Genomic DNA, 72,089 nt, shown 5'->3' on the forward strand with positions numbered 1-72,089 from the left:
ATGGTTCTTGGCTTTTTCTGACTTATTTCACTTAGCATAATATTCTCAAGGTCCATCCATTCTGTCACAAATGGCAGTATTTCAACTTTTCTTATGGCTGAGTAGTATGCCATAGTATATATGCTGCACATCTTCTAGTGAAGGGTAAAGGGGGATAAATATATGGTAAAGGAAAATGATTTGACTTTGGGTGGTGGGAGCACAATACAATATACAGATTATGTGTCATAGAAATGTACACTTGAAACTTATATGATCCTATCAACCAATGTCACCCCAATAAATTTAATTTTAAAAAAGAATGTCCAAAAATGAAACCTGAAAGTCAGTTTTCCAATAATAAGAAATTACTTAAATAAATTATGTTTTCATGCTATGTGCTCCTAAGGAACCTTTAAAATCATGTTCTCAAAAGGTATTTAAGGCTTTTTGGAAAAGTTCTTCATAGAATAATAAATAAAAAATACCGCAATATAGATTTATATAGTATTGTTCTAATTTCAGAATATTTGTGTATACCTTAAACATATATTTCTGTATATTTGGACAAATATATCTCCATTTAAAGTTATATAGCTCCAAAAAACATAAAATTAAAAGGAAATTAACCAAAATATTAGCTATGTTTTTTTCTAGGTCTTAGTAAATTTTTATTTTATTCTTAATACTTTTTGTATATGACCTTTACAATGTGCAAATAATTGAATGATAGAACACCAGTGAAACAAGTTTGCATGGTTAGCATGGGTTTAATACAAGGGGAGTTATGTATGGGGAAAATTACTGTGATGTCCTTGGACATTTGCCACTGTGACTATTGACTGTTGTGTTTCTATGCTGATATAACTGATAAGTCCCTTTTCTTACAATATTTTCCCTCTTGGTCTATACTAAGACATTGAGTTTTCATTAATTTCTTTACAATCTTGGAGAAATTATGTTACAAGGACATGGAGAGATGGAAATTCAATTCCCTAACTATGGCCAACCTGTTCCACAAACACCCTACCATCACCAAGAACTAGAATAGAAAAGTATAGGAATTTAGCTGCCTCTGATATACCTTAACTACATTCTGGTATAAAACCCAATATTATTATGTAACCTTATTTCTACTTAATATCTCCTTATCATCTATACATATAAAGAGGTAATATGCTAATGTCCATTATGGTGTCCCATTCACAACCAGTTTGTGGGCGGGGACTTCCACCCCCAATGCTGACATCGCGCTGCCTGTGTGCATCCCTGCCCAGTGCTGAGGTGAAGCTTCCTGCCTGCATCCTCGGCTAGGGACATGACACTGCCTGTATGCATCCCCGTTCAGCCCTGATGTGACACTGTGGGGGGGGGGCTGGGCTTGACAGGGTACCTCAGGCCGTACCCCTCACCCAGTGGGGCTTGACTCAGGACCTCAGGCCTCACCCCCTGCCCTGGCACCAGGTCAGGGGATCTGAGGCTCCACCCCCCACCTGGAGGGGCTTGACAGGGGTGGGGCCAGCCAGGTCTGGGTCTCCTGTGTTTTCCAAGTGCATGTGGGTGGTGGGCGGAGACTTGACTGTAGGTCCTGTGGTGCACTCCAGACTCTGACAGGAGGGAGATTTCATATACATTTTATATTAAAATATTTCTTCTAATTAATTCCCTTTTAATGTGCATGAATTTTGTGCAACAGGCCACTAGTGAGAGTATAAAAGGCCTAAGGATATGTGAGATTTACATTAACTATGTTCCAGTTAAATAAGATTTATTTTCAGCTCTGCCACTTCTCTCTGCTTCTTTTCTATGTAGTTGCTCTATTTGATTTTGAAACCCAGGCATTGTTCTGCTCTAATTTCACTTGGACTGAATGACCCAGTCCTAGTCTTTCCTTCACTTCTGTGAGCTTAGTTTTATCTATTACTGCTCTCTGTCTCCTAAGGCCTCATGTCATTTTCCCTGCTTGACTCTCTGAGAACTCACTATTCCAACACATTTGCTTGTTTAAATCAGAAATATAAAGCCCCAACTATCTATGCCCAACATTTGTATATATAAAAATCATGATTGTATTTTTTCCCAGCCATAGGTTTCTCTTCACCTAATAACCTCTCTAATGTTTCTTTTTTCTTCTCCTTGAGTAAAATGATTTGATGCTCTCTTCCACCTGATCAATAGCTTAGCTGGGCGTTTTATAAAATAAAGTTTGCATTAGATAGTTTCCATAGCAACCATCATACATAAGATTAAATATAAAACCACTTCCTAATATGACTGTTTAATAAAGGGCCAAAAGTTGCCAAACTAAGCTTTAAAAAAAAACTTTAAAAACCATATTTAAGCAGAATTTAGTAAGGTTGTGAAAAAATATAAATTTTACCACACATTGTCAAAATGCAAATAACAATAAGGGCATTTACATTTTAAATACTGTAAGCCTTTTAATCTAAGAAAGCATCTATAGCTTAGGAGATGGAGTTGCCCCCTATTTTACAGGGAAGATTGAGGCCATCCACCATGAACTCCTGAAAATTGCCTTAATTCCATTTTCTATTTTCTATCTCTACCTATCCTTTTCTCTTTCCTCCTATCTTGAAAGAATTTTTCTTTCCACATTCCAAGAACAGCTTTTTTGCTAATTTCTTGTTCCATCTCTTCTTGTCTTTCTGGCACTTCATCTCATCACTCATCTCTACCTTGATTATCTCTATTGATTCCTTTCCCTTTGTTAACAGTCATGCAAATCTTCTATGCTATAAAACTGTTCCTCATCCCTACTTCTTTTTCAAGTTACAATCCCATCTTTCTGTTTCCTTCAACTGCTCATTTGTAATCTGCATTGGTTGCCTCCATTTTCTCACCTCACATTCACTGTTTAATAACTTGCAATCCAGCTTCTAACCACACTATCTTATTGGATTTATTTTCCTTAGAGATGACCTTCTAATTAATAAATCCAGTGACTTATTTTGGTTTTCCTTTTGTTTGACTTCTTGACAGCTGTCAGCATACATGGCTACCTCCATCTCCTGCTTGTAAGACAATGCTCCTATTCTTCTGCATTCCGACCACATCTACTTAGTGTCCTTTTATTTTCATTTTTACTGTCCAGTCTTATAGGCATGTTGAGGTGAAACCTTTTGCTGCCTCCTTTTCTCATTCCATATCTTCTCCACATCTTAGTTCCTCCCACAGCTTCAAGATCTATCTTTTTTATCCCTGATATCTCTGCTGAGTATCAAACCAGTTTATTCAAATGACAGTAAACAGATCAGTTTGTACACATTTCCCACAGATGCCTCAAACTCAACATGCACATATCTGAATTCATCATCCACCCATCAACCTCATCCACCAATCTTGTTTCTCTCTTCCTTATTTCACTTTGCTAAGTGTCATTATTACCTTCCCAAGCACTCAAGTGGAAATTCCTTGAGTTAACTTTAACTCTCCCCTGCCTATAACCTTCCTACTTCTGTATTCAATCATTTTTTAAAAAGAATATTAATTCCACTCTGGATGCATGTATTGCCTATATCCTATCCTTTCTATTTCCAATTAGGTAGTTCAGATCATTATCTCATGTCCAGACTACTTAAAAATTGTCCTAATTATTCTAAGTTCTTTGATTCTCTCCTTCCTAAAATACATCCTATAAACCCCATCCAGACTCATTGTCCTAAAGCAAATTAATTAATCATTCATTCAAAATATCTGAGTGCTTATTATGTCCAGTGTTTATAAAACTGCACACCTCCAGGGTACATTATTGCTATTGCAGCCTATGTGAATGTCACCCACTAAAATAATGCAGGTTATAAACCTCGAGGCTATAGACAGCCACCCTAATTCTGTTCTATGCACTACTGTAGTCACTAGGGTTACAGTAGTGAACTAAACAGAAAAAAGAATCTCTGCTCTCTTGGAGTTCTCAATCTAGCGGAGGGAAACAGACAAATAAGAAAAAGCACAGATCTGATCATATTTATTATAAGGTCAAAAAGCTTCAACATCTCTTTATTAAAAACAGAAAAAAAGCCCTAGCTGGTTTGGCTCAGTGGATAGAGCATCGTTCTGCAGACTGAAGGGTCCCAGGTTCGATTCTGGTCAAGGGCACATGCCCGGGTTGTGGGCTCGATCCCCAGTGTGGGGTGTGCAGGAGGCAGCTGATCAATGATTCTCTCTCATCATTGATGTTTCTATCTCTCTCCCCCTCTCCCTTACTCTCTGAAATCAATAAAAATATATATATTTTAAAAAACCCTCGACTCCTCTTTACAATACTGGGGTTATTCCAGCGTCCAACTATTTTTTCTACCTTCTTTCTGTCTGAGAACCCCTACAATCTAGCCATGCCAAACCATTTAAACCCATTCTTCAAAACACACCTTGCACTATAGTGCTATTTCTATATGTTTGTCCTCCCAGCTTAAATATCCTTCTACTTCAATTCCATCTCTTGAAGTTATAACCATTTCAAAAGCCTATCTTAATGTTACCCTTTCCCAAAGCAGCCCCCCAAGATATTAGTAATCTCTTCTGTCTCTCTAATGAGCAGTTATATTGTAAAAAAACAAAAAACAAAAAACACATAGGTCTTAGAAGTAGATAGACCCAGGTTTGAATCTCAATTGTTCCAATAACAGCTGAGACTTTACAACGTTATTAAACTTCTCTTTTAGAGGCTTTTAGATCTATAAAATGATCTATAAAATGATGGCTATAGTACATAGTTTGCAGAATTGTCATAAAACATAACATAACATATAACGAATATCAGTACAAAGCATGTAGCAGACACTCTATATAATAGCTATTAAAATGCAATTGATCATGAGTTTAAATTATTCTGTTTGCTACTTAGTAACTAATATTGAGCTAGATGTTTAATCTTCTTGAAACAGTTTCAACCTATTAAAAATAGAGATAATCATAACTAAAACTCAGGGTTGTTTTGAGAATAGGTAAAGTGGCCACAGGAGGAACTTGAACAGAGGGGAGTTTCTGCTTACCACACTCAGGCTTCAGTCATTGTGTGTATGTGTCCTCATACATGCACATGTCACTCTCAAGTCTATTTCTCCCACTAGATTATGGACTCCTTCAGCCAGTTACTGAGTTTTCTCTTATCCTTTTATTGCCTGCACAACTTTTCACAGTGCTTCAATCTTGGCTGACATTTTTCTTCCTGTTCCCAACTGTTCATTTTCTTGTTTCCTCTTATGAAATTACATACATGGTCATAACAGTTAATATTTATTTTTCTGTGGCACAGATCACAATCTTCCTCACTGTGCCCTGTCTTATCATATCTGGCCCCGCCACGTCTTTCTTCCCATGCTATTTACTACCAGGTAGTAACAGCAAGATGCTTGACTGACACATTCTCCTTTATGTGACCCCCGAGAAGAGCCTTTTATCTATTAGGGGCTAAACATCTTGGTTATTTTGAATTAAATCCTCATTACCTGGACCATAAAAGCCTCTAATGAGAGTTTTAATGTGGGTTAATCATGGGAAATAACAAGTTTATCAGACATTATCCACAGAGTGTATTTGGATGGAACTGGTCAATTATTGGGACCCAAATATGCTAAGCATCTGTGTGATGACTGATGCATTTTTCAACTCTTTTATGTACTTCAACCACAAAAATGAATGTTAGGTACAATTTTCACAAGCAAGGCCCAGCTGATTCTTTTGATTTTGTCCACTGTATTTGCATTTTGATAAAGTGGTACATTAATTGTTGCAATTTCATAAAGATATTCTGAGAACAAATTCATCTTACCAAGATGTCAACTTTAAGATAAGGAATCACAGTTAGAATCTGATGATGCTAGAGTTTTCCTCTGTTTTCACTCCCATGGTCTATGATATTAAATCCACATCAAAAAAGTCACAAAGGTGACAACTTCTTATTTGGGCTTGTAACTTAATATATAGTCATAAAGTGCTTTGGTAAGTCCTCTCCACAGATCCATTTAAACTACTAGCTCTGCCCTGACAGATGTGCTGACTTCTGGTAAAAACTGCCCAATGTATTTTGCTTCATGTTACTTGGTTTCATGTTGGATGATGAAAGTGTACAAGTAATGATTCTGCTTTTGTCAGCAATCAACTTTTTCTTTATAGCCATATTATCGTCCCATAATAGATCCAGGAATCATTGTGATGAAAACAAAAAGGCTGAGGATTCATAATAGATTAAAGGGTATTTGATGGTAAAAAAAAAAAAAAAAAGTAGCCCTGAGAGTCCCATACCAAATTCTTCCCACTTATCTTTATTTTATTGGGTCTGTGAAGAGGCACTTAGCAAAGCACCCTATGATAGCATATTAAGTGCAAAGCCCAAACAAATGGAGAACAGTTATATATAAATTATAATATATATAAAATACTATGAAAATATTAAAAATGATATCTACATGGGAATTTTCAAAACACATTACATTTAAAAGCAGAAAATAAAACTGCACATGTATATGAAACATGTCTCCTGAATTTTCAATTTTTTTATTATTTTGCATGGCAAGAAGGATTTGCTTCTCACAATTGTTTCTGGAAATTATGAAAGCTGGAGACTATGTAAAGCAACTTTTGTAACATAACTTGAGGTTGAAAAGAAGATACTATTTTTTAAACATAATAAAGTGTAGAGATAATGTTAAGAGGAGGCTACTCTTCCCAGTGTAAAGGACCAGTTTTGTTTGTTCAAGAATAAACCTGACGCACAGTCCTCAATGAGGACTCATTTTTATCCCTTCCTCCCCCCACTCAAAGATATAAAGCTCCCAGTTCTCCATTCACTGGCTGAACTAAACAAAACACACAAAGTTACCATTTATACCATATGGCTAGATGTGAAGGGAAGGACTTTAGCTTTAAATGACCAAGAAATTCTAAGGCAGTGGTTCTCAATCTTTCTAATGCAGCGACCCTTTAATACAGTTCCTCATGTTGTGGTGACCCCCAACCATAAAATTCTTTTCATTGCTACTTCATAACTGTAATTTTGCTACTGTTATGAACCGTAATGTAAATATCTGTGTTTTCCAATGGTCTTAGGCTCTACAGCAGCGGTTCTCAACCTGTGGGTCAAGACTAGCAGGGTTGCCTAAGACCATCAGAAAACACAGATATTTACAATACAATTCACTAACAGTAGCAATGAAAATAATTTTATGTTTGGGGGTCACCACAACATGAGGAACTGTATTAAAGGGTTGCGGCATTAGAAAGGTTGAGAACCACTGCTCTAAGAAATGGAAGGAAACAGTTATAACTGACGTGCTGTCTACATCATGTACCCCATGACTTTAGAATTAGAGTTCATGAGGATTGGGAAAGAGTTGAAAGGAATAAGAGAGCTGTACCTGAATCTCCACCACCTTGTAGAGTCTGTGAAATAGATCATATCATTTAAACTGGAGATTTAAAAAATATTAAGCATTCTTCAGTATTCTAAGCATTGTTTTATTTTGCTATTTTAAAATGGACTGCATGCATCACACACACATCCTTCACTGATAAAGGACATAGGACCAACATTTATCACATTTGTAATTACATCTTCCTAACACTTACATAGGTTCATTGAACATTTCCAGAAAAGACTATAATATTTTATTAGGTGACCTAATTTATATCTCATTGGGCTGAAAGGAGATAAAATGTGACAGTAGCAGCTTGACTTATAAGCACATAACCTAGGAGGCTATATGCCACCTCTATAAAATTGTTTAAAACTGAAACTCTAAATGTTCCAAATTAATATTCAAAGAGTGGCATGTATAATAACAGTTAACATTTATTACTGAGCACCACAAAAACTTTATGCCTACTCTAGGAGTACTACATCCTGGGCTTAGGAATGAAACAAGTGATGTTTAGAGAAGTTAAAAACATTTCTCCATGGTAACACAGTAACTGAGAGAGTCAGAAGTCTATCACAGTTCTTCTTCTAAAGCCAGTGCTCTTTCCACTATGCTTAGCTGCCTCATAAAAATGACAGTGATATCTGTGGGGAGGAGTTAGAGAAGTGAGCCCTGCTAACCAGAGGCACTAAAGAAACATACGTAATTGGAGGTTAGGAGGAAATAGAGATTAGTGTTTGGAAGGAGGGACCAAGTAATCCTCTCTCATCTATCAACTAATTTTGACCTAACAGATGCCATACTGGGTCTGTGGATTAAAATAAAACCTGCTTTTCTACTGTATAAAATCCATCTGAGTTTTATGGCCCACGAGGACAAGGAGACCTTCCAACAATAGTTTACATAACACTCTTTGGCAGTTGCTTTTTTAGCTCTGCCAAAAGTAATTAATTCCATTCATTCACAGGTTCAAAATAATATTTTTTTGAGGAACAGATTACCTTTTTATCTTCCTCATGAAAGTGAAGAGAAATTCTACATATAAGGTTCCTGACCACACTGCTATAGCATTAATTTAAAATGTAGGCCACAAGTTTGATTATTTAGAATACAGTGTTTTGATCTCAATTTGGCCTATTCTCATCCACTAAAACTTGATAGAATGCAACTTTTAAACAAAGCTTTATTGAAATGTATATTCACAGACTGCATTCATCACCAAAATCAATTTTAGAACATTTACATTACCCCCAAAAGAAACAAACCTCACACCCCTTAGCTCTTACCCTGTAACTTCCCTAACAACCCCAGCCTTAGATAACCATAATCTACTTTCTGTCTATATAAAGTAACTTTATGTTGGACAAAATCTTAAATGTTTTCTTGTTTGGAACAGTTCAGTCCTATCCTGAAAGCTATCTGGAGAATATCTGAAATGGTCAACTTCTGCAAGGAAAAAAAAAAATAAGGAAACGGGCAGCACCACATTTTCTAATGTGAAATCAGCTCTCACTATTTAGTTGGCAGCCACTCTATCTTTATTTTGTCTTTCAAGAACTTAAATGCACTCACCAAACACAGTCTTGCTCTTCATCATCAGGCAGGGCTTCCTAATGTCTTTTTTTTTTTACAGAAAATTTACAGTATACTCAAGTAATAATCTTCTTCCAGTAAATCTCACTGAATGGAGCAGGGGCTGCTAGGCAAGAGCTGTGCTCTCTACTTACTAGTTTCTAGAAACCACTAGTGAACCCAGGAGTTCCAAGTTTGTTTCAAGGTACAGAAGGAGAAAGGCATCTTCAAAACCCTGATATATTTTGGAATTGGCTCTATGCCTTCTCTTTGGGAAGCCTCTTTCTCCTACTTTGGAGAAAACAAGATGTGATAGATTAGGTCAGGCATGTTTGCTTTGAATCCTAGGACCGTTTATGAGATGCATGATCTTATTTAATATCTTTGATCCTCAGTTATTGTCACCAGTAAAATATAATGCTACCACCCAACTGGTAAAGTTATTGTGAGAATTAAATGTAATGACATATGTGGCAGTGCCAAGCATAGTTTATTATATATAGTAATGCTCAATAAACATTAGCTTCCTTTCTTTTTTATAGTGTCTTCTCATAAACTCCTGATCCCCAGAGACTTTATTCTCTTCCCTAACTATCTGGGACCTGTACAACATAGACCATACTTTGTAGTCATCAATAACTAAAGACTTGCATTTAAGTGGTTCCATTACTAGCAAACTATGACATTAATACAAATTACTTAACTTGTGGCTTCTTTGTTGTTGTTTTTTTTCATAATTCAGAAGGTGATATATCACAATGCTTCAAAATGTAATATGCATATGATTACCTTTGTTTAAATGCAGGCTCTGATTCAGTAGCTATAGTAAGCAGAATAATAAGATGGTTTCTAAGATTCCTGCCCCTAGTGTACATGCCCAGTATAATTCCCTCCCATTGAGTATAGGCAAAACCTATGCATAGGGTAGGATGTCACTCCCATGATTAGGTTGTGTTAAATAGCAAAGGTGAAGGAATTTTACTTTTGTGATTAAGGTCCCAAATGAGTTGATTTTGAATTAATGAAAGGGAGATTTCTTGGGAGGGCCTGACCTAAACAAGGGACCTATTAAAAGAGTGTCTAGAGGTCAGAAATGGAATATCAGAGATTGTCTTGCTGGCCTTAAAGAAGTAAGCTTCTGTGAGTTCTATAGCTACAAGGAAATGAATTCTACTAACAACTGTATGAGCTGGAAAAGGACTCCTTGACTTAAATAAGACCCCAGCCCTGGCTGATATCTTGATTGAAGCCTTATGACATCCTGAGCAGAGGACCCAGCTAAGCTGTGCCCAGATTCCTAGCCCATGAACACTATCCTATCTAATAATAGAGTAACATGTAAATTACCATCACTCCGCTACGCCCACGATTGGGCGGCGGGAGGCTGGGGGGCGGGACTCGGGGTGGCCTATCTGGCCATTGAGAGGCACGGATCCGCTGCCACTGAGAGGGGCTACCCTGCTGTTAAGAGGCGCAGGGGGTGGGACTCCCGCCCCCTGTGCCTCTCAATGGCCAGATCCGCGGCCGCTGAGGGGGCCTGCCGCGGACACCCAGCTGCTCCTCTCAATGGCAGGGTAGCCAGGTGTCCGCGGCAGCGCCCCCCAGCCCCTCTCAGTCCCCCCTCAGCGGGACTCTCAACAGCAGGGTAGCCCCCCTCAGCGGCCGCGGACCATCAAAAGCGTGGGAGCTGGGTGCCTGTCTGCTCCAGCACCAGGCACCCAGCTCCACCGCAAAAAGCGAAAGCATGTAGGGGACCCTACATGTGCATGATTCAATCATGCACTGGGCCGCTAGTGAAATAATAATGTGTTTTAAGCTGCTAAATTTGTGGCAATTTGCAACATAGCAATATAACACTACTACAGTAGGTCTGGGTGAGGCATTTTTAATAAGCTCCCAGGTGACTATTGATGCTGGTGCATATCCATACTTGGAGTAACAAGAATATCTCACACAGTCATTCCAAGACTCAGAGTGATAATGGATTTTAGGCAAGAACAACTGGGTGTATTTCAACCTTAAGCATAAAGTTTAATGATTCTTAATCCCTCAATTTAACTTCTGTTTACTAAAGTTGACCCTCATGTGACTTTTGTGGGGAATTCCCATTTAAACTTCCAGACCTCTATATCCAATTAGTATCTCATCCCTTTAATTTTTTACTTTTGCAAAAAAAATTGAATATAATCCTAATCAAATACAAATAGCACAACACAGAGAGGTAATTATCATTTTATCAATTCAGTGCAATACTGTTTAACCACACTCAATACCTACACTAATAAAAGAGAAAAATGCAAATTGACCATCACTCTGCTATGCCCACCAGCCAATCAGAGCAAGTATGCAAATTAACCCAACTAAGATGGCGGCTGCCATGGAGCTTGAGCAAGCAGGAGCCTTAGGTTGCCCTCGGCGATGGAAGAAGCCAAGCTTCCTGCCCGTCCTGGCCGGCCCTGGCCTCTGCTCAAGGCTATAAAGTTTCAATTATAGAAGATAAATAAATCCCAACAAAGATGGTGGCAGCCATGGAGCTGGAGCCAGCCCAAGGCTTGGGTTGCCCCCGGCAATGGCGAAAGCCAAGCTTCCTGCTGCCCTGGCCTGCCCTGGCCTCCACTCAAGGCTACAAAGTTTCAATTATAGAAGATAAATAAATCCCAGATACCTGCTTCCAGCTGGCCCTGGCCTATACTTGGGTCACCGGGGGGCATGGCCGACCTGCAAACCACCACAGGCTCCTCACCCATGTTGCCCCATGCCCCAAGGGAACCCCCACCCTGATCCGGGACACCCTTCAGGGCAAACCAGCCAGCCCCCACCCATGCACTAGGTCTCTATCCTGTCTAATAAAAGAGTAATATGCAAATTGACTGTCACTCCAACACACAAGATGGCTGCCCCTATGTGGACACAAGATGGCTGCCACAAGATGGCCAGCAGGGGAGGGCAGTTGGGAGGGAACAGGCTGGCAGAGGAGGGAAGTTGGGGGCAACTGGGCCTGCAGGGAAAGGCAGTTGGGGGGACCCAGTCCTGCAGGGGAGAGAAGTTGGGGGGGACCAGGCTTGCAGGGGAGGGCAGTTAGGGGTGACCAGGCTGGCAGAGGAGGGAAGTTGGGGGAGACCGGGCCTGCAGGGAAGGGCAGATGCGGGGGGGGGGGGACCAGGCCTGCAGGGGAGGGCAGTTGGGGGTGACCAGGCCTGCAGGGGAGGGCAGTTGGGGGGGGAACCAGGCCTATAGGAGAGGGTAGTTGGGGGGGCAGGCCTGCAAGGGAGGGCAGTTGGGGGTTACCAGGCTGGCAGGGGAGGGCAGTTAGGGGTGACCAGGCTGGCAGGGGAGGGCAGTTAGGTGTTACCAGGCTGGCAGGAGAGAGGGAAGTTAGGGGCAATCAGACTGGCAGGCGAGTGGTTAGGGAGTGATCAGGCTGACAGGCAGAAGTGGTTAGGGGCAAGCAGGTAGGCAGGAAGGCGAGCAGTTGGGAGCCAGCAGTCCTGGATTGTGAGAGGGATGTCGGTGGGATTGGGCCTAAATGGGCCGTTGAACATCTCTCTAGGGGTCCCAGATTGGAGAGGGTGCAGGCTGGGCTGAGGAACACACACCCTCATGCACAAATTTTGTGCACTAGGCCTCTAGTCTATATATATAAAAGCCTAATATGCAAAGTGTCCCCTTGGGAGTTTGACCGACCGGGAGTTCAATTGCTCACTTTGACGTACGCTGGCCACCAGGGGGTGGCACAGAATGAAGGAAGGCCCCAGCCAGCAGCCGGCAGCCACTAGGGACCCTACCCATGCATGAATTTCGTGCACTGGGCCCCTAGTTATAAATATGATCATAATGATTACACTTGAGAATCTATGTATATAAAAGCCTAAGCAATCAAATGACTAAATGACTGAATGACTGGTGGCTATGATGCACATGGATCACCAGGGGGCATACACTCAATGCAGGAGCTGCCCCCTGGTGGTCAGAGCACTCCCACAGTCAATCTCCCATGGCCCCTGAACCCCCCTCTCAAGCCGGCTGGCCCAATGGCCCCAATCAAGGTGGCCAACCTCCTGCCCCCTCCCCACCCCGTTTCTGGCCAACCTCCTATGGCCCCTCCCCCCACCAGCCAACCTCCCATGATCCTGATCAGCCCTGATTGCTGGCCAGGCCGAGGGACTCCACCCGTGCACAAGCTCTTGCACCAGGCCTCTAGTATTAAATAAGACTTAGCAAAATAAAATTGTTTTTTGGTTTAACTCAATACAAGTTTATTATTAAAAAAATAAGTTTTTTACTTACTATGTCATTAAGCCATTTTAAAAATATATACTTTTATTGATTTCCAAGTAGAAGGGAGAAGGAGAGATAAAAACATCAATGATGACAGAGAATCATTGATCAGCTGTCTCTTGCACAATTGGGGATCGAGCCTGCAACCCCGACACATGCCCTGACCAGGAACAAACCGTGACCTCCTGGTTCATAGGTCAATGTTCAACCACTGAGCCACCACAGCTGAATTTAAACCGTTTTTGATGGTTTTATTGTTTTGACACTGTGGTTGGATACTACTAGGTATAAAGAAACATTTATTCTACGCAGCCTGGTTGAATCACTTGGTCAAAATATCAGGAGTCTTAGCACTGAAGAATTTATCTGCATGGAACTACAGGTTTCAGGGTTCTACTAGCTAACAACTTCATTTATCACAGCAATTTATTTTGTGTTGGAGAAGAGTGTCTAGCCTGGAGATCACTGAAGAAATCAATTGTTGCAGATATATTTTGAGACTTGTTCTATAAAAAGACCAAGTAATTTTCTCTGGATCCTTTCTTCTGCATTTGTTAAATAAACTGATAATCACAATTTAAATAGAATTTCTGAAAACCAAAAGCTGGATTTGCTATGATAGTGGAGCGACAGCTGCGAAATGTAATCATGACTATGATTAAATAGTATAATCTAAAAGGAATACAAACTATTGAATAGAAGACATGGAGAAAGGATTTGACATCCTGTTGATAATGTTAGAATTATTGTATGAATTACTATAGGTTTCTTTATTGCGTTAAATATTGTCCTATCCAAACTTCATGTTCACTTGGAACTTATGTGTAGGCAGGGTCTTTGTAGATGTAATCAAGTTAAGATAAGGTCATACTGGAGTACAGTGGCCCCTAATCCAATGAGTGGTGCCCTTATAAGAAGAGGGAGATTTGAGCACAAACCCACCTAGAGGGAAGATGGCCATGTGATGATGGAGGCAGAGATTTGAACTATGCTGCCTATAAGCCAAAGAATGCCAAGGATTGTCACAATCACCAGAAGCTAGAAGAGGCAAGGAAGTATTCATCCCTAGAGACTTCAGAGGGAGCATGTCCATGTTGACACCTTTATTTCAGACTTTTAATCAGAACTGAGTATATAAATTTCTGTTCTTTTATGCCACCTGGTTTATGCTACTTTGTTATGGCAGCCCTAAGAAAACTAATACAGTTATGTATTCTGAATGCAATGTAATGATATATAATATAGTGCTGGAAGATTAATTTAGCTTTGTAAAACTGAGTTCCTGCAAAGATAATTTCTTTAAAATATGATCCCAATAATGATGAATGAAGGGCATAAATTTAAAAAAAATATGACTGTGATCTTTGGGATGCTGCATTAAAGGGGTGATATGACCATACAGGAGAGAGAAGCATAGACCAATCAAAAAATTCTGGGAGACTAATATTACACCTTACCTGAGGCCATAAACAAATGCTAGGGATATAAATAAGGTTTTTAAAGCCAGGATGTCCAACCACCCAAGTTTTCCCAGGACTGAGAATTTTTCCAGGACAGGAGATTTTCAGTGTTAAAACTGAGCCATTCACAAGCAAAACAGGATTCGTTTAAATTCTCCTACTTGAGATATATTAGGTAAAGTTACATCACAATTATTCACCTCTTATGTGATTCCTATATTCTCTGTCAATGAGAATTGTTTTCACATGGAAAATGAGAAGAAGGTTTGAATTTCAGTTAAGACCAATTTTCAACCAGTGTGCCATGGCACACAGGTGTGCTGCTATAAATTTTAAAACATGCAGTACCTGACTATTTAGCCAAGGAAACTGATCTCTTTTCCCTTGGATTGTCAAATAAAAAACTGACAACACAACAAGAAAGCCCACTGCATGGGAGAACATATTTGCCAATATTATCTCCGATAAGGGTTTAGTCTCCAAAATTTATAGGGAACTCATACAACTTAACAAAAGGAAGATAAACAATCTAATAAAAAATGAGCAAAGGACCTAAATAGACATTTTGTGAAAGAGGATATACAGAAGGCCAAGAGACATATGAAAACATGCTCAAAGTCACTAATCATCTGAGAGATACAAATCAAAACGACAATAAGGTACCATCTCACACCTGTCAAAATGGCTATCATCAACAAATCAATAAACGACAAGTGGTGGCAAGGATGTGGAGAAAAGGGAACCTCCTTGCACTGGTGGTGGGAATGCAGACTGGTGCTACCAATGTAGTAAACAGTATGGAGTTTCCTCAAAAAATTAGAAATGGGCCCGGCCAGTGTAGCTCAGTGGCTGATCATTGACCTATGAAACAGGAGATCACTGTTCGATTCCTGGTCAGGGCACATGCCCGAGTTGGCTGCGGGTTTGATCCCCAGTGTGGGGCTTGCAGGAGTCAGCCAATCAGTGATTCTCATCATTGATGTTTCAATCTCTCCCTTCCTCTCTGAAATCAATAAATATATATTTAAAAAAAATAAAAATGGAACTTCCATTTGACCCAGTAAACCCACTTCTATGAAAATATCCCCCCCTCAAAAAACAGAAACACAAATCAGAAAGGTTATATTCACCTCTATGTTCATAGCAACACAATTTACAATATCTAAGATTTAGAAACAGCCTAAGTGCCCATCAGCAGATGAGTGGATTAGAAAACTGTGTTACATCTACACAGTGGAATACTGTGCTGCTGTAAAAAGAAAGGAATTTTCAGCATTTGCAACAGCATGGATGGACCTGGAGAGCATTATGCTAAGCAAAGTAAGCCAGTCAGAGAAATATAAATATCACATGATCTCACTCATTAGTGGACTATAATGAACAACATAAACTGATGAACAAAAATAGAACCAGGGACATAGAAGCATTGAACAGACTGTCCATCTATGAGGGAAGGCCGGAGGTAGAGGGTGGTGCTGGGGCTGACTGGCAGACCCTGAACAACAGATGAATGATTACTCTGATACAAGTTTCTGTGAAAGAAAAGCTAAGGGGCTAGTTGTCATAAGGAGCCAAAAAAGCCTTGATTGCCTGCCTTGTTAGCCTTTTATTGTTAAAAAAGCTTGAAATAAAATTATCTGCTACATACAATCAGTAGGGTAAGTATGCTTGAGAAAGCACATGCTTCTACAAGGTCGGGTTTTTAAAGACTAAACATAGCGGGGGGGAAAAAAGATGGCGACCGGCAGGAAGGTAGGGAGAGAGAGAGTGTGAGTGAGGAACCCATAGAGGAGAGTGTAGATGTGTGAGGTGTGTATGTGTGTATGAGCTAGGGTCAGTTAGATTCTGCAGGTCTTCCAAGGGGCTCCCTAACCGGGCAGTCCTAGACGGCAGAGCCCCGCGCACAAAGCGGACACTTCTCGGCGGCTGGTGCGGACGTGGAGACCACGCCATCTTGAGAAACAGAGCTGCCTGAGACTCGGATCCTGGCTTCTGACACAAACCAGGACCCTGCAGCCACTGGGGACAGAGAACTGCTATCACAGCTTCAGACCAACAAACAACAAGAATCCAGACTTCCCCGCAGATTTTCGTGAGTCAAAGAGCCTATTCCCCTCCCCGCAGGCGCGCGGATAGCGCCATAGTAACTGATAGACCTGCCCCTCGCCCAAGCTGCTGAGCACCCACAGGCGCGTGGAAAGCGCCATAGTAACTGATAGACCCGCCCCTCGCCCAAGCTGCCGAGCTTTGCATAGGGACTTGCTCCCCAGTAGGGAATTTGGCGCGCGCGGGACAGAAGCAGCTCCCAGTAGGTGAAATCTGTCAGTGCGCACAGAGGACTCCCCTTCAGGGAACTTGGGGGAATTTGGCTTGCGGGTCACAGCTCCCCCTTCGGGGAATCTTAGAGCGTGCACAGAGGAGCTTCCCTTTGGGGAATTTGGCGCGCAGGACAGACTCTGCCCCCCTTCCGGGACTCTGGGAGAGTGCACGGAGCCAGCTCACCTTCAGGATTTTAAGAATGTGCGTTCTAGCTGGTTTGGCTCAGTAGAGAGACCACACACAGGACGCAGCTCCACTTCAGGGAATTTGGCACGCCGGACACAGCTGCCTGGGATCCCTGACTCACAGCGCATTCACACTAAGAGTCAGCGACCCCAATTGTTGGTGCATGCACACACAGGGACCCTGATTCTCAATGAGAAACCGCACAAGGCAACAGAGACTTTGACACTCGAGTCTTGGTGCAGACACAGGGAAACTCTGACTCCTGGCACATGCTAAGGATCTCATTTTCGGCACATACCAACAGTGTGGTGCAGACAGGGCCCCTGATTCTAAGTGTGCACATGAGACCACACGGAACATTGGGGACACTGACCCTGGGCAAGTCTGGTTCCCGCCAACCAAAGGCAGCCACACGTCCTAGTGTCAGAGCACTTCAGTGAAACTCGGGTGGAGCGAAGTCCCCACAGCACACGGCCCAGGTCCACGCAAACGGAAGCTTGAGCTTTCTGGTAATAGCCAGAATGGGGAAACGAAATAACTCACAGAGGAAAGAAAATGTGGAGTCGCCAAGAAAGGAAATTAGTGAAACTGAAGCTTGCAACATGACCGAAAAGGAGTTCAGAGTAATGGTCATGGAATTTATACATCGGATGGATGAGAAAATCAACAACTTATGCAAGAATCAGGAAGAAATGAAAAGTGATATAGCTACAATCAAAAACACCGTGGAAAGTTTCAACAGTAGACTACAAGAAGCCGAGGACCGAATTAGTGAGTTAGAAGATCAGGTACAGAAACAAGCTCAATCTGAACAGCAATTGGAGAAAAAAATTAAAAAGCAGGAGGAAAGCCTAAGGGAGCTTCGGGACAACAGGAAACGAAGTAACATGCATATAATAGGGCTGCCAGAAGGAGAAGAAGAGCAGCAGGGATTAGAAAATCTATTTGAAGAAATAATGACAGAAAACTTCCTGGATATGGGAAAGATAAAAGTTACGCAAGTACAGAGAGTCCCAAGCAGGATCAACCCCAAAAGACCCACACCAAGACATGTCATAATTTCAATGGCAAATATAAATGATAAAGAGATAATCTTAAAGGCGGCAAGAGAGAGACAGAGAGTTACCTACAAAGGAACACCCATCAGATTGTCAAATCATTACTCAACAAAAACACAACAAGATAGAAGTGAATGGAAGGAGGGATACAAAGTGTTGCAAAGCAAAGGACTGAATCCAAGAATACTATATCCAGCAAGACTATCAATCAAAATTGAAGGGGCAATCAGGAGCTTTGCAGACAAAAAAAGGCTCAGGGAGTTTATCACCACCAAACCAGCAATGCAAGAATTGCTAAAGGAAATACTGTAAAAAGAAGAAATAAACAAGTAAGAAGGAATACAGACACAAAAATAGATATGACTACAAACAAATACCTTTCAGTAATAACTTTAAATGTAAACGGACTAAATGCTCCAATCAAAAGACATCGAGTAGCTGAATGGATAAAAAAACACGACCCATATATATGCTGTCTACAAGAGACCCACCTCAGAACAAGAGACTCACACAGATTGAAAGTGAAGGGATGGAAAAATATCTTTCAGGCAAATGGAAATGAAAAAAAAGCTGGGGTAGCAATACTTATATCTGAAAAAATAGACCTCAAAGTAAATGCCATAACAAGAGATAAGGAAGGCCACTTCATAATACTAAAGGGAGAAATCCAACAAGAAGAAATAATTCTGGTAAACATATACGCTCCCAATATAGGAGCACCCAAATACATAAAAAAAAACTCCTGGAGGATATCAAGGGAGAGATTGACGGCAATACAATCATAGTAGGAGACTTTAATACCCCACTATCACCAATGGACAAATCCTCTAAACAAAAAATCAGCAAAGAAATGGCAATCCTAAATGACTCATTAGACCAGATGGAATTAATTGACATCTTCAGAACATTTCACCCCAAAGCCACAGAATGTACATTCTTCTCAAGTGCACATGGGTCATTTTCAAAGATAGACCATATGCTGGGTCTCAGGCAAAGTCTCTTCAAATTCAAGAAGATAGAAATTATATCAAGCATCTTCTCAGATCACAGTGGCATAAAACTGGAAATCAACTACAATAATTACAATCCAAAGAAATCAAACATATGGAGACTAAACAGCATGCTATTAAACAAGGACTGGGTCTCCAGAGAGATCAAGGAAGAAATAAAAAACATCATGGCAACAAATGACAATAAAAACACAACAATCCAAAATCTATGGGACACAGCGAAAGCAGTCTTGAGAGGGAAGTTCATAGCTCTACAAGCCTATTGCAAAAAACAAGAAACAATGGTAATAAATTACTTAACCCTACAACTCAAAGAGCTAGAAAAAGAGCAGCAAGAAAAGCCCAGGGTAACCAGAAGGAAGGAAATAACAAAGATCAGAGCGGAGATAAATGACATAGAGACCAAAGAAACATAAGATCAACAAAACCAAGAGCTGGTTCTTTGAAAGGATAAACAAGATTGATGAACCTCTAGCCAGGCTCACCAAGAAGCAAAGAGAGAGGACCCAAATAAACAAAATCAGAAATGAAAGAGGTGAAACAACAACAGACCCCGCTGAGATACAAAGGATTCTTACAAAATACTACGAACAACTCTATTCCAACAAACTGGACAACCTGGAGGAAATGGACATATTCCTAGAAAAATATAACATTCCAAAAATCAATCAGGAATAATCTAAACAGCTCAATAGGCCAATAACTATGGACGGAATTGAAGCTGTCATCAAAAAGCTTCCGGCAAACAAAAGCCCGGGGCCTGATGGCTTCAAAGGAGAGTTTTACCAAACATTCAAGGAAGAACTAAAAATTATCCTCCTGAGACTATTCCAAAAAATTCAAGTGGAAGGAACACTTCCAAGCTCCTTCTATGAAGCCATCATCACCCTAATACCAAAACCAGATAAAGACAACACAATGAAAGAGAATTACAGACCAATATCCCTCATGAACATAGATGCCAAAATCCTCAACAAAATCCTAGCAAATCGGCTCCAGCAGTACATCAGAAAGATCATACACCATGACCAAGTAGGATTTATCCCAGGAATGCAAGGATGGTACAATATCCACAAATCAATAAACGTGATACATCACATAAACAAATTGAAAGATAAAAATCACATAGTCATATCAATTGATGCAGAAAACGCATTTGACAAAATCCAACACCCTTTCTTGATAAAAACTCTCAACAAGGTGGGAATAGAAGGATCATACCTCAACATAATAAAAGCTATATATGATAAACCGACAGCAAACATCATACTCAATGGACAAAAACTAAAAACATTTCCCCTAAGAACAGGAACAAGACATGGATGCCCACTCTCATCACTCCTGTTTGACATAGTACTGGAAGTATTAGCCATTGCACTTAGACAAGAAGAAGAAATAAAAGGCATCCAAATTGGAAAAGAACAAGTAAAGCTGTCTTTATTTGCAGACGACATGATATTGTACATAAAAAATCCGAAAGACTCCGTCAAAAAACTAATAGACTTAATAAATGAATTTGGCAATGTAGCAGGATACAAAATTAACGCCAAGAAATCTATGGCCTTTCTATACACCAATAGTGAACTTACAGACAGAGAGACTAAAAAGGCAATCCCATTTACCATCGCACCAAAAAAATTAAGATACCTAGGAATAAACTTAACTAAGGAGGTAAAAGACCTAACCACGGAAAACTACAGGACACTGAAAAAAGAGATAGAGGAAGATGTAAACAGATGGAAGAACATACCTTGTTCATGGATTGGTAGAATCAACATCATTAAAATGTCCATACTACCCAAAGCAATCTATAGATTCAATGTACTCCCCATTAAAATACCAACGGCATATTTCACAGACCTTGAAAGAACTCTCCAAAAGTTCATCTGGAATAAAAAAAGACCCCGAATAGCCACAGCAATCCTGAGAAAGAAGAATAAAGTAGGAGGGATCTCAATACCAGATTTCAAGCTGTATTACAAAGCCACTGTTCTCAAAACAGCCTGGTACTGGCACAAGAACAGACATATAGATCAATGGAACAGAATAGAGAATCCAGATATTGACCCAAACCACTATGCTCAATTAATATTTGACAAAGGAGGCATGAACATACAATGGAATCAAGACAGTCTCTTCAATAAATGGTGTTGGGAAAATTGGACAGATACATGCAAAAAAATGAAGCTTGATCACCAACTTACGCCATACACAAAAATAAACTCAAAATGGATACAGGACTTAAACATAAGACGGGAAACCATAAAAATACAAGAGCAATCCACAAGCAGCAAAATCTCAGACATATGCCAAAAGAAATTCTTCACTGACACTGCCCCTAGGGCAATGTAAGCTAAAGAGAAAATTAACAAATGGGACTACATAAAAATAAAAAGCTTTTTCACAGCAAAAGAAACCATCAACAAAACAACAAGAAGGCCCACTGCATGGGAGAACATATTTGCAAATGGCATCACTGATAAAGGTTTAATCTCCAACATCTACAGGCAGCTTATACAACTTAATAAAAGGAAGATAAATGATCCAATAAAAAAATGGGCAACAGACCTAAATAGAATCTTTTCAAAAGAAGACAGAAGGAAGGCCAAGAGACACATGAAAACATGCTCAACATCACTAATTATCCGAGAGATGCAAATCAAAACAACTATGCGGTACCATCTCACACCTGTCAGAGTGGCTATCATCAACAAATCAACAAATGACAAGTGTTGGCGAGGATGCGGAGAAAAAGGAACCCTCGTGCACTGCTGGTGGGAATGCAGACTGATGCAGCCACTGTGGAGAACAGTATGGAGTTTCCTCAAAAAACTGAAAATGGAACTCCCATTTGACCCAGTAATCCCACTCCTGGGAATATATCCGAAGAAACTAGAAACACCAATTAGAAAGGATATATGCACCCCTATGTTCATAGCAGCACAATTCACCATAGCTAAGATTTGGAAACAGCCTAGGTGCTTGTCAGCAGATAACTGGATCAGAAAACTGTGGTACATCTACACAATGGAATACTATGCTGCCATAAAAAAGAAGGAATTCTCATCATTTGCAGCAACCTGGATGGAATTGGACAACATTATGTTAAGTGAAATAAGTCAGTCAATGAAAGAAAAATACCACATGATCTCACTCATTTATGGATAATAAAGCACATTATAAACTTGAACAAAAAGATAGATACAGAGACAGTAAAGCATCAAACAGACTGTCAAATTACAGGGGGAAGGTTAGGGAGAGGTGGGGGAGATAAGAGATCAATCAAAGGACTTGTATGCATGCATATAAGCATAACCAATGGATGCAAAACTCTGGGGGGTGAGGGCATATATGGGAGTGGGGTGGGGGGGCAATGGTAAGATATGTACACATATAATACCTTAATAAAAAAATTGGAAAAAAAAGACTAAACATAGAGATTCTAACAAAACACCCCAGGGGATCGGACTTGTTTGGAAAAGTCAAGGTAGGGACTGCCGCCTTCAGCAAGGTCCCCTCAGAGGCCCCCAACCTTTCGGAGAATCCTCCAACCAAGTTTCGTGCTTCTCCACATCTTCCCCCCTGCCCCGTTTTTGTTTTGCTGGCTGAAGAAGACAGAGGGAGGCAGTGAACTTCCTGCTTTGGAAGCTCGGTGTCTGTGAAGCACGTTTACTGCTCGAGTTCTGATTTTGTAGACTATAAGGAAAACAAAGAGAATTACAATGACAGTAATGGTTCTAGTTAAGAAGACAGGGTGCTTATAAGCGTGAAATCTTGCCTTCTAGCAAGGTGTAAGGGATAGGATTATAAAGGTGAAGGTGCTAGGGCAGTGGTCGGCAAACTCACTAGTCAACAGAGCCAAATATGAACAGTACAACAATTGAAATTTCTTTTGAGAGCCAAATTTTTTAAACTTAAACTTCTTCTAATGCCACTTCTTCAAAATAGATTCGCCCAGGCCATGGTATTTTGTGGAAGAGCCACACTCAAGGGGCCAAAGAGCTGCATGTGGCTTGCGAGCCACAGTTTGCCAACCACGGGGTTAGGGTGAGGAATGTAGCTAAGTGCAGGCCTCGGGTCTGTAGACATCAGCTATTGTCAGGTGATGAGATGATGTTGATGAGATGTTTTGACTCCTGGTGGGTTGGTTTGACCATGCTTATGGGTTCTGCTTGCTGGATTCACAAGTGAGTCACCTCTCTAATTACTTTGCACAGGTTTTGAAAAGAAAACTTTAAGAAAAACTTAACCCCCTATTCACATAAGTATATGTGTTCTAAGATCCTATCTAATAAAAGAGTAATATGCAAATTGACAGTCACTCTAAGACAAAAGATGGCCACCAAAAGATGGCCTGCAGGGGAGGGCAGTTGTGGGCAGTGAAGGGTGACCAGGCCAGCAAGGAGGGCAGTTGGGGGCGACCAGGCCGGCAGAGGAGGGCAGTTGGGGGAGACCAGGCCAACAAGGGAGGGCAGTTGGGGGGGACCTAGGCTGCAGGGGAGGGCAGTTGTGGGGGGACCAGGCCTACAGGGGAGGGCAGTTGTGGGGGGACCAGGCCTGCAGGGGAGGGCAGTTGGAGGGGACCAGGCCTACAGGGGAGGGCAGTTGTGGGTGATCAGGCAAGCAGGAAGGGCAGTTAGGGGTTACCGGGTTGGCAGAGGAGGGCAGTTGGGGGAGACTAGGTCAGCAGGAGAGGGCAGTAGTGGGGGACCAGGCCTGCAGGGAGGGAAGTTAGGGGCAATCAGGCAAGCAGGGAGGGCAGTTAGGGGTGACCCGGCAGGCAGAGGAGGACAGTTGGGGGAGACCAGGTCAGCAGGGGAGGGCAGTTGGGGGGAACCAGGACTGCAGGGAAGGGCAGTTGGGGGGGACCAGGCCTGCAGGGGAGGGCAGTTGGGGGGGACCAGGCTGGCAAGGGAGGGCAGTTAGGCGTCGATCAGGCTGGCAGGGGAATGGTTAGGGGGTGATCAGGCTGGCAGATAGAAGCGGTTAGGGGCAATCAGGCAGGCATGCAGGTGAGTGGTTGGAAGCCAGCAGTCTTGGATTGTGAGAGGGATATCTGACCGTCGGGGCGATCGGACATCCCTCAAGGGGTCCCATATTGGAGAGGGTGCAGGCTGGGCTGAGGGACACCCCCCACCCCCCTGCACGAATTTCATGCACCGGACCTCTAGTTTAAAATAATATGATTACTTTTCAGATTAATTCAGGTGCTTTATCTATCAGATTTATTATTCAGTATACTTATAATTTCTTTCAAGATTTTGCCTTACAAACCTTCTATGACCTTTATAAGCATTCTTATAAATTTTACAATTATTCTTACTCTAATTTTCTTTCTTTCTCTTATATGCCTTTCTTTATACCCCTTATTACAATTTTACTTCCTCAACTCTAGTTCTTCTTTACTTGTACAGACCCTCTGTAACTTATACATACCTTTTACAACTTATACAAACCTTCTGCAATTTATATATACCTTCTATTATATGAAAACTATAAATTCCTTCTAATTAGTTATGATTAAAGGTTAGTTCTACACAGGTTCTTCTATTCCTAGCTTTAGAGTAGTTGGAATGGTGAGAATTATGTCTCAAGGTCTATTTCTCCTCTAATTGGCCTATCGTCCTTTCTCTGCTCATGTCTGTCTAACTGCCTACTATATCTCCCTCAAAGATATTGGCTCTGAATTATTTTAGGGAAAGGGGACACTGGATTTCTTCTGCAATTACTTCCTGCTGTGGCAGGTTGAAGGTTTCTCTCAGAGCCAGAGATCCTTGCTCTCTGTCAGAGGGACGATTAGGCCTGGGCACAGAAGGAGGTGGTAATGGTGCCTAGAGGTGGTATTCCCTAGGTGTAAGGAGGGCTTGTAATCTGGTGGAGACAAACTGTGTTATAAAATTTAGTATCATTGGGCAAAAGTTAGAAGAGTTTCTAATAATTTCCTGTTGAAATAATTTTTCTCCCTGAAATCACCCTCATTTTTATTAAAGACTAATTTACTTACTATATTAACTTTAGTTATAATTTGGCCTGATTGTTTGCATAAACACAACAAGAATAATAGTTGATTACATAGGCTATTAAAAATATGTTTTGCTGGAATTTCATGAGAAAGTGTATTCCTAGGACAAAGAAGCCAAGCCACATAGTTGCCATCAGGCTTTGCCTGTAACACCTACAGAATTGGGGCGTATTCCTTAAGTTGAAGTCTCTACAGGTGTCTTGAGGTTTCTTTTATGCCATCTCTCAGGAAAGCAAACTTAATTCCTTACCTAGAAAGACTGCCATGAACCATGTGACCAAGCAAGGTACCAGGCTATTTATCAAAGGGGCTTATCGGCTTCAAAGTCAAACTTCATTCCTTAGAGCTTTCTAGTGACATCCAGAGTTGTGGCATGTCTCTCAGACATGACATTCCAGGAAAGTTTTGGTTAATAAAAGTACAATTGGAAACTGATTTATGTCCTTTTATGAAGAAGTCAGATTCTTATTGGAGTTGTGCAAACACATTATAATGAGAAAAATAATTACTAAAACTATAATTATTTTTAGTTAATTTAGTCCTATAATTAAATTCTTTTTCTCCTGATTTTTCTTGCCAGTATTTCTATAACTCTAGATACTCTATAGAGCAGTGATGGGCAACCTTTTTAGCTTGGTGTGTCAAACTTCGCCAAAAAACTGAGCATAACTCGGGTAGTGTGTCACTTTGAGGAAAAAACATTATTTCGCGACATTTATAGTTTAAATAACATAAATATATAATTGTTATATATATAATTGTATTTAATAAACCAAAAACTAAACATTTAGTGCTGATACGCGTGTCATAGGTTCGCCATCACTGCTATAGAGTAATATACATGACATGGAATCTTGTCCTTTTTGTAAAAGACAATATTCCACAATATTATAACTTATAACAATTAGTTATAAATGAAAGCATAATAGAATATATTTAATATGAATATATAAATAGAATATAATTATTATTTTCTTATTTGATAGAGCTTCCCATATACCTTAAGTATAAAATTTCCTTCATAAGAAAAGAAAGCAAACCTTAAAATTCAAACCCTGGGAAGGTAGTCAAATATATTGTATTATTATATATTATTGTTATTATTATTAAACAGTATTAAATCTATTCATTTACAATAACCAACTTCCTGATTAACATAATATAATTATTTTAATAATATATATAAAACTTTTGCTTCCTAGGCAAATAAAGGAAAAACCTTTTTTCTTTACTTTCAGAAATAGGCTTATTTTTCTAATAGAAAACAAACTCACATTCTTATGAAACATAACAGAGATAGTGAATTCCTTAGCTGAGAAACAATTCCCTTGAACTTGGAAATCCCAAGCAGGCTCCAATGTCTTACTGCGCAGTTACTTTTATTTTCTTACTTTTCGTTTTTGAGGGTTCCATTGCCTTTGGTTGCATTCCTGGCTCCTCACACAGGGGCACCACTTTGCTGGGGCTGACCGGCAGACCCTGAATGACGGATGAATGATTACTCTGACACTTTTCTGTGAAAGAGAAGCTAAGGGGCTAGTTGTCATAAGAATCCAAAAAAACCCTCTATTGCCTGCCTTGTTAGCCTTTTATTGTTACAACAGCTTGAACTAAAATTAACCTCTACATACCATCAGTAGGGTAAGTATCCTTGAGAAAGCACATGCTTCTACAAGGTTGGGCCTTTAACGACTAAACATAGAGATTCTAACAAAACACCCAGGGGACTGGACTTGTTTGAAAAAGTCAAGGTAGGGACTGCCGCCTTCGGCAAGGTCCCACCAGAGGCCCCTGACCTTTCGGAGAATCCTGTTTACAGGCATTCCAGCCAAGTCCTGTGCTTCCCCACAGGGGAGTAAGAGATCAACCAAAGGACTTGTATGCATGCATATGAGCATAACTAATGGACACAGACAGTAGGGGGTTGAGGGCATGTGCTGGGGGGTGGGAGTGGCTGTGGAGAGGTCAATGGGGGAAAAAGGAGACTCATGTAATACTTTAAAAAATAAAAATTTTAAATTAAAAAAGCTGACAACACCCAACACAATTATAGCTGTCCTGTGTGAATGAATCAAAATTATACCTATTTTTTGTGAGATTGGCAAATAATAAAATACATTTTTTGATGTGCCACAGAATTTTAGTAATTAGTTTGTGTGCCATGAGATGAAAAAGTTGAAAATCGCTGACTAAAGTATAGTTTCTTTTCTACATTTTAGTTTCTAGAATTTCTCCTTTTACCTTAATCTTTCATGTTCTTATTGAAAAATTTTGGATGTTACTGTGAGCCCTGAGCCCTCTTCATAAGTGGCTGCTTTCCTTTCCAGGGTGTCCCAAGAGTCCCCTCTGGGTTTGGGGTCTGCCTCTGGTAGCAAGATATTCACAGAACCTTTGGAAAAAGCCCCCATGCCCCTGCAGTGTAGTCTTGGCATGTTGGTGTGCATGGCAGTGAGCAATGCCCAAGAAGCTTCCATGGGACTTTGCACTTATCAAAAAGTGGTGTAATGCTTAAGTGTTCTTCGGAGATACTGATAACCAGACACTTAGGACATTTATATTTGTCAATTAATTTATTAGCAACATCATGCCAGAGATTGGACCCATGATGTCCTATCAGGTCAGCATACCAAGAGTGATAGTATTGTGTGAAGTGGTGACACAGAGACGATAGGCAGGCCTCCGGTGTATTTTCCCTCTGGTGGTACCATTTCCTTCTGGAGGTTTCTGGTTGCAAGGTTATTTCACTCTTCTGAATTAGAAAACATAGTCTGTACATGAGCCACTGACTCAGTATTGCAGGCGGAGGTCTCTTGTCCTCCTCACCTACAGGAATCTTTTCCTATTACCTTTAGCCCAGAGCCTCTCTTTGGGTGGTGACAATAGCCTTGCAATACAGTCTATTCTCCTTAGCTCGCCTTGGCCAGGACACTCATGCACATTACTAGTCAATTAAGACCTTTACAATTGGTGGCCTAATTGTCTTGTTAGACCAGATGGGCCTGATCACACTGCTCTAGGGAGATTATTGGATTGTTATGGCAGCTGTGACCATTTAGGTAGGATACTTCAGGCCACACACAACAGAGGCAATATGCACAAGAGTACAGCATTGAGACAGACCCCAAGCAAGTGGTGCTCCTTTCCCATATGGTGTTACCCAAAACTGTGTTAGGTGTTTTTTAAAGTTGCATGTAAATGGTTTTCCCCTAGGGCCGTGGTCGGCAAACTGCGGCTCACGAGCCACATACGGCTCTTTGGCCCCTTGAGTGTGGCTCTCCCACAAAATACCATGGCCTGGGTGAGTCTATTTTGAAGAAGTGGCATTAGAAGAAGTTTAAGTTTAAAAAATTTGGCTCTCAAAAGAAATTTCAATCATTGTACTGTTGATATTTGGCTCTGTTGACTAATGAGTTTGCTGACCACTGCCCTAGGGCAGTCATGCAGTCCTGCCCACTATGGCAATTATTTTGTGCTGCTGTTCACCTATCAATAACCATTGGCTGGGTTTTATTATGATTGCAGATGCCCTCAGCAATAACCATCAGGAAACTTTGTGGAAAAATAAAGATTTATTACTTTCAGAACCTGGAAATCACAGAGCACACCTGAGGCTACACAACAAGGTAATAGGGAGAGAGAACATGAGCAGGGGACATGCTTGGGCCTGGGGGTTTTCTTTTATTGGGGTAGAAGGTAGGGGCCTGGGGTTTCGTGTGCTCACTATTCATTGGTGAATTTAAAACTTAAGAGCAGAAATTGAAAGCATGGGAAGAGAAAAAACAAGTGGCCTAAGTGGTCAGTTATTGAAATCAACCAAGATCTATAAAACAAAGAAGCCTCAGTGGAAGGAGGTGGTCTTGCTCCTTATCTAGTTCTATGGCTGGCAATGCCTTTATTTGAGATAGCAATCTTTTTAGTGGATGCCTCTTTGAAGTGGATGCCTAGCCAGTTGAAGTTTAAGTTAATCATTTGTGTTAAAAAAAAACACAAAACAAAACAAACAAACAAACAAAAAAACAGTCAGTGTATACACTACAAGAGCTCAATTATTTGCTGTTTCTACCTTCCCAAATACAGCCAATTTCTCCTTCCTTTAGGTCCCTGGTCCCAACCTTCACTGTGGTCTTTTGTAGGGGAACACACTTAGAGATGAAATATGGCTCCAGCAGTACAGGCATCTGGGAAATGTTAGACTCTCTGTTTAACCTTCTATGACTGTTTAACTTTCTGTAGTCTCAGGTTTAGCTGACTACCCAGAAAGCCAGAATGCCACTCAAAGATAAATGTCATGCCCCCAGGAAGGAAGTTAATGAATGTATAGAGTGTGGATAACTGCCTGATGTTATCTGTTAACTTAGAAATGCATTGTTCTTTCTGATGGTCTATATGACTACCCACCATATGGTTTTACTGCTAACCCCCTATAAAAAAGAGACCCTGTCCTGGGAGGGTGTGGATTTCTTCCCACCCAGCCACCACTGGGAATAAGCACCTGCTTTGCCCATGTATGTAATTTTATCCTATTAAAGCTCTTATGAATTTGAATAAGGTTACCTGTCAGTTATTCAGAATTGATTCTGAATTTAGACTTTTGGGGCTTTTCCCCAGCACTATGAATCTGAGTCTATTCCTTCCATTGAAATTTACTTAAAACTCAACCTACTTCTGTATCCTGGGAATTTGCAAAGAGTAGATTTCAGGTGTTCTCACCATACACACACACAGATGTACCTATAGGAAGGGATAGATATTTTAATTAGCTTGACTATAGTGATCATTTCACTATCTATAGCAAAACATTATATAACCATAACCAATGGACTCAGACACCAGGGGGTGAGGGCACTAGTGAGGGGATGGGGCGGCAATGGGGAGATAATGATACATATATAATACCTTAATCAATAAAGGAAAAAAAACCATCATGTTGTACACATTAACTGAATACAATTTTTACTAAAAAAATAAAGTCACTTCCTTTAAGAGGATTTTCTTGATCAAGCTCACTGTACTCTAATCACTCATTTCATAACTCTAAGTTTTTATATATCACACTCAAGAAGTATATTAATTGTAACTGCTATGTTTAAAATTGTGATTGTGGGTTTTGTTCACAGTCCATGTGATGTTCACCAGTTTCAGGATTATGTATCCGATAGGAATTAAGGTGTGAGTTGCCAAAAGGTAGGATGATTTTCTGTGCTCAATTGTTTTACCTTTTATTTGCTCTTAATGACTTTCTCCCAAAAGAAGAGGTAGGATGTGTAATCTCTATCAGGGGGTAGCAAGATTGGGGGCCCAGTGTTCTGTCCTGTGCACTATGTAGTTGATGACTTGCGAATTCTCTGGCCTGATTTTTTTGAACTATTTATGATTTTCTTAAGCAAGACTGCTTTGCCACACAGGAAGGGTCCTAGGAACTCCTCACATCACTTACATTTCAGTCTTCAGGGTCAAATGAATGATGTATCTAGGGCATTGACAAATATTGCTTAACTTAACTGCCCTAAAGGCTACCATACCTATCTACTTTTATTTTATCATCTTCACATTGAAGCCTTAATCTCTTATGTATGCAATGAAAATGTTTTTATGAACATGTTTAATAGATGTAAATGTTTCTGTTTTACCCTCATTATAAATTGGGTGGTGGAAAATTAGAAATAAGCCAGAAGCATCTCAACATTTAAGAGACAACAGTGAGCCTGACATTGATCCTGAGCCAAATTCCAGAATTATTTATTATAAGCATAGTTTATGAGCCACTAGATGCAATCACTAAGGGCTAATTTGCTCTTACTGAAAATGAATCATACCAGTATAGCTTATTACTCTTTCATATCAGGGAAATTCACAATACAAGTAAATTTGAACTTCATCAATGATATTCGAGTTGATATTTTATAGACATGGAATGAGATAAATGTAGAAAAACTGGAGAAATATGTCTAGTTATTAGTAGAATTTGGGAAATTATTAGCTGCTTGAATGGCCATAGCCAAAGGGACTGATTAATAGACTGCTATGAAAGGCATACTTATAAAATATGTGTGTATGAAGTAATTGGAAAGAATAGTAAATAAATTAAATGACAGAATCAAGATATAACGCTATATGATCTGAATATACCAGAGTGATGGTCAAATCTAATAAGATATAATTTAACATGGATAAATACCAGGTTATATATTTATATCCAGAAAACCAACTGTATACATATCCATTTGGAAAAAATACAGCAGTTGATATGAATAAGAAATTTAAATATTTTCACTCATTAGTATCTGTCAGTACTGCTAAGGAAGCTAGTCTGATCCTAAGATATAGCAAGCGAAATTCAGTATTTAGATGAAGGAGACCCATATCACATAGTCTTTTGTGCTTTACAGACTACATCTGGAGTATTGTGTTAAATTCTGGGCCCTACCTTGTAGGTGAATCTTTCCTTCTAATTTTATACCATAAAGGCAACAGTTACAAATCCACCTGGAAAATTCATGATTTCCAAATCTACACCTTTAGCCAGAAACTTTCTCTGGTTCTCACACGTACATTTTTCTATTTTTAACTGCTCACTAGACTTCTTTAATTGGTTGTGCTCTTGGCATCTCAAATTCAAGACATCAAATATTAAAGTCATTGTTTTCATCCCATATATCAGTGATGGGCAACCTTTTGAGCTTGGTGTGTCAAACTTCGCCAAAAATCTGAGCATAACTCGGGTAGTGTGTCACTTTGAGGAAAAAACATTATTTTGCAAATGTTTCATCCTCAGGAGCAGCAAATGTTTCATCCTCGATCCTCGGCATGCGGCCGCCTTAGCGGCCGCGTGTCATCAGAAATGGCTACGCGTGTCAGTGCTGACACGCGTGTCATAGGTTTGCCATCACTGCCATATATCACTATCTACTACCACAGTAGTGCTCACACAATAAAACCTCTTCTTCTATGAGTATTTTTAACCTCTGATCATGGCCCCCATCTGCTTTAGCCATATTCTGAAGCCTGGGAATCATCCTTGATTCATTTTACCTCACTCCATACACCCAATGTTAGTCACAATTTCCTATCATTTCTACTATTGCAACTTTCTTTAGTCCCTCTACTTTCTCCATCTCTACTTGTCACTAGAACTTTGAAGATTCTGCTCAGGCATCACATGCTAAGCTGTCTGTGAATATCCCCTCTGTCACCTGTTAGGCCCTGTCTCTTTCAAGTATATTTAGATACTCTTTACTCCATATCCTTAAAATATCCTATTTATAATTTTGTTATAGCACTTGTCACAGAACTTTGTAAATGTTGCCATTTCCCCCCATTAGACTAAATGTTCTGAGGAGTGGGGAATTTTATACTGTTCAATATAGTGCCATTTTACCTAGCACAGTGCCTGACACATAGAAGGTATAAAAATCACTATTTGATAGTGCATGAGATGGCTTGAAACCATGTTTTCTAAAAGACAGTTGAAGGAACTGGAAATATTTATCAAAGGGAAAAAAGAATCTCAAGAGTGGCCTACTGTCTTCAGATATTTAAAGGGTTGACATATGAAAGAGGGATTTAACTTGTTTTCAGTGGCCACTAAGACTAGGATGAATAGAAGAAAGTGTCAAGGAAAGTGAATTGGCTTAATTTGATAAATGGTTTACTAAATGATCAATTCAAACATCAAATGAGCTGTCATTTAGGTTGTGACAGTTTCCTGCTACTGAAAGTGTCGAGTTATAAGACAGATGACTGTTTGTGGAGGGCATTGCAGATAGCATTTACCTATAAAGTATGTGGCTAAAATTGATTATCTTAAAGTTATTATCTATTCTGAAGGTTTTTATTATCATGTTTTAAAATGCCATGAATTATCAATTGAGCACATGCTTCTAAATCAGCAAATCATAGTCATAGGACCTTGGTCTCTGAAAAAATATAAAAATATAATTATATTTGTCAGATTTAGCAAATAAAAAGACAGGATTTGAATTTCAGATGATAAAGAGTAATGCTTTAATATATGTTTAAATCATGTAATATTTGGGAGGGGCTTATAATAAAAAATTACTATTTATCCAAAATTAAAATTTAACTGGTTATCCTAAATTTTATATGGCAATACTGTCTGTAATGCCATGTACAAAATATTCAACTACTAATATCATTTATGATTATATAAGAGGTGGATTTTTATTTTTTTTCACACAGGAAATATAATTCTGTTTCTGTGTAAAGAAATGGGGTCCATTTTCAGCTCATATTTAAGAGAAAGTGACTTTCCTCATTAAAAGTAGTTTACAATGCACTACCATTACAACAGTGACTGAAGAACAAAGCATTTTGAATGTGAGCAAGTTTGTATACAAAAGCAAAAGAAATAAAGCCTTGAAGAAAGAAATGTAGAGCCCAGTGCACACCAGATGCCATGAGACAACTCATATATAAAGGGTTAATCACCTTAATATATAATGAGCATCCCCAAATGAATAAGAAGTAAGCTAGTAGAAAAATAGGCAAAGGATATTAACAGTATGCAGAAAAATAAGTACATATGGCCTTTGTAATTAATTTAATCATATTTTTCATAAGTGATATGCTAATTAAAGTTATGTTGAAATGCCATTTACAATTTTTCAGAATGAAACAAATCTAAAGGATAGTGAGGCTATGGTATAAGGGAAATAGATGCTCTTACATGTTGCAGATAGGAATGCAAAATGGCACAATCTGTATGTAGTTCAATCTAGTGAAATCTCTCAATATTCAAATGTGTTCACTTCTATGAAATTAATCTACAAATATACTCACAAGGTGCAAAATAAAATATGTATCGATATATCTATATATATAAAAGCCTAAGTTGGACTGACTGTCCAACTGGTAGCTATGATGTGCAATGACCACCGGGGGCAGATGCTCCAACCAGTAGCTATGATGCGCACTGACTACCGTGGGGCAGACGCTCAATGCAGGAGCTGCCAAGCTGCAGTGACTTGGCAGCTGCAGTTCTTAAGTGACACACCCAGAACTAGAGAGCAGGGAGCCCGATTTTGGGGTACATCACCTGAGAACTACCCTCTTGCAATCCAGGACCCCTCAGGGGATGTCGGAGAGCCAGTTTCAGCCCAATCCCTGCAGGCCAGGCCAAGGGACCCCACTGCTACACAAATCCATGCATCGGGCCTCTAGTACATATATACCTGTTTACTAATTGCAGCATTGTTTGTAATACCAAAAGCAATGCGAATGTCTGTCATTAGGGGCTTACTCAGTAAATTATGGTACATCCATAATATGAACTATTATATAGCTGTTTTAAAATAAATGAGAAATATCTGGATTCACTGATAAAGGTCTCCAACATATACTAGTATAGTTAAATGAGAAAAATTTTCAGAAAATTGTGTTTAGTATGCTGCCATTTTTATAAAAGTGGGAGAGTAATGAGAATAATTGTTGATATTTGTATGATCTTAAAAACCACCAGTCAGGTACACAGGAAATGAAAAAGAGCATTTAACTATGAGGTTGGAAATTGTACAGAAATTTTTAAAAAGGCATGAGATGGAGACTTTTCACTTCATATTTTTATATTTAATTTTTTCATCATGTGACAGATCATTTTAAAAAATGTTACAGAAATAATTCTGTGACATTATTTTTGGTTGAATAATAAACATTTCAAATAAAAACCCCTCTTATCACAACCCCATAAACCTACCCATCTAAAAATAGGGATACTATTTTGGGTTAGATTGTTGCAGTACCAGTGGTATTTGTCAACAATGAGAAGAACTTACCTTTTAATTTTACAAATCTTAATATCCAAAACATGAATGTATTAGTGTGAAACTTTAAGTTGTTCCTCTATGAATATGCTTGATTAAAATTGTGGACTTGTTCTAACACCTTTGCTCTGTGACATAATAATTTCCCCTGTTCACCTCATTTCATTGCCCTACTTTTTCAGTAAGCATCTTTTAAAATTTATCTTGTTCTATATCATCTCACCTCACTTCTTCCTGCCCCATCTCCCTGCCTTTAATATGCACATTCCATATCTATTTATCATTTTCAGTATGAGTGTGTGCATATAATTGCAAAAATGCACATCTGCTTGGAATTGTTTATACTTATTTCCAGGTTCTCCTGTGAATCATTCTTTGAAGCATCAACCTACTCAAACTTCCATTATCACTTTTATTTTCCCGAATATCTTCCAGTGGAAAAAAAATACCTATAAACTTATACTACTTTTAGAACTTCTTATATATATGAAATGATAATCTAGTGGCTTGGAAAAAAGAGTATGTGTTGTTGAAAAGAGGACCATTTTGTCTTTCTTATGGTCTGTGGGATCAGGGTAGGAGCCACTAAATGTTGATAATATGAATCATGATTCTGTTGCAATTGGCTGAGTTTACAGGTTGGCCTATTAGATAGAGAAAGTGAATATTGAAAGCAATCAAACAGGGGTTTTGGCAGTATTTGTTGGATGGTGGATTGATGTTAGCTCTTTAGTGGGCTTTTACCTGAGCCAAAGATTGTGTTCTTAAATTAGGGACAATTTTAGCTGTGGAATTCCTGACATCAGCCTATAGGTAGGGACTATATTTTTTGAGGATAAGGAAAGCGCACAGGGTCTTTTTAAAAATTCCTCTATGCCCTAGCCCATTGGTCGGCAAACCGCGGCTCATGAGCCACATGAGGTTCTTTGGCCCCTTGAGTGTTCTAAAGCCACTTCTTCAAAATAGACTCGCCCAGGACGAAAACCGACTTCTGCACATGGGCCACGGAGTTTTAATCGCACTGTATGTGCGCGCCCGCACGTGGTATTTTGTGGAAGAGCCACACTCAAGGGGCCAAAGAGCTGCATGTGGCTCGCAAGCCGCGGTTTGCCAACCACTGCCCTAGCCGGTTTGGCTCATTGGATAGAGCATTGGTCTGTGGACTGAAGGGTCCCAAGTTCGATTTTGGTCAAGGGCACATGTGTGGGTTGTGGGCTTGATCCCCAGTAAGGGGCATGCAGGAGGCAGCCAATCAATGATTCTCTCTCATCATTGATGTTTCTATCTCTCTATCCTTCTCCCTTCCTCTCTGAAATCAATAAAAATATATTTTAAAAATTCCTCTAATATTGACCTAGGTTGGTGCCTCTGTGAAAGGTTAGTCTTATTTACCTCACGTTTCTTTAATCTGTTGACTCGAACTAACAAAAAAGGGAAAGAAAACCCCTAATGGGGGATTTTGGCCTATCATTGATTGGCATGGCTCAGCATTAGTAGAGGCAGCATTGAATGGATAGTGAGAGAAAGGGGGTATTGATATGGGCACCTGTGAGTGTCCAATCAGGGTTGATGGAACTGTGGGTATAACTAATGGGTAAAAGCATGGCAAACCATATCACAGGGCAGGCTAAAGATAATGTCAGTCTTTCAATCATATGGAGAGGATCCAGTAGATGAAAAAAATGAGTAGGATGTATATGGAAGATAGGTAAGTGGGTGCTAGTCATCATCTGGGAGATCTGTGCATAAGGAGAGACATAGCTGAGAAGGGAAAGGCAGAGCAATAGTTCATTCTTCTCACAATTCCACATGCAGCCACTCTGCTGGGTGTGCAGCTTAGGGGACCAGAGGATCAAGCAGGCCAGTTGAGTGATCAAGGAAAATATTAACAACAAGTAATATTTAGCATGTCCTTGTTATGTTAAGCTACTCCATTAAGTGCATGAAATGTATCATATTATTTAATCTTCCCAGTGACCCTATGAGGTATGTATGGTTTTAAAAATTGAAGTTCAAAGAAACTGAGTTATTTGTACAAACTCTCATAGCAAGTCAATAGTAGAGTTAGGATATGAACCATGAAATATGATTCTAGACCATAAGCTCTTAAACTTTAAGGACCAAAGCAAAAACTATGGACTCAGTACTGCAATGGCAGTAGCAATGGGAGGCTGTAATCTGGAGGCAAGCCAGGCACATAGAGTGTCTTTAGACACAAAACCACTGGTATTTCTTGCTGCCGTGTAAAAGTTGGAAACAAATTAGGAGACCCTAACTTGTGACTGGAATTCAGCCAGGGATTGGTGGCTTACTTCTAAGCCCTACTGACTGTTGCAGTTCAGATTACAGATACAAGTCTCTCAGTTAGGAACTGGGACACACCAGAGCCTAACAGAAACACCCATAAAATTCAGCTTTGATGAACAAAAAGAAGCAAGCCAACATTATGGGTTAAAAATCCCTGCTTTCTCAGTCTAGTGCAAGACCTTTTCACACAGGAAGGAGGCTGGAAGTAGTGTCAAGCATGGGGAAAGAGAGCAGTTAGTGTTTTATTTTCTTTTGCTTGGAAGTCCTGTTATTTTGTATTTGTCATTCAGGTTCTGCAGTCTTCTTTTGGATTTAGAAAGCCCTGCCTGAGCATGGCTAGATCTCTCAGGTCATCATGGTACTCTTCAATAAACAACTCAGCATTTGTTCAGATGGATTCCTTATGAAAGGCTACACATTCATTCTGAATGTGAATACCACTCAGAAGCTACCAGAGGGAAGCACAAACCCTTCGATCTCAGTGAAAGCACTCTTCCACAGCAGATTTGTGGCCATCTAGCTTTCACAGAACAGAAACAGCTGCTGAAGGGGGACATTGGCTTTCTCTTTTTGTGAATCAGTAGCAGCCACAAACATTTCAGGAAGGACATTGAATTATGTATTATAACATTGATTGGCATCAATGTAACTTTGAATCCTCTGTGCCTCCACCTTAAGCATTAGCACCTCTTTGTAGATACTGATGGGACTTCCAACAGTGGTGAACAAGCAGGAGACATGAGTCTGCACATATGCTTTTTCTATGTTTGGATAAGCAATAAATATAAAAATATGCTCTTAATTGGTTGAGTCATCATGTGCCTTTTTCTAGGTTGAGTGTGGTAGTACAATGGCAGGCTGAAATTAGCAGTTTCAAAACTCAGGAGTTTGGTGTTGTCATTTGTTCTGCAATCAGTTAATGGGTAGACTTGGCACAATAAATTGCTCACTAAGGACATTTGCAGTTCTCACAGAACAACAGGTCATGCAAGATGAGAAACAAAAATAATGCACACAAAAATCACTAGAGCTAGGGACTTCAAGTATCTTTCTTCCTCAGGAACTTTTCTAAGTTCTCATAGTTTGTCTTGTTTGATAGTTGCATTGAGAGAGGTGACACTATTGATGGGTGATTTGGTCAGTTATCCAGGACGAAACTTAGCAGGTCTACCTCGCTCTCCTTTTGCAGAGCTCTCTTGACAGATACAGAAATCATGTGCATTGTGGAGGTTATCGGTCAGCTGGATGTTCTTAGGGGACAGGAAATAAGAAGTAACACTGACGGATGAATCAAGAAAGTCTTCAAAGATCACCCACTGCCTGTGAGCAGCCAAAAAAAAAAAAAGTATTGCATACAATGACGTAAAATTTCTGCGCACATAAATCTGAAGGACCTTGTCAATTGTCCTGAAAAAAAAAAGAGAGAGAGAGAAAATAAATACAACCCTACTGCTTTATTAAAACTCCAGGTGAAGGTCTTCCTGAACTAATCTTTTCCTTAAAGGTGAATCCCTGATCATATCCCAGTGCCCTCCCCGCAGAATACAGCATTAGAGTCCCTGGTTGGAATTCGTTTGGGGAGGAATTATAGTGGTGTTATAGTTCTGAGTTTAGGTTTAGAAAATCTATTTTCAAATCCCAGCTCACAATCAATTAGCAGTGGCAGTGCCTTTATCACTGCTTTCCCCTACTCATAGTTCCCATTAACTACTAATTAAAGTCATCCCTATAATCTAAGATAATAGTTTACTTTGCCAACAAAACCAAGCCAAGTCCCTTTGTTTTCCACTCTTAAATTCTTTCCTTACAGAAATTCCAGAGTTATTCGTTGACGTTGTTCAAGGTACTTAAGTTTTCATTTTGACAAAGGTGATAATGACTGACTAACCTATTTTAAGGTGGTGAGATTGAATTAAGTAATATCTGTAAAGAACTTAGATATTCACTACCCAGTATATGGTAGTTTATTATCACCTTTAAAATTAATAGTACTAATATTTTTAATAAAAAATATACTCTTTATTGGTTGTGCTTAGCTTGACTCAAAGGAATTCTTTTTTCCTGATTTCCTTCTTTTTTTATACCACATAGGGAACATTCATACCTTAAACTGAGTAATTTAGAGTTATTTCATGCCCCTTTCTAAATGCTTTAAATTAAGAATCAATATTTGCATAACCACTTCAAATATGTATCTACCTCTACTATGTGGAAGGCTCTATGCCAAATAGTGTCATATTTAGACCAGGCTTGATTTGTTTAATGGCATTAAGATGGAAAGGACTTATGGGATCAGGATGAGGGAACTAGATGTTTATTTGTTACACTGGACTTCTTTCTAGGACCTACATTTGAACTTACCTCACCAGAGCCTACTTCTAGAAAGAAGTCCAGTGTAACAAACAAAACATGATTACCAGGAGACCATAGGCAAGTAGTTCACTACCAGTCAACATCATGAGGAAGCAATGAAGTAGGTGAGACAAGAACCATCAATAAGCAATCCTACATTAGCAGAGAATTGGATAAGGGATGTCTACACATGATTATATAACAGACCATGTCAGGTTACATGATCCTGTCATTCTCTTAGAATATATTATCAATAACTAATCTCTGATGTTGAGCATATAGACTAGAAGACACATGGATTCTGAAGACAGATAAATCTGGTTAAAACTCCAGGTGTGTCACTTATTTGCTAGATGGCTTTAGACCCATTATGTAGTCTCTCTGAGCTTTGATTTCCCTATTTCTAAAATAGAAGTTATATAAGTATATTTCAATGATTAGTAACTGGACTGAGAATTAAAGCAGCTAGACTGTGTATGGCAGTTAGTGGGACTTCTCCCATATTGTTAATATTAACTAAAGTTGTAAACTTATAGTAAGAGCTCCAGCTTTGAGCTTTGGTTTTGAAGGTATTTAGTCCCTGGGAAGGAAATTGACAAGGGCAAAGCAGGGCTTCAGTCTTAGAACTATGGTCCTATGCTGGTTACAAGACAGGAAACTGTATTGTGCTCAGGGAAAAAATACAACAAGGAATCCAACTACAAAGACTAAAGTTAGCCACTTGGTCATAAAAAACAGATTAGAAAACCAGTCAGAAGAACTAGAGCACAAAACAATGATGGGATTATGAGCAGTAGTAACTTAATGCTGAGTCTTGTGACTCTGGTTAGAACTCCTAAAATTCCTCTACACTTACAGGTTTGTGATTTGTTTTAGAAATAGGACTGTGTATTGGGGTGAAGAATTGGCTTTTTAGATATGGAATTTAAGGGATTAAGGTATTGGGAACTAGGAGAATCAAACATCAGTACATAAGACACTGGCCTTAAATTCTACGCCAGTGCTCTCCAATAGAAGTTTTAAATTATTAAAAATTTCTGTATCTACAATTTTCTGTATATGCAATATCTAATATAGTAACTATTAGCCTCATGTGACTACTGAGCACTTGAAATGTAGCTATTGTAACTGGGAACTTATTTTTAAAGTTCATTTAATTTATCCTACTTGGAGTTTGTTGAAGTTTTTGGATGTATAGGTCAATTTTTTTCCATCTACTCTGGAATATTTTTGGCCATTCTTTCTTCACATATTCTTTCCTTTCTCTGTTCTCCTCCTGGAATTCTTACTATGTATATCTTAGTATGCTTGATGTAGTCGCACACGTTTCTGAGGCTCAATTCATTTTTTACTCTTCATATTGTGTAATCTTTATAAATCTATTTTCAAGTTCATTTATTCCTTCTTATGAATGCTCATAACTGCTGTTGAGCCTGTCTAGTTATTTGTTTCACTTAAGTTATACTTTTTAATTCTAGAATTCCTAATTGGTGCTTTTAAAAAATAATTTTTATCTCATTATCAATATTCTCTATTTGGTAGTATATTATTTTTTATACTTCTCTTTAGTTCTTTAGATATGATTTCCTTGACCATATTTAAAGTAGCTGATTTAAAGTCTTTGTCTGGTAAGTAAAATGTCTGGGATTCCTAAGGAATAGTATCTATTGATTGATTTCCTATATATGGGCAATAAGTTGTTTTTCTGCATGCCTCACAAATTTTTGGTGAAAAAATTAAAATTAGCCTTTTAAATATATGTGACAATTCTGGAAATCAGATTCTTCCTCCTTCCCAGGGTTGTTGTGATGTGTTAACTGTTTTGTTTATTTATTTAGTGGTATTTTAAAACTAATCCTGTAAAATCTGTCTTCTTTGTCATGTGTGGCCACTGAAGTCTCTGTTTGATTAGCTTAGTGATCAGCTAAAAATTGTTTAATTTAAAATAAAGTTTAATTAAATCTAAATAATTTCTGATTACACTATTGAGCAGTGCAGTCCTAAGTTCTTAAAATTATTATATGTTTGGAATATATATATATATGAAAAACGAATAATTCATCAGTATAAAACACTAGTCAACTTAGTGTTACTTTACATATTGAAAAAAATAGCTTTCAGAGTAAGCTCATGAAGGGAGAAGTCTTTCCCAAAAAATGTAGTATTTGATTTGGCCTTGAAGTATTTTTAGGGTTTTTAATGAGGAAAAGGAGTAGAGATTTTGAGTGGTCAGGCAAAAGATACACCAAAAGCCACAATGGAAGGTAGGTTCCAGAGATTATTCCTAATGTCTTTAACAAAGTTCACAAGGTGATTGATAGATCACGGAGAGCTTGAAATTAACAGGCTGAGATACTTTCAACTTGTGTGGAGTCAGAAGCCATTAGAATAAAAAAAAATAGGGTTTAGTCTTTTTCTAGTTAGAGACATAACTACATTCATGTTGATGTGCTATTGGTGTTCAAGAGACAAAGTCTGCTACTTTCTTCCATTTATTTATAACATTTTCAATTATAGCCCTAGCTGGTTTGGCTCAGTGTATAGAGTGTTGGCCTGTGGACTGAAGGGTCCCAGGTTTGATTCTGTTCAAGAGCATATGCCCAGGTTGTGGGCTTGATCCCCAGTGTCGGGCATGCAGGAGGGAGCCAATCAATGATTCTCTCTCATCATTGTGGTTTCTATCTCTCTCTCCCTCTCCCTTTCTCTCTGAAATCAATAAACATATAAAAAAACAAAACATTTTCAGTTATGAAACAGTAAATGTGTATTTTAGAACATTGGAAAATATGGAAAAAGTATGAAGAGGAAAATTAAAAGAGATTAACATGATTAAAAGAGTGTTTTTGTTAAGTTAATCTAATGATGGTATGTAGGATAGACTGAAGAGTGTGGTATTATCTTAATCACTTCCAAAGCAGAGAGGTTGGTGAGACTTAGAATATTTTGGAGCATGTCTCTAAGAAATTTAGAGCAATAGTTGGTACTTGGGACCCATGTGTACGTAAATAAATTATGTTCTTCCAAAAAGACGACTTGAATTATAACTCTTACTGGAACACTTTTTTCATGTTGTGTGTTCAAAAAACAGATACAAAACACTATAATTGGCAATATATATTGAAATTAAATATGTATATTTAACCCAACAATTGCACTCCTAAGAATGTATATTAAAGATATTACACAATTACTGAACATTTTGTGTACCAGATGTTCACTGAACATTGTTCAATAGTACAAAAATTGAAAACATTTCAAAAAGTATCTATTTAGGTCCGTTGCCCATTTTTTTATTGGATTGTTTATCTTCCTTTTGTTAAGTTTATGAGATTCCTGTAAATTTTGGAGATTAAACCCTTATTGGTGATAACATTGGAAAATATGTTCTCCCATACAGTGGGCTTTTTTGTTGTTTTGTTGATGGTTTCCTTTGCTGTGCAAAAGCTTTTTATTTTGATGTAGTCCCATTTTTATTTTCTGTTTAATTTCCATTGCCATAGGAGCAGTATCAGTGAAGAAATTGTTTCAGCATATGTCTGAGATTTTGCTGCCTGTGGATTCCTCTAGTATTTTTATGGTTTCCCATCTTACTTTTAAGTCCTTTATCCATTTTGAGTTTATCTTTGTTGTATGGTGTAAGGTAGTGGTCTAGTTTCATTTTTTTGCATGTATCTGTCCAATTTTCCCAACACCATTTATTGAAGAGACTGTTTTGACTCCATTGTATACTCATGACTCCTTTGTCGAATATTAATTGGCATAGTGGTTTGGGTCAATTTCTGGGTTCTCTATTCTATTCCATTGATCTATATGTCTATTCTTGTGCCAGTACCATGCTGTTTTGAGAACAGTGGCTTTGTAATACAGAGTGAAATCTGGTATTGAGATCCCACCTACTTTGTTCTTCTTTCTCGGGATTGCTGCAGCTATTCGGGGTCTTTTTTTTATTCCAGATGAATTGCTGGAAAGTTCATTCTAGGTCTGTGAAATATGCTGTTGGTATTTTAATGGGGATTGCATTGAATCTATAGATTGCTTTGGGTAGTATGGACATTTTGATGATGTTGATTCTACCAATCCATGAACATGGTATGTTCTTCCATCTGTTTATATCTTCCTCTATCTCTTTTTTCAGTGCCCTGTAGTTTTTCACATATAGGTCTGTTACCTCCTTAGTTAAGTTTATTCCTAGGTATCTTAATTTTTTTGTTGCCATGGTAAATGGGATTGCTTTTTTAGTCTCTCTTTCTGTAAGTTCACTATTGGTGTATAGAAATGCCATAGATTTCTTGGCATTAATTTTGTATCCTGCTACATTGCCGAATTCATTCATTAAGTCTAATAATTTTTTGATGGAGTCTTTAGGGTATCATGTCATCTGCAAATAAGGACAGTTTTTCTTCTTTTCCAATTTGGATGCCTTTTATTTCTTATTCTTGTCTGATAGCAATGGCTAGTACTTCCAGTACTATGTAGAACAGGAGTGGTGAGAGTGGGCCTCCCTGTCTTGTTCCTTTTAGGGGAAATGGTTTTAGTTTTTGTCCATTTAGTATGATGGTGGCTGTGGGTTTGTCATATATGGCTTTTATTATGTTGAGGTATGATCCTTCTATTCGCACCTTGCTGAGAGTTTTTACCAAGAAAGGGTGTTGGATTTTGTCAAATGCTTTTTCTGCACCAGTTGATATGACTATGTGATTTTTATCTCTCATTTTGTTTATGTGATGTATCACATTTATTGATTTGCAGATATTGTACCATCCTTGCATCCCTGGGACAAATCCTACTTGGTCATGGTGTATGATCTTTCTGATGTACTGCTGGATCCAACTTGCTAGAATTTTGTTGAAGATTTTGGCATCTATGTTCATGAGGGATATTGGCTTATAATTCCCTTTTATTGTATTCAAAAGAAGACAGAAGGAAGGCCAAGAGACATATGAAAACATGCTCAAAGTCACTAATTATCTGAGAGATGCAAATCAAAATGATAATAAGGTACCATCTCACACCTGTCAGAATGGCTATCATCAACAATTCAACAAATGACAAGTGCTGGCAAGGATGCCAAAAAAAAGGAACCCTCGTGCACAGACTGGTGCAGCCACTGTGGAGAACAGTATGGAGTTTCCTAAAAAAACTAAAAATGCAACTTCCATTTGACCCAGTGATCCCACTTCTAGGAATATATCCCAAGAAGCTAGAAACACCAATCAGAAAGGATATATGCACCCCTATGTTCATAGCAGCACAATTCACCATAGCTAAAATTTGGAAACAGCCTAAGTGCCCATCAGCAGATGAGTGGATTAAAAAACTGTGGTACATATACACAATGGAATACTATGCTGCAGTAAAAAAGAAATTCTTACCATTTGCAACAGCATGGATGGAACTGGAGAGCATTATGCTAAGTGAAATAAGCCAGTCAGAGAAAGATAAATATCACATGATCTCACTCATTTATGGAATATAATTAACATAAACTGATGAACAAAAACAGATCCAGAGACAGAGAAAGATTAATCAGACTGTCAAACCTCAGAGGGAAGGTAGGGAAGGCTGGGGGTAAGGGGGAGAGATCGACCAAAGGATTTGTATGCATGCATATAAGCCTAACCAATGGGCACAGACACCAGGGGGGTGAGGCCATGAGTTGGGGGTTGGGGGCAATGGGTGGATAAGGACACATATGTAATACCCTAATCAATAAAGAAGTTTTAAAAATTGGAAACATTTTTAATAGTCATAAAAAAGAAGTAATTAAATACAATATAATAATGTAAAACTGTTAAAAAGAAAACAATTGCTCTTTGGGTACTGATATGGAAAGATTCAGAGCAGTATAGTTTACATGATCTGATTCACTCATTCACTGAACTCTTATTGAGCCTGGCATTGTGGTAGGCACTGAAAATCCAACAGTGCTAAAGACAGACAAGATCACTGCCCCATGAAGTTTACATTATTGAGGGAGCAATGTAAGATTCATAGGATGACAGCACTGTATCAATTTAACTTATAAGAAAATAGAATTTGTAACAATTAATGACATTGTAGGTTTTATGAATATATTAAATATATAAATGCAATAATCATAAATTGTAATGTGTAATAAAGACCATCAAAAAAAGCATAAAGAAGGGAGCTGATAGAATGAACAATAAAAATCAAAAGGGCTACTTTAGAAAAGGAAGACCTCTCTAGGAGTTCACACTGAAGTTGATGTCAAAGGAATGAGAAAGGGCCAGCCATAAGAATAATTCAAGAAATATAACTCTTTGACTTTTTAAAAACATGGGCCTGTATTGTTTGTATAGTTACAAATATTATTCATTAGCAAGTTACTAAAAAATATAATCCCACCATACTTGTTATTTTATATTCAGTATTTATTATTCTAATATGTAATAATGTTGCCATTGTCTTTTGACATGGATAACCTAAGGGCATATTCAATTGTCAGATTCCTTGTGGGCCAGAATGGGTTGCTCTCTGAGTTTCCAGGGGACTTGAGAAACCTGCTTCTTACTGGTTTTTATATTAGACTAGAGGTCCAGTGCACGAATTTGTGCATGGGTGGGGTCCCTTGGCCTGGCTGGCGATCGTGGCCGATCAGGGCCAGCCGGCCAGGGAGAAGAACTGCAGGAGGTTGCCGGGCCATGGGAGGTTGGAGGTAGGAGTGTGCTGACCACCAGGGGGAAGCTCCTGTGTTGAGCATCTGCCCCTTGATGGTCAGTGCACATCATAGCAACTGGTCATTCTGGTAGTCCTGCCATAACAGTCGCTTAGGCTTTTATTATATAGATTTAGGATACCTGGAAGTACAGTCCATCAATAATATGTGCTGCTTGATGGCGCTGTGCAGCTTCTTATTTTTTGAATGCCTGACATGTAGTTGGGTTGGGGTAGTGTCTTCAGGGGTTTAATCAAACTTGTTTCTTCTAAATGCTTCTTAACTGCCTAAGGAGACATAAGTGAATTTAGAAAATAAGTTTCAGTGTTTGTTTGTTTGTTTGTTTTTACTTTTGCTTTGTTTTAGTTTCCCCCAAAGGGTGAGATGATGATCAGGGACTTTGGGGACAGAACTTCTTTAAATGATTGTCTCAGCACTGAAATAAAACCTTGGGGGAGATTTTTCCTGCATTCTCAGTCTGATCCACTTTACAGTTGTTCCTATATAGTTGCTGTCTACAAGACAGAGTTAGACTGATTTGAAAGGATTCTATCCATGGCTTGAAAATGTTCTAGTAAATTTTATTACTTGGTTTGGGAAGTAGTACGACTAACTTTCAACTGTCTGTTTGGGTCAGGAGGTAACATACTTTTGGGGAAATCAACTGTGATGTAAATTATTCCATTGCTCCTTTGAGTGACTTCAGGTTGCTAAGCAACTCAGTTCTGTGTTCCTGTCCTGCTGAGTCTTCCCAGTCTATTGTTAGATTCAAGTTATTACAGCAGTTCAGTCCATTGCTAGAGCAAGATTATTTATCAGCAGAGAATTGGGGAAGAGTGAGTAAAGAAAACAAAATGGCATAAAGTGATAACATTGATGGAATGAATATATCGGAAAATATTTTTGTGCATAAAGAAAGCCATTGTCTTGAAGCATTGCTATTTCTAGACTTTTGGGAACTTTCCCAGTTCAACCTTTACCCCATCTTAGAAATCATATGTGGGAAATACCATTTCAAAACATCTTTCTCTGTAAAATACAGCACAGGGAATATAGTCAATAATATTGTAATATCTATATATGGTGTCAGATGGGTACTACTCTTACTGAGGTAATTACTTCATAAGGTATATAAATGTCATTACTATGCTGTACACCTCAAACTAATATAATATTGTATGCCAACTATAATTAAAAATAAATTTAACAAGCAAAAAAAGACATCTTTCTCTTATTTATTTACAAACAAATGTGTGCTGGTATTCCTACCTAATAAAACAGTAATATGCAAATTGACCACACCTTCGCTACACCCATAAGCCATGCCCACCATCCACGCCCACCAGCCACGTCCACCAGCCAATCAGGAGCAAATATACACATTAAACCAGCAAAGATGGCGAGGGGAGGGGGCAGTGCCCGCTGCGGTGGGATCCAAGCCATGATGGCTGACTCGAAGCCCCAATCAGGGATCACTGACCAGGGCAGGCAGCGTGGGTTAGCACCCCCATCCACCTACCCAGGTCCGCCATCATGGATCATGGACCAGGGCAGGCAGTGTGGGTTAGTGCCGACAGCTGCCAGACCAGGTCCGCCATCACGGATCCTGGACCAGGGCAGGCGACATGGGTTAGCGCCTGTAGCCGCCTGCCCAGGTCCACGATCATGGATCACGGACCAGAGCAGGCGGTGTAGATTAGTGCCGGCAGCTGCCTGCCCAGGTCTGCCATCACGGATCACAGACCATGGCAGGCAGTGTGGGTTAGCGCCAGCAGCCACCTGCCCAGGTCCACCATCATAGATCACAGACCAGGGCAGGCAGTGTGGGTTAGCGCCAGCAGCCGCCTGCCCAGGTCCGCCATCACAGATCACAGACCATGGCAGGCGGCGTGGGTTAGCGCCCGTAGCCGCCTGCCCAGGTCCATGATCACGGACCAGAGCAGGCGGAGTGGGTTAGCGCCAGCAGCCGCCTGCCATGGTCTGCCATCACAGATCACCGACCAGGGCAGGCTGCGTGGGTTAGCGCCTGCAGCCACCTGACCAGCTCCGTGATCATGGATGACGGACCAGGGCAGGCGGCGTGGATTAGCGCCAGTAATTGCCTGACCAGATCCACGATAGGGACTTGGAGTCTAGTATAACAAAAATAATATTCAGCAAAAGCAGTAGACAAGGTTTCATAAGTTCTCCCCCAGGTCAACACTGTTCTCTTATACATTTTAATTATCCCAGACTTTGCCTGATGGGATTTGATTTGAATTATGCCTGATAGAGATTACATGGCATGAATTGTAGGCTCATTCTTTTTGTGGTTGCCTGACTGAGAAAGGCCTTGGAATGAGAGAAGGCACTTTTATTTTCCTTTTTCATTCTATAGAGACTGAGGAATTACAGTTATATGAAGAAGTTAGTGAGAAATGAAAGTCTCATGCTGTATTTTTCTGTAAGTTTTATCATGTGGACTATCAAAAACTTGGTGGAATCCTTTTCAAGAGGTGTTACAAAAATTATGTTGGGATTAACATTCAAGAATAAAAGGAGAGAAGTGAGTGGTGGGTAAAGGAAAGAACTTTGTCCTAGAAACCAAATAGAAGCCACATAAACCTTCAGATTCCTACTCATTGTGCTTTGGAGGTATTAAAGGATAATTTATTAAAAAGGTAAAATCATGACTCATAATCTGTATAGATAAAAGGCTAAGTGACCGACATTTGTCCATCCGTCTGACCAACCAGTACATATGACGCACACTGGAAATTTAAAAATAAACTTTGACTCACACACGTGCCATACATATAAAGCTCTCGCTGGTGCTACTTTGAATGTTGCATTTGGTGGGAAAGTTCTTTTCAGAGGGGATTTTTGTGCCACCATGCTATACGATTGGCCATAGTACAAAGGAGTTTAACGTACTGTAGTGTTTGGGGATGTTTCAGAGAGTTGTCTCTTAAAACAAATATGAGATCAGAGGATTCTGCTTATAGTGAATGGTTAGTAAAACTTGGAGATGGCAAACTTGATAGCAGTTTTCATTTAGGAATGGATATTATTGAAATTCCCCATGAAATGATTTTTAATGGATCTATTATTAAAGCCACCTTTGGAAATAGTATATCTATAGATAATATTAAAAATATATCTAAACGTGCAATTCTTTGTTCAAAAAATGAGCACGTTCAAAAATTAAATGAAGAAATTTTGGATATACTTGATGGAGATTTTCACACCTATTTGAGGGATGATTCCATTGACTCAACAGATGATGCTGAAAAGGAAAATTTTCCTATTGAATTTCTTAATAGTATTACTCCTTCTGGAATGCCATGTCATAAATTAAAATTGAAAATGGGTGCAATCATCATGCTATTGAGAAATCTTAATAGTAAATGAGGTCTTTGTAATGGTACCAGATTTATTATCAAAAGATTGCAACCTAACATTATCAACGCTGAAATATTAACAGGATCTGCAGAGGGAGAGATTGTTCTGATTCCAAGAATTGATTTGTCCCCATCTGACACTGGCCACCCATTTAAATTAATTCAAAGATAGTTTCCCGTTATGCCAGCATTTCTGATGACTATTAATAAATCACAAGGACAAACTCTAGACAGAGTAGGAATATTCCCACCTGAACCTGTTTTTGGACATGGTTAGTTAATGTTGCTCTCTCTCTCTCTCTCTCTCTCTCTCTCTCTCTCTCTCTCTCTCTTTTTAAAAGTATTTTTAAAAAATATTTTATTGATTTTTTTACAGAGAAGAAGGGAGAGGGACAGAGAGTTAGAAACATCGATGAGAGAGAAACATCAATCAGCTGCCTCCTGCACACCTCCTACGGGGGATGTGGCCGCAACCAAGGTACATGCCCTTGACCGGAATCGAACCTGGGACCTTTCAGTCCACAGGGCGACGCTCTATCCACTGAGCCAAACCAGTTACGGCTGTTGCTTTCTCTTGAGTTCAAAGAGCATGTTACGTTAAAGTTAAAGTTGTAAATACTTTATCTCAAGGGAAATTAGTCAAGCACTCTGAAAGTGTTTTTACTCTTAATGTGGTATACAGGGAGATATTAAAATAAGTTTAATCACTTTATCAGTCATTATTTGCATCAATGTTGTTTTTATATTATGAGTTTGTTATTGTTGTTATATCATTTTATTGTTTAGTTATTAATAAAATTATGTATTATTTTCCTATACATTGTACTCATTTCCTTTTATCTCTCACACTTTTATTATAGAGAAAGGGAAAATAGCAATATTAAAATATTTCATCTAATTAATTCCCTTTCAATGTGCACGAATTTCGTGCACCGGGCTACTAGTTGTTTACTAACTGGAGGGGCAGAATGGCAGAGGCTGATTTTAGCATTTGCTGATTTCTATGATGTAAATACTACCACCAAGGCTGATTTCAAGTAACTGACATAACACTCCTGAACTCAGAGTTGGAAAGAGATATTCACAGTCAGCTTTTGAGATAGATCACTGTTGATTCTACCAAAACATGGTAAGTGTTGGGCCTGAAATTGCCACTGGTCTTCAGTTCCAAATAATCCTTGTCTCAGGTTCTACTTTTAGGGGACCTGGTATAATAAATCCCTCAAAACACGTTTTGCCTTCATCATTTAAAAATTGCTAAAACTAATTGATAATATTTATTGAGATCTTAGTATAAACCAAACACTATTCTAAGTGCTATTTCTTATTTAAATTATTTCATATGATTCTCATAGCCACCTATGGTAGGGGTATTATTAATCATAATTTTATGGATTAGAACAATAAGGCTTAGACAGATGAATTAATTTTTCTAGTGTCACAGTTTTAGATGGTATATCTGTGCTTCAAGAATACAGTTGTGTCTGTTTTGAATGCTCCTGTGTTCTATGAAGTGTTCTGGAGGCTTATGACCTGCATTTCCTGGGATAGTGCTTCTATTCCTGCCTTTCCTTCATAATTTTGCAGACACAGAATCAGACTGGGGGCCTGTAAGTTGTCTCATTAGCTGTCTAACTGAGCTTTCCAAGTTTTCCCTTCACACACAATATGTTAGTCCTGCCCACATGCCTTGACCTGCCTGACTGTCCTGGCTCTCTCCATTAGAGAAGGCAAATAAAATTAGACTTTTCACCACACAATTGCCATCTGCTCACAAATGCCTTTTTAGCTGTTTGTGATCCAAGGACACTTTGAAAACCAGCATTCAGCTACCAGGGAGATATTTTAGTACTGTGATGCTCTGTACAAATGCCATGATGCCTGAATATGCAAATTAGGAAGGCAGGAGTCTATCATACCCTCATTAAGTGGCCAAGAGAGACATTTTCTGCTTTATTGTCCAGAAAAAACAACTGTATATAGAAACTGCTTCTCTCTCTAGTTCCCTAACAACCCTCTTATTTTCTCTCCCCGCTTTGCCCTCAGGCCTATTTTAAGCTTATGAAAAACTCTTAATTTTCTGACCAAGAGCTCCACAATTCATCAAGAATGATCTTATAGTTGGTGCTTTATCAAAGGGTGACTGGTTTGACCTTCAAGTATGAATGAAAATAATTTAGTTGAAGAACATGTCAATAAGCAATTCACTCAGCCCTTGTACATTTAATAACATCTATCAAAATTTTTCCTTAAGAATTTTATGACCTTCTTGTAAGGTGTTCTCCAAAACATTTAGGTTCTATTCATCACATTGATCAGGAAGATTGACATCTATCTACTCATTTCACTAATTGACAAATTAGCTCAATAATTAGTAGAAACATCAATGAAGTTTCTAAGTTCACCATTTTGTATTATGTTAAGGACTGTGTCTTAAGTTACTTTTTAAATATCAGAATATTATTTTTGCATGCCTTCCTTTGGCATGCAAAGGAGAAAATAATCTGTTACACAATCTTGATGTTATCTTTCAGTATGAAAGATCAGTAAATAAACAGGTAAGTCAATTATGCAATTTGAATATTTAACATTAAAATATAATTTTAATGAGTTAGTCATTAAATTATTTTGTAGTTGTCATAGTATGGGAAAATGTCATGGGAATTTTACAACTTATAATTCAAAACCTTTGAGGGAGAGACTTTTTAACTCCTGAAAAAATGTAGTCTCCTTTTTCCTGAAGGAAAGAAAAGAGATTACAAATACTGACATGAACATTTAATTTAAAATTGAAACTATAAAATATTCCTGAATATTTAATGTACTATTGTATGTGATAGTGAAATTAATTCAAATAAATTCTACTGGCATCTGAAATTAGAAAATAAATCTTCCTGAAAGAGAAGCATGCAATCAACCCATATTTGGGAGTGTTTTATTAATAGTTTATAAACTTTGATAAGATTCACACTGCTCTCGACAACTTATTTCAATAATTTCAACTAGAATGTCTGAAGAATAAAAGTAATGTCCTTGATTTCTGAATCAAGACAAATAACATCAACAAATCCTGCATTGGCTATATGAATATCACTTTATTTTATTGACTAAAATTCCCACATTTTTAGGGTACAAGCAATAAAAGAATTTTCAATAGTAGTATATACTTTTCCAATACTTCAATCTTTTAAAAAATATTCTAAAGCTGTACAGCTCTCCAATCTCTCTCTCACTGAGATGGAACTTGCAGATGCACCAAAAAACTGAATAGATGGTGTGCTGGAAGAGTTAGAATATTGAAGGGCCTTACAGAATAAAAAAAAATATTTTTATGAGTCCACTGTGAATTAGCTGAAAGGGCAATTAATTTTCATTTATCACAAATTATATGTGAATATAGTGATTTCTATTTAATGTCATTTTGCCAGAGTCCTTCCAAAACAAATTGGGAATATTCAATGCAAATGTTCATACTCAGATCAAAGCCTGAGCACAAAGTTAAGTTACACCAAGTTTTTTATCCAAAACTAATTTTTCAAATGTTTACACTATCCCATTGTGCAACTTTGAGACTATTCATTTTCATCTCCTTTTGTAGTAATCTTCCAAACTACTTTATTTCCCAATTGCATATAAAGTTGTCTTTCTTTAAAAATGTCTTAAAAAACAGGGAGAATATTAGACCATACAATTTTTCTTAGGAATCATGGGAGCCAATTGATATATCTCCACCATAACCAAAATCATGAGTCATTATGTCAGAACACATTACGTAGAGTCTATAATGTAGACTCCTGAGGTACATCAGGATCACCTGAGAAATGTCTTTAAATGTAGATTCCTGGACCCCAAATCCCAAGGGATTCTTTTTCATTAGGGATAGAGTTGAGCTCAGAAATTTTCTCATTTAAAAAAACACACAACACTACCTTTTGAAAAACTCTAACATAGTGTTTATAAAGCCCCATCACTATAATTTTCACCATGTAACTATTTTTTGTAACTATTCATTTTTTACTTATATTGTTGCCTATTCAATTAGGAGTCAGCTTAAATGCAGTTTCTTCTATGAAGCCTTCCATGAGTTCTGCCCCCAGGCACAAAGCTGTGATCTTTAGTGTTGTGATGATATGGAATGCTAGTCTCTGTGTGTGTGTGTGTGTGTGTGTGTGTGTGTGTGTGAGAGAGAGAGAGAGAGAGAGAGAGAGAGAGAGAGAGAGAGAGAAAGAGAGAGAGAGAGAGAGAGAGAGAGAGAGAGAGAGAGAGAGAGAAAGGGCAGAAGTTGGGTGGTCATGAGTACATACTGGAGTGTTGGATGTTGGTAGGGGATATCTTAACTGCATCTGGAGTATTTTATTCTGAGATTTTATATCTTAGATTGTGCAATGGAGTTGATATTGTAACTTGGGTCAACTAAAAACAAACACTGCCTCTGACTGATTGAAGCAGTAAAATCCAACCACATCATTTTCATGAAGCGGGAGGAAGTTTAGCAGACATTTATAGCAGTGCATGAAGGAGATGTACATTACACATTGAGGTGGCTTAGATAGAATTCACCCAACCAGAGAATGGGCAATTTTCTATATTTCTAATAATATCTATATTATATGTGTGCATGCTTTCTAGTTATCAGAAAATTGCTTCTCACCAAGGTGTTGCCTTCCTCACCTATTGAAGTTTATTTTAAATATATATTTTTTAAAAAAGCAAAAGTGAATTTTTAAAATAAAATCCAGTTACAAAGTACTTTTCAACCACTGTTTGGTGACTTGCCTTGCATGAAAAAATCTTTCCATATTGTTCCATGTGACTGAGTACAATGGGTGATTACTGTAGGTAACTACTATAGGTCAAAAACCTTGAGAAAGTCTTTAATTCCTCAAAGAAGGAAATAAATGAAAGTTTTTCTAGAAGAATAACAACCACAATAGTAACAAACAACTACTATTATTATCTAACTAGTGGCCCGGTCCACAAAATTCATGCACGGGGGGGTCCCCTCAGCCCAGCCTGCACCCTCTCCAATCAGGGACCCCTAGGGGGATGTCCAACTATCGGTTTAGGCCCAATCCCTCTCACAATCTGGGACCGCTGGCTCCTAACCGCTCACCTGCCTGCCTGCCTGATTGCCCCTAACTGCCTCTGCCTGCCTGCCTGATTGCCCCTAACCTCTCTGCCTGCCTGCCTGATCACCCCTAACTGCCTCTGCCTACATGATCACCTCTAACTGCCCTCCCCTGCTGGCTGGATCTCGCCCCCAACAGCCCTCCCCTGCTGGCCTGATATCACCCCTAACTGCTCTCCCCTGCTGGCTTGATCACCTGTAACTGCATTTGCCTGCCTGATATACACTAACTGCCCTCCCCTGCCAGCCTGATCTCGCCCCCAACTGGCCTCTCCTGCCAGCCTGATCTTGTCCTCAACTGCCCTCTCCTGCTGGCCTGATTGCCCCTAACCTCCTGCCAGCCTGATCTCACCCCCAACTGCCTTCCCCTGCCAGCCTAACTGCCTCTGTCTCAGCCCCCACCACCATGGCTTTGTCCAGAAGGAAGTCGGACATCCAGAAGATGGCCACTCAACCTGGTCTAATTAGCATATCACCCTTTTATTTGTATAGATAGATTATATAGGATAGGATTGGTTAAATGGGGGGAAAAGCCTTTCTTAGCAGGAGGAGATGCTCTTGGCAGACAAAAATACATAATCCCTATATCTGGACTGATAGCCAGCCATATGCACTATACTGCCAAACTGGTCATTAAAAAATTGAACCTCTTTCTTACACCTTACACCAAACAGCTGTTGCCCTTAAAACCCCTCCTCAGCCCCCACCTTAGGTTCTGCCTTCGTAGTTCACCAGATTAGATTCTGATTGGTCGGCTTCTATGCCAGTCAGCATCAAAAACTCTGCCTCCTACACAGCCATTGGCTCCTCACAGTTCACCCAGATTTGGTTCTGATTAGTTGGTTTCTATGCCAGTCAGCATCTCTGGGCCTATCTCCTGGCCTGATCAGAGAAGTGGAGCTGATCAGCAGCCCCCACGGAGGCCCGGAGAGAAACAGAGGTGTGGCTGCTGGTGAAGCCAGAGAGAAAGAGAGAGGTAAGGGCTGATCAACAGCTGCCATGGAGGTTGCAGATCACACCCTGCCACTCTCTCCCCGGGCCTCTCTCTGGGCCTGATTTGCAGCCCCCTCAGCAGTCAGTGCTGGGTCACCGCGACCGCAGCAGCGGCAGTCAGTACTGGGTTGCCACGGCAACCCAGCATTGACTGCAGGACTGACTTCTGGTAGATCGAGCCTTCAGTCATTTTGGACATTACACACCCTGGGTTTTTATATATTAGGATAACTCCAGTTTTTCTACTAGAAGGACCTAGTTCTAGACATTAGCCAATGTCTATAGGAATGCATATAGTAAGACTTCAGATTATAATGTAGCCAATCCACCTACAGAACTGAAATATTTTTTGTAGGAAACTTCCAAGTATAGATTGTATTATAACCTTTAAGGATGATGCACATCTTATAGCTGAAGTAGATAAATTTGAGTATCTTTCATTTTATTTAGCATCCAATATTTGCCATGAAGTCTTTTCTAAAATTATGTGAATCATTGTCTTCATCACTACTTATCTGTGTAAGAATGTTGATGGTTATTATTCTCCCAGAATCATTATAATAGTTTCCTTTCGAGTATAATTTAGTTGTGGTGTCAATGTTGTTAGCCAAATTATGTGGATATGAGAGAAATGGAAAACAGAAATTTCCCCAATAAATTTTCAGTTCCAAACTGAATTATATACTCAGCTTTTGTACCTAAGTCTCATTTACAGTTTTTGCAGGTTACATGTGTTTATCATGTCACTTTATTTTGTTTCCTTTGTTTAGGCTGTTAAGAAATAAACAGATTAGCCCTAGCCAGTTTGGCTCAGTGGATAGAGCATCGTGCTGTGGACTGAAGGGTCCCGGGTTCAATTCCCAATCATGGCACCTGCCTGGGTTGCAGGCTCATTCCCCAGTAGGGGGCATGCAGGAGGCAACTGATCCATGGTTCTCTCTCATCATGGATGTTTCTCTCTCTTCCTCTCCCTTCCTCTCTGAATCAATAAAAATATATATATAAAAAGAAATAGAGTAACAGTTCTAGCCCTGAGCTGCTCATTTATATGTCTATAATTTATTCTCTCAAAGTTGTTTTTCTCAACTGAATGGATGGTTAGTCATTTTACTATCCCCACATCTTTCATTGGGATTAATTGGTTATGCTTAAAGCCTAGCTGCTTTTCTACATTCTCACATCATTCTGGATAACTTGAGAAAGGAAAAATTAGAAGAAATAATTATGATGTACAAAATTAAGATGTGTTGGGTTCACTCTCCTGTCCATTTTCTCTTACATATTTATGATATGCCTCTCTCCAAGCATGTCTTCCTACCAGGTGCCAATTCTGGTTTTTCTTTATCCTCTTACTTACCAACTAATCACTCCCCATTCTATTTAATGTATATATAAATATATAAAATTTCTCCTAAGATGATAAGGTTCTTGAAAATAAGAATCAGATCATATTCATATTTGAACCTTCTCAAGGTACATTGTGCATAATAGGAATTCAATATATTTATTAAAAGATTGAATGGATTAATGAATAAAAATATTTAGGGTGTGTCCCTAACAAGAACATTGTTATTTTTTCTTTCCTTTTACATATACTTATATTTAATAATCTATACTAATAAAAGGGTAATATGCTAATTAGACTGGGAGACCTTCCAGGAGACCTTCCGGATGTCCTTCTGGACAAAGCCATGGTGGCGGGGCCAAGGCAGAGGCGGTTAGGGGTGATCAGGCCAGGAGGGGAGGGCAGTTGGGGGTGATCAGGCCAGCAGGGGGTCAGTTGGGGGTGATAAGGCCAGTGGGGTAAAGTTGGGGGCGATCAAGCTGGTGGGGGGCAGATGGAGGTGAGCAGGCCAGTGGGAGGGGGCAGTTTGGGGCAAGCAGGTCAGCAGGCAGAGTGGTTAGGGGTGATCAGGCAGGCAGGAAGGTGAGCGGTTAGGAGTCAGTGGTCCTGGATTGTGAGAGGGATGTCTGACTGCCCCCGAGGGGTCCCAGATTGGAGAGGGTGCAGGCTGGGCTGAGGGCCACCCACCCTGTGCACGAATTTTGTGCAATGGGCCACTAGTCTGAACATAAAAGTTAAATAGAAAGATCTAAGTTTTAACAGTTAAACAATAAAATTAAACAAAACAATATTCTAAACCAGGCACTACTTACACTCTTTTTAAAATATCATTCTGAGTTCTATATTTTCCCTAATTATTTCCAATAGTCTTTCTCATCCAAGTAATTTAATCCTCATAACTGTTACTCCTAATAAAATATATTATAGTTTATTATTGTACCATAGAGTCCAGCAATTCACCCAGTGTGGACATTTAGGCTTTAGATTATTTTTAGGTACTCTAAAAAATTATAAACTTCTTACCAAAATATAACTTTTTAAAAAATAATTTATTTGGATTATAGTTGCAAGGTAATATTACCAATTCAAATGCTTTAATTAAAAAATGATCTCAGTAATAAATGTGATTTTTTAAAATTCCAAGAGTTTATACTTTTTACTATAATTGTTTTACATATGTGAGTATTTTGATATTTTAATAAGGAACTTGGGTCAACCATAATGCTCAGGCCCAAAGGAACAAACTTTTTTACTGTAGCCCTGCATGGTGTCTCTGAAGCACACTGTAGAGGCAGCTCCTACTCATTAGGCTGCCTCTAGTAATCACTGTATAGATTAGCACAATCAATATCTCTATTTCGTAAATGGCTTCTTGCAGAGTTACAGGGATTTACAATCTATGAAATCAAAGAAGCTTTGTCAAGTATTCCTGCTTAATGACCCAGCACATCAATTTCAAAGCTATTTCACATTTCCCAATGGAGGTAAGATATCTGTGATTTCAAAGAGAAATACTGTTTTTTCCCTGTGGACACTCTTAAGTCTTTAAGTTTCTAAGAATTTTACAATTATATTTAAGGAGTCAATTCACTTGAATTTAAATAAACTGATGTTCTCAAACCAAAGCACAAAACATGTTCCATGATAGGCATTTCCTCCCTCTATTCCTCTTTAAAAAACACCTTCACTGTATTACATCTGGATGTTTGTGGTGATTATTATTTCTGAGGGTTGATTGTCTGTGCACAAGCAAATCAGTCATCCTGTATCTCATTATCAAATTTTTGCTTATTTTCTCAATGCAGTGTCAGGGAAGTGTTAGACCAAATTCATTAGTATTTTTCATGTAGTACAACTTATTTGTTTCTTTGAGTGAGCAAGCACAATTGGATAGATGGGTGTGAAGTATCTTAGTGTTGCTCAAATAGCTTGTTTGTTTGTTTGTGATAGTGTTCTGTAGACAGTCTTATAAAAAATTCATTTGCAAAATATTTCAAGAGATAAAGAGAACCTGAGTTCTCATGGTCATCTATCTATACTAATAAAAGCCTAGGTGGCCCTCATACCCTCATGCCATCACAAGATGGCTGGCCCCATGTCATCACAAGATGGCCACCCCATGTTGTCACAAGATGGCTGCCCCCAAATCATCACAAGATGGCTCTCACAAGATGGCCACCACAAGATGGCCAGCAGGGGGGACAGCTGTGGGTGACCAGGCCAGCAGGGGAGGGCAGTTAGGGGTGACCAGGCCAATAGGGGAGAGCAGTTTGGGGCAACTGGGCCTGCAGGCAAAGGCAGTTGGGGGCAACTGGGCCGGGAGGGGAGTGGTTAGGGGGCGATCAGGCTGGCAGGCAGAAGCGGTTAGGGGCAATCAAGCAGGCAGGCAAGCAGTTAGGAGCCAGCAGTCCCGGATTGTGAGAGGGATGTCCCCTGAGGGGTCCCAGATTGGAGAGGGTGAAGGCTGGGCTGAGGGACACCCCCCAAGTGCACAAATTTTGTGCACTGGGCCTCTAGTATATATAGATATAAAGCCAGTGACTGGCTCTAACTGGTTTGGCTATGGACTGAAGGGTTCCAGGTTCAATTCCGGTCAAGGACATGTACCTTGGTTGCGGGCACTTCCCCAGTAGGGGGTGTGTGGGAGGCAGCTGATCGATGTTTCTCTCTGATCGATGTTTCTAACTCTCTATCCCTCTCCCTTCCTCTCTGTAAAAATCAATAAAATACATTAAAAAAAAAAAGAAAAGCCAGTGACAGGAATGCTGTAATGACCAGAATGACTGGTTGCTATGATGCCCACTGCGGCCAGTGAACTGGCTCGATCAGGGGGTGGGGTCAGCTGGCCAACCTCCTGTGGCCCCTCCCCCCAGTAACCCCACCCCTGATTGGCCTCTCTCACCCCAATCAGCCCACAGCCCCTCCCCCCAGCTGGCCCCACCCCTGATCGCCCCCCCCCCCACCTCAATAGGGGGCAGGGATGGCCAGCCAACCTCCTGCAGCCCTTTCCCCCACCTGGCCCCACTCCAGATGGGCCCCCCACCTTGATCAGGGGCAGGGTTGGCTGGCCAACTACCTGCGGCCCCTTCCCCTGGCTGGCCCCATCCCGAATAGGCCCCCACCACCCCAGTCGGCCTGTGGCCCCTCCCTCCAGGAAGCTCCACCCCAATCGCACCCCCCCCACACACCAATTAGGGGTGAGGCTGGCCAGCCAACCTCCCACAGCCCCTCCCCTGGCCACTGACCCCCAATCAGTCCCCCCAACCCAAACATGGGCAGGGCCCATCAGCCAATCACCTGCAGCCCCTTCCTCCAGCTGGCCCAGCCCTGATCGGCCCCAATTGGGGTGGGCCAGCTGGCCAACCTCCTGCCATCTCCATCTCCCGACTGGCCCATCCCTGATCCACCCCGATTGGGGCCAGGCCGGCTGGACCCCACCCATGCATGAATTCGTGCACTGGGCCTCTAGTATAATATAAAATAAACTCCACCTTGGAGTAAGATTGACTTTCAGATGGGCAGATCCAAGGAAATAAATTCAAGTTTGTGTGCTTGGCATAGCGATAATGTAGATCAATGTTTCTTTTGTGTGGCTGGACTGAAGTGCTCGTGATTTAAGTGTTTTTCTAAGGGACATAATTGTTATATTTAAGAAATTCCTAGAACTAATAACCACATGAAAAAGACCAGTTTGTTTCCTTCCACTCACCTATGGAGGTAGAAAGAAATCACACAGATCATATTTTTAAATAACGGGTCACAATTATTCATGGTTCCCTAATCTGTATGCTGTTAGGTAGGGAACAAAAGAAAACTGAATAAAAATGCCCAAATAAAATATCTTATGAAGTAAATCCATTTGTCAAATATATCTGTCGCATAGAAAATTTATATTCACACACCAGGAAAAATCTTGGGTTAGAATTTTGAATAGGTGGCTTGACAAGGAAATTATGCACCCAATTCACATAAAGGACCATCAGAAATCTGTCCTAGATGTGGTTTGTCACACAGGTTTCTGCTATTTCTTTCACCCTGCCAACATTCATTTGAGCTCTTATTCAGATCCCATCCTGGTAGTCTCATTTTGTTTAGTTTATTTCTTTTCTTCTCTATTAGCAGATATTCTTTCTCAACCACATTGGCTGTTACATCCCTGACAAGGAGTTCTGTTTCCTCCTTACCAATGAGACCTCATTCTTTCCCTATGACAAATGAAGAGATATTTTTGTCCCTCATTTCTGCTCAGCTATGAGAATTTTGTCCATATAAAGGAATCAGTCATTTTGTGGTACTCACTTGCTGCTTATCAACCCCCTCCCCCCTGCCACAAAAAAAAAAAGACTTTTGGGTCAAATTATTGCTTTGGTGGGTGGCCCTGTTTGCAAAATGGGAATAGTTGATTCAGTTAACTGGAACCCTGGATATTGCCATCAACTTGCTATAAAGGGCTGGCTAGTCAATCCATATTTGGAGAAGGGTGGATCTTCTCTATATCAACCCTGTCAGGGTGGGCTTGGAAGCCAGACATATCCATCAATTAGACCTAACCACAAGCAGACAGCCTTAACAAAAGTCTGAGCTACATGAAAATATCTAAACTGGTTTTCTCAGCCATACTGAAAATAAGGTCCTTTTGTTTGAATGAAAATTCTGTCTCTCTCACCTTATCTCTTCTCTCTTATCTTCTCCCTTCCCTCTCTCTCCTCCTATGTATTCATTTATACATAGGCACAAAATCAGTAGGGTTAGGCACAGGGAATGTTGAAATTGAATGGTTGAGAATCTTACTGCCTACTGAGTCAACACTGCTGCAGAGTCTGGTGTTTCTTCCCTTTTTCAATTGCCAAGTCAGAGTTTGCTGCCAAACCGCACAGCTTCCTTCTATTTTGCTTCTTTAGTGATAATTTAGGCAATTTTTCAAGAGTCATTTTTAAGACCTCTTTCATTTTTCTAATCATCTTTTTATCAAAATGTAGCCTTCTATTTGGAATAATATTTGCTGACAAAGAGGTAGCCAACAGTGATTACAGATCACAATAAGAGGATCTTAGCTGCATCTCTAAGAGTTTGCCTAGGCTCTAGGCTCTAGGTATCCAGGTAGCTTCTTACTTAATAATGTGCTATCATTGTAATTGTATTAAACTGGTAAAATCTCATTCTTTCTCTTTATCACAAAATAGTTTGAGAATCATTTTGTCTGCCCTTTGGAAGAGGTTACAAAAAGTATCAATGATCTGAGTTTTGGTTCCATGTTGCTAAGCATCTGGATGAAAAATGAAAACTGCAGTCAATTATCTAGATTTTTCTAAACATCTAGGTGTACAGTATCATGGATAGGGTCTGCCTTTCTCTATAAAATTAAGAGGACTTTGAGTTTGGTCTTCATGTCACTCTGGCAAAGAAACGCTGTAATTTGGATGTTCTGACGATTACAATAAAGGTGTGCAATTATTTATAAACCACCTCATATCTCTTTATGTTGCATGTTTAGAAACAGCCTTTGCCAATATCAGTGTCAGCAGCTAGAATGCTTTACATATTTGGCTTTTTCTCCCTCTGCATTGAATTCAAGCTCTTTGATGTAAAATTTGTTTCTATTTGAGAATAGCAATTTTCACTTTCTAAAAAAGGACTGTAATGCTTCAACAAAGTTATAGGAGATATTTTAAAGTATCTAGATTATTAAAAAAGCAAGAACTTTTTGAAAGAAAAAAAAAGATTTGGCATTATATGTAACCCATATGGAAATGTTAGATGTCTAAGTAAATCTAGTGAACTCTGTTTGATGAGCAGTAAATGGAAATTTCTCCCCCATGCCATGCCTGCCATCTAAGTTGAGTATCTTTCCAGAAGTCCCTGCAAAGTATTGTGGCAGACCAAGTTGGGATTGTGCCTATGCATTGAAGGTCATCTCCCATGAGAGTTCAGAAATTCAATATTTGATGGAATGAATCTTTTGTCTGATTCCGTGGCATTTATTAGTTGCTCTCATTCCCCAAGATACAAACTGAGGTTCTCAACCATCCTGCCATGTGAAACACCTAACAACTCTGCAGGTTCAAGTTACTTTCTTATGAAATGTCACCCAGTGTTTCCTAAATTTGCTTTTGTATATCCTGTATATAATTGTATTGGTATTTTCCATCATTGCCTTAGATATTGATCATTAAATATAGTAGTCCCTCCTTATCTCAGGTTTTGCTTTTCAGGTTTTCAATTATCTCCAGTCTAAAAGTATTAAATTGGAAACTCTAGAAATAATTCATAAGCTTTAAATTGCATGCTATTCTAAGTAGCATAAAAAAAATCTTGCTCTGTCCCACCTGGGATGTGAACCATCTCTTTGTCCAGCATTTCATATTGTGAACTCTCTGCCAATTAGTAGTCATCTCAGTTATCAGAGGGAGAGACCATATTTATATAACTTTTGTTACAATATATTGTTGTAATTGTTCTATTTTATTTTTAGCTATTGTTATTAATATCTTACTATGCCCAATTCATAAATTAAGCTTCATCACAAGTATGTATATATAGGAAAAATAATATATGTAGGCTTTTGGTACTATCCTACATATATTATTGTTTCAGGTATTCACTGTGGATCTTGGAATGGATCTCTAATAAATAAGGAGGGACTACTGTATTAATCTGATATTATTTTTTTGCATTATGAACTGATAGGCAAATATAGACTCAAGTCATAGGTGATAATGTGTGTTTTTTGTGATACTGTTTTTTTGCATTATGGATTGATAGGCAAATATGAACTCAAGTCATAGGTAGGAATTGTTTATCATGGGGTGCTTTCTATAATAAATATAATTTCCCTAAGGGTCATGATGGATTTTAACCTGGTTAGAAATAGAGGGGTTGGCCTGGAATAAAATGTAGTACATTGATTGTTTCTTTATCATATTAATTGCCTACATGGTAAATCAAACTTTGGAGATATGGATGGGTTCTTCTTGGGTAAAAATAGGACCTCTGAGCATGAACAGTTTTGCTAATAACACTTAGTAGTAAAAAGAGGAATTAAATAAAATGTTGAGCAATTATGCATTAGTGGCAAGATTGGGTGGTAATGCCTAACTGATTTGGCTCAGTGGATAGAGCGTCAGCCTGTGGACTGAAAGGTCCCAGGTTCGATTCCAGTCAAGGGCGCTTACCTTGGTTGCAGGCACATCCCCAGTAGGAGGTGTGCAGGAGGCAGATGATTGATGTTTCTCTCTCATCGATGTTTCTAACTCTCTATCTCTCTCCCTTCCTCTCTGTAAAAAAAAAAATCAATAAAATGTATTTAAAAAAGATTGGATGGTAATGAGTTCATTAAAATAATTAAATTAAATTAAATTAAGCACCAAGTTAGGCAACAAAGAAGAAAAAGACAGGAAATATATGTGTTGGTAGAGATAAACTAGTTACTTCATTCATTCAGTAAATATTTACTTCCTATTCTGTGCCATGTATTGTCATTAGTCTTAGGGACATAGTTATGAATAGAACAGTTCAGGAAACTTTCATACTGCCTGAGGGTGAGGGTTGGATGTGTACACAGAACCATGAGAAAGGCCTGATAGTGTTTCTCTCAGAGTGTAAGTCACACTGTTTGAATCAGAATTGATGGAGGGGCAGAAAGGGGTTGTGTGAGAATATATTTGAACTTAAAATTCAAAACTACACTGGTGCTCACTTCAGTAGCACATATACTACATAATTGGAAATACAGAGAAGATTAGCATGGCCCCTGCACAAGGATGACACACAAATTCGTGAAGCATTCCATATTTTTGTAAAAACAAACAAACAAAAAACTACACTGAAACAGAAGCCAGATTTTCTAGGACTATAGGTAATGATGAAAGTCAGAAAATCTTAAAAATAAAGACACAAACAGAAGGTGAATACACAGGTTTGGCCTTGAGGAACAAATTGTCTCAAAGGTTTGGAGCTCCAAAAAGAGCCTGCAGACTTAAGTGACATTAGGAAGGAAATGGTTCTATTTCCAGAACTGAGCCAACTGCAGCATTGTGAGCTCATGTACTTCTTAATTATCTTTAACACACTCACAGTGTACTGGCAAGGTCAGGAAACTCATTACATAATCAGTGAGTGAAAGTAATCTGACTACTTTGTATTTTCATCACACATACTTGGTACTTTACTGGTAAGAATCAACATGCTGTAACAGATTATTTGATCCCCCCAAATAAACTCTGAACAAAATGGTAGGTGAGGATTGCCACCAGCCAGGAGAATGTTTGGAAAGTCCATAAACCAGAAGCATAACAACCCACCTTGAACTTCCACTAATATACTTACCACGAACCAGGCACTAATCTAAGGACATTTTCCACATTACCTTATTTACTCCTCAGAATGAAAAATGAGAAAGGTTCTAGTCCCATTTTAGAGAGGTAGAAATTGAGGCAAAGAGAAGCTATATATGTTTCCAGGATCATACAGCTAATAGGTTGCAGGTTTTGGATTTAAACCAAAGGATGGTGGCTTCAGAATCAGACTTCTATAATGTTAAATTCCCTGCTTTCATTCTCACATGGTAAAAGCAAAAGCTACCCAAGACATACCGCCAAACCATCTTGTAATAATTTCATCTTAGTTCCTTCTGACAGGATGGAAATCCAGTCATCTTCAAGTTAACACAGAGTAAAGAATTAAATATATTTGTTATAGTGAGATAATTCCTTATAAAAACATGTGCTCAACTTAAAATTGAGGTGTGTGTTTTTTTCTTGCTAGCTATCTCTGAATGTATTGATGTGTCATTATGTGATATTTGCACACTTGAGGGTTACAACCATTCATGATGAGGTCAATCAAAAGCAGTCAATTTTTGGTCTAATGAACAAATTAGACCAATTTTTGATCTAATGAAAAACTCAAGTTGAACTACCTCTGCCTACAGTAATAACTTCTGGTGAGGGTGTTAAATGTTAACTTAGACACACTCTAATGAAGAAATATTAAAATATTAAGTTTGGGGGAAAGACTATTGCAAAATATTGAATCTTCACTGAAGAAGAGCTTTGTTCAGGGGTTTTATATAGTATTTTCTGACCTTTTAGAGTTGCAGGCAAATAGATTGAATAGGATTAAAATAATTACCTTTCCCTTTTCAGCACACTGCCTCATGCAGCTTCTTCCCCATTCCAGTTAATTATATTATTGCCATGTCCAATATTCAACAAGTCATATCACAAAATGGCATTTTATTATTTCTAGAATGCTTTTATTCATAGCTGAATACGATTAAGTTGAAAGTTCCTCACTTTCACAAAAATTAATGAAAACCAATTTCATGACCAATTTAGCATTAAATATGTGTTAGTCAAAGAAGTGTTAGCAGAGTATTCCAGAATGGGTCTTTTGTGTGGTTTGAACAGTAGTGTTCAATATATAGTATGGTCATAAATGAATGAGGGGTAGGGATATTCTGTCATCCAGGCAGTCATAATTTTTGCATTTGCAGAAGAAAGTCACTGTGTTTTTCTTTCTTTTTAAAATTTATTTTTATTACAAAACATCATCTGTACACTGCATTGTGTGTTCACCACACCAAGTCAAGTCTCTGTTCATCACCATTTCCCCCTTATACCCTTCTCCTCTTCCCTCTACCCCACCCAACTACCAGAAAACCACACTGTTGTTCGTGTCCATGAGTTTTTTCTCTTTTGATTTTTTTGCTCAATCTCTCCACACTACCCCACCCAAACCCCACTTCTCTTACAGCTGTTAGCCTGCTCTCTATCTATGAGCCTGTCTCTATTTTGCTTGTTAGTTAATTTTGTTCATTAGATTCCACATATGAGTGAAATCATATGGTACTTGTCTTTCTCTGGCTTATTTTACTTAGTATAATGTTCTGCAGGTTCATCCATGCTGTGACAAAGGGTAAGATTTCCTTTATCTTTATGGCTGATTAGTATCCTATACCTGTCAGAATGGCTGTAATTAATAAATACACAAACAAGTGTTGGCAAGGATGTGGAGGGAAGGTAACCCTCATGCATTGTTGGTGGGAATACAGATTGGTGCAGCCACTGTGGAAAGCAGTATGGAGTTACCTCAAAAAATTAAAAATGAAACTGCCTTATGACTCAGAGATTCCACTTCTGGGAATATATCCGAAGAACCCCGAAACACTAATTCAAAAGAATAGATGCACCCCTATGTTCATTGCAGAGTTATTTACAAGAGCCACGATTTAGAAGCAGACCAAGTGTCCATCAGTAGATGAGTGGATTAAAAAGCCATGTACATTTCACAGTGTTTTCCAAGTATGGTCCTAGAATTCTTGCATCAGAGTTACCTGGGTTGGGTGTTAAAGGTGCATATTTTTTGGCCTCACCCAGAAATAGTGAATCAGAACTTCATAGGGTAGAGGGGAGAGTGAAGTTTAAGAATTACTACCTTGCCGAAACCGGTTTGGCTCCCTTCGGACTCAAGGGTCCCAGGTTCGATTCCGGTCAAGGGCATGTACTCTGGTTGCGGGCTCATCCCCAGTAGGGGGTGTGCAAGAGGCAGCTGATCGATGTTTCTCTCTCATCGATGTTTCTAACTCTCTATTCCTCTCTCTTCCTCTCTGTAAAAAATCAATAAAATATATTTAAAAAAAAAAAAGAACTACTGCCTTACAGACATATACTAATATGTGTTCTACATATGCATATACCTTGCCAGGCTGGTCCTGCAACTGAAATGTGGATGATTCCAACTAGAAGAGCCCTTAGAAATTACCTATGTCAACCCTTTCTGCACTTACCATTTTACCACAGTGTCTGCTAGATTTAGCAAATAAAAATATAGGACTTCCAGTTAAATATGAATTTCAAGTAAACAAAAACTTTTTAAAAGTATAGCATAGATATGTTCTGTGCAATATTTGGCATATACTTATATTAAAATGTTTGTTTATAAAAAATTCAAATTAAACTCGGAGTTATATATTTTATCTGACACCCTCTGATAAGAAAATTGAGATCAAGAGAGGTAGACTTCAATAGTGAAAGCCTGGGGAGGGGGCAGGAGGAGGGGGCTAATGGGGCTAAAAGGGGGACCTCTGTAATACTTTCAACAATAAACATAAATTTAAAAAAATAAAGAGAGGTGGAATTCTAAAATGCTATGATGTCTGTAAGATTACTAGAACTTCATAATTTCTGCCTTTTCTATAACTCATTGATTTCTGCTCTACTGAATATTGACAAGTAAATACTGTTGTAACAATTCATGGCTATAGCATCAACTAACTTTCAAATGTGTAAAGACCAAAAGTATTTGTTTTATAATAGAAAAATTACTATACATCAAAGTGTCTTTTCATAAAACATTCAATGCTATTTAGTTTGTCACAAGTTAAAAAATGATAGCAATATGATTCTAGACAAGTTGATTTCCTATAGCCTTCCCCTCTTACTTAGAACTATATAAAAGTCCTTTTATCAACCTACTTATTTATCTACCTACCTAACTAGCTCACAGTGTATCATTGGCTGACCAAGGAGCATGGGTGGAATTGTGATATCACAATTCTATGAAATGCCAGAATTATGAGTTTCCAGGAACTAAGGCAGGTCATCTAAAAATAGGATATTAGAACATAGGTGGTTTAGACATGGAAAGCAAAGTTTCCCTTATGCTTTACAAAAAAAAAAAAAATGTGCTTAGAGACAGGGTCAAGGAGGTCATCAACTCCCCCCTCCCCTTGTATTTTAAGGATAGAAAGGTCAGACAATTTAAAATATATATATTTTTTCTCCCTCCTGGACGGCATGGCTCACTGGTTGAGTGTTGATCTATGAACTAGGAGGTTATGGTTCAATACCAGGTCAGGGAATACGCCTGGGTTGTGGGCTCAATCCCCAGTGTGGGGCATGCAGGAGACAGCTGGTCAATGATTCTTTCTCATCAGCGATGTTTCTATCTCTCCCTCTCCTTTCCTCTCTGAAATCAATAGAAATATTTAGAAAAGAAAGCAATAAAAATATTTTTAAAAGAAAGCAATTTGATTTAATTGAATTGCTTCTTAGAGCATTTGATCTAGTTTCATACACTCATCCAAAGTGTATCATTCTCTAAAAAAATTCAAATAGTTTTGGAAAAGAGCATTGATGCATACAGGTATCAGTGTTCATTTAATACAACAAGGACCATTTCTTTTCTGCAACATGTTCTATATACATGTCAACTTCAAATAAAATACTCCGTTTCTTTGTCCATATAAAAACCTTCAAAGGAGTGGTTAGATCCTACCTGGCCTTTTCTCTAAGCTCAATTCAGGTGCTAATAAATGCAAAGGAAGAGGTTAAGAAGAATATTTTGTCAGGTGTATTTATCTTATTTGCCTAACAAAGTCTTTACCACCTGGTTTTTGTAGCAATAATCTTTTAGGCTTCTATTTAGTAAGTATCAAAGTGCTTTCACATCTATTATCTCATTTAATTATGACAACAGTCCTGTAAGTATGCAGAGAAACAATTAAAATCAGATTTTACAGTTTATACATTACAAAACTAAGGCAAGTTTAAAGAAATTAACTAAACTGCTTGAGGTTGCATGAGCATTGTGGCCAAATCCCATGTTCTTAACCACCATTCCACCACCACCAAAATCATGATTGCCACTTCTTGCTACTTCTATTTCTCTTCCTCCTATTTTCCTCCATCATTTTCTCCCCCTTCTCCCCCTTCTTCTCCCAAAATAGGATTTATTTGTTTGTTTTTAAAAATATATATTTTATTGATTTTTTACAGAGAGGAAGGGAGAGGGATAGAGAGTTAGAAACACTGATGAGAGAGAAAGATCAATCAGTTGCCTCCTGCACAGCCCCTACTGGGGATGTGCCTGCAACCAAGGTACATGCCCTTGACCAGAATCGAACCTGGGACCTTTCAGTTCACACGCCTATGCTCTATTCACTGAGCCAAACCGGTTAGGGCCCACAATAGGATTTGTTGAGCTTAATAGGTGACAGTAATGATGATAAGTGCTTTAAAGACACATTTTCATTTAATTTGTACAATGACCTTATGATTGTCCTCATTAGCTAGACGTGAATACTGAGTTGAGAAGAGTGAAATGTCACTCAGTTAATATGTGATGAGCCATAATTAGAACATAGGCCTTCTAATAGCTAGTTTATTCTCTGATATGAAAATCTGATACATAAAAGCATACTCTCTAAGTATAATAATGCATGTTCTGGCATTGAAATTAGATGAAAAAATATGATGCAGGAAAAAACTTGTCTCTGGAACATGTATTTCCTCCACTTTGTCTGACTCTCTTGATTTCCTCACAAGTTGAATGTTCTAATACTATAATGGTATAATAAATAATGGCAAGGAATAAAGGCACTGTCCTGTTACTTAAAGTAGGAGGCAGGTCAATGTGAATGGCAGTATTTCTGACTTGATACAGAATCTCAGAACTTTGCATCTGTAAGTACGGTTCTTATACTTAACACATCTCAAAAAGAGGTTTTCCCTACAGATTCAAAATAGGCTGAATCTGCAGGCAGGAGTTAAGTTGCTTGTGCTGAAAATCCTGACAGTGGAGACAGTAAGCCAGGATTGTCATTATATCATGTATATGACATGCTGCTTTCAGGCTATGAGACGTGAAAAAATGATATCCTGCCATAAACTCAGTTTGCAAGTATCTTCATTCCCCACTGCCTGGCAGATGAGCATAAAGACATTTTAATAGCCTGTTATAGTTATTTCTAGTTTGCTTTGAATGAACTCTGGATGCCAAACTATCATATAAATAGTAGTATTTCCTACATATTATTTTTTAATTGAAATTATTTATTGTTTAAAGTATTACCTATGCATCCTTTTTCCCCCATTGACCTCTCTCCAGGAACTACTATCCCCCAGTACATGCTCTCATTCCTCTACTGTCTGTGTCCATTGTTTTTGCGTATATGCATACATACAAGTCCTTTGGTTGATCTCTTACCCCCACACCCCTCCTCTGGCTTCCCTCTGAGGTCTGATAGTCTGCTGGATGCTTCTGTGTCTCTGTATCTATTTTCTCTCATATGTTCCACAAATGAGTGAGATCATGTGATATTTATTTTTCTCTGACTGGCTTATTTCGCTTAGCATAATGCTCTCCAGGTCCATCCCTGCTATTGTGAATGGTAAGAGTTCCTTCTTTTTTACAGCAGCATAGTATTCCAGATGTACCACAGTTTTTTAATCCACTCATCTGCTGATGGGCACTTAAGCTGTTTCCAAATCTTAACTATGGTAAATTGTGCTGCTATGAACATAGTAGTTCATATGTCATTTCTTACTGGTGTTTCTGATTCCATGGGATATATTCCTACAAGTGGGATTACTGGGTCAAATGGGAGTTCCATTTTTAGTTTTTTGAGGAAACTCCATACTGTTTTCCACAGTGGCTGCACCAGTCTGCATTCCCACAAGCAGTGCAAGAGGGTTCCCTTTTCTCTGCATCCTTGCCAGCACTTGTCATTTGTTGATTTGTTGATGATAGCCACTCTGACAGGTGTGAATGGTACCTCATTGTCCTTTGATTTACAACTCTCAGATGATTAGTGACTTTGAGCATGTTTTCATACGTCTCTTGGCCCTCCATATATCCACTTTCAAAATGTGTCTATTTAAGCCGAAACCGGTTTGGCTCAGTGGATAGAGCGTCGGCCTGCGGAGTGAAGGGTCCCAGGTTCGATTCCGGTCAAGGGCATGTACATTGGTTGCGGGCACATCCCCGGTAGGGGGTGTGCAGGAGGCGGCTGGTCGGTTTCTCTCTCATCGATGTTTCTAGCTCTCTATCCCTCTCCCTTCTTCTCTGTAAAAAATCAATAAAATATATT

The sequence above is a fragment of the Cnephaeus nilssonii genome (genome assembly GCF_951640355.1).
Source record: "Cnephaeus nilssonii genome assembly, chromosome: X".
Classification (NCBI taxonomy): domain Eukaryota; kingdom Metazoa; phylum Chordata; class Mammalia; order Chiroptera; family Vespertilionidae; genus Cnephaeus; species Cnephaeus nilssonii.